Source organism: Gordionus sp. m RMFG-2023, chromosome 3 (genome assembly GCF_954871325.1).
Source record: "Gordionus sp. m RMFG-2023 chromosome 3, tfGorSpeb1-WG-v2, whole genome shotgun sequence".
In the NCBI taxonomy this organism is placed as follows: domain Eukaryota; kingdom Metazoa; phylum Nematomorpha; class Gordioida; order Chordodea; family Parachordodidae; genus Gordionus; species Gordionus sp. m RMFG-2023.
This window is the reverse complement of record NC_088777.1, coordinates 15731024-15803112: the sequence shown is the minus strand read 5'-3', so window position 1 is coordinate 15803112 and position 72089 is coordinate 15731024. Positions and strand designations below refer to the sequence as shown.

The 72089-nt window shown below is 27.2% G+C and overlaps 3 protein-coding genes across 3 annotated transcripts in view; 2 read left to right on the top strand and 1 right to left on the bottom strand.

Moving 5' to 3' along the window:
• Positions 1-17412: 17412 nt before the first annotated feature.
• On the bottom strand, positions 17413-53011 carry LOC135926265 (uncharacterized). Its single transcript, XM_065462070.1, has 15 exons — positions 52894-53011; positions 52733-52847; positions 52607-52689; positions 49172-49370; positions 30378-30628; positions 29549-29612; positions 28697-29074; positions 28409-28552; positions 25116-25243; positions 24945-25000; positions 24577-24884; positions 23822-23974; positions 19328-19687; positions 18179-18287; positions 17413-17782 (listed from the first exon to the last, which is right to left on the bottom strand). The coding sequence occupies exons 1-15, from the start codon at positions 52902-52904 to the stop codon at positions 17478-17480; spliced, it is 2664 nt and encodes an 887-aa protein (XP_065318142.1). The 5' UTR covers positions 52905-53011; the 3' UTR covers positions 17413-17477.
• A 4644-nt stretch (positions 53012-57655) lies between these two features.
• Positions 57656-58099, top strand: LOC135926758 (uncharacterized). The gene has a single exon (XM_065462689.1). It carries the CDS (start codon positions 57656-57658, stop codon positions 58097-58099), a length of 444 nt encoding a protein of 147 aa, XP_065318761.1.
• An 11732-nt stretch (positions 58100-69831) lies between these two features.
• LOC135925880 (GATA zinc finger domain-containing protein 14-like) overlaps positions 69832-72089 on the top strand; it is a 16058-nt gene continuing 13800 nt past the window's right edge. Inside the window, exons 1-2 of the mRNA XM_065461434.1 lie at positions 69832-70162; positions 70303-71540. Of these exons, the coding sequence (XP_065317506.1) occupies positions 69906-70162; positions 70303-71540 (1495 nt within the window). The 5' untranslated portion in view covers positions 69832-69905. The remainder of the gene's footprint in view (positions 70163-70302; positions 71541-72089) is intronic.

The following is a 72089-nucleotide window of genomic DNA, read 5'->3' as shown; positions in this document are numbered from 1 at the left end:
TGATTTTGGAAATTTAAAATAAGATGAATTAACATTACCATGGCCCAAATATGATAAATATTTTACAGTAACATCCTATATTGAAGGAATTAATTCATTAATTACCATATGTAAAATGTGCCCAAAAAGTATTATATCAGATTCAAAATCCTCAAATATTTTATTTTATATAATATAACTAAGTAGCCAGTTAATAATCTATAAATTGTTCTAAATAAAAATCATTCTATTTTATATTTTATATATATAGATAGAAAATGGTAGATATCATTTAGAATTTATTTTTAATTTTATTTTTTAAAATTATAATCTAATCACTAATCAAGGATTTTATATTTTAATTGTTGAACACAATTTGAAGTATAAATTTATATATTGTAGAAATAATTAACTTTTTATATGATATATAAATATTTTAATATAAAAATGATTTCTTTGAATCTACTATACGGATTTTATATTTTTATTTACAATATTATAATTGAATAAATGGTAAATTTAATATTTTTATAAAAATATTATTATAAAACGAGGATGTAGAGAATAAATTGGAGGAAGAAAACTTATCTCAATTTTTTGAAGCAAAGAACAAAACAATAGATGTTTTTAATAAATTCCCCTCGTTAAAAAATTGTTTATTAATTATAATACCGCAATCCCCTCATCCGCCCCTGTAGGCACGTTTTTAGTATATAATGCCATATTAAGTACCAAGCGTTCCTGTCTATCAGGTAAAAATTTTGAAAAACAATTATTATTAAAAATTCATAAGAAAAATCTTTTATAAATAAAAATATCTTTTTATTCGCTATATTATTGTATTTATAATTATATTATCAAAATAAAACATATTATTTTTTTAACATGGCTAATATATTGTGTTAAAAAATATAAGATATTTATTTATATTTAATTAATATTTAAAAAAAAATTAATCATAAAATTTTGAACGAACGTGAACGCGTTCCGTGAAAGTGAACGTGAACGCGTTCGATTTTTGTCAATGAACGCTGAACGCGTTCGATTTTTTTAGAAATGTTTACAACAATAATTCTAAGTGATATTTATAATCTATAAAACTGTGTTCTGATTCGAGTTATTCTTATTTAATAGATTTTGAACTAGGACACCATATTTTGATTTGTTGTTTTAAGTGTTTAGGGCTGAATTGTTAAACGACTTGGGAAATTTCCTTTCCTTTCCGTTTTTTGTTTTGTTTTTTTTCGTTTTTTAATTTCGTTTCTTTTTTTTCTCTTACCTTTTAGCAGCTAAACAGCCGACTGTTAATTAGTCGAACAAGGACACAGCCTCAGGATTAGCTTTTATCATTCTTAGCTTGATTGATGTCTAAATAGATATTGATTTTAAGGCTAAATCTAAGGCAGCATTATTAAGGGCAATCAATCTAGCGATAATAAGGTATAAACGATATTATGAAATCACGACAGCTGATTGCGTATACATTTCAAAAAGTATGCCGCTGCGATTAATTTCGCAACATTGCTAATCGCGCTTACTATAGTTGTAACGTAAAGCTGATTTTTGCAAGCAATAATTGCAGAAATAACTGGCCCATGGATGTATAGTAAAAAGAATTTACAAATACTCAGTTATCCCAAAGGTCTTTTTTAATAATAAAACAGTAAAATTTTCAAAATTTAAAAATAAAATATCATTCATTTAAAATTTTATAAAAAGTTGTTTTTTAGAGAGGGTATAAAATAAAGATAGATTTTTTAGAAAACAAAATAACCTATTGGTATGTTCCATCCAGCGGTTCTTCCCACTCCGGTATGGCATGATTTTTTACCTTCTAGATCTTTCAAAGAATGAATGCTCTTATCGGATGCATGAACAATGGCCACTGATAGGTATTTGGCCTCGCTTGTCAAGTCTTATAATATATGCAAAAAATTTAAAAATATTTTTCATAGATCTCCTAAAACTTTTTTTTCTTAAAATCATATAATAATGATTTATCTACGAGTGAATCTTTTTTTATTATAAAGGGTATAAGGTTAAGGTAAAAATAAATAAAAACATATAATAAAGTTTATGAGATGTTGAATTTTATTATCTTTTTAAATGTAAAGGCATCAATCATTTACAAACAACTATCTAGATCTGCAATGCCCAGTCCGGCTGGTAACTTTGAATTTTTTTTTAATGGGTACGGAAAATTTAGGAAACTTTTTTTGGCATATATATTTGATAAATTCTGATATTTTCATAGAATTAACAATCAATAAAGCATAGTGTTTATCATTTAAACATTCCCCAAGATTACCGTATAATAATTTTAAGAATATTAAATTTTGGGAGATTCAATTTGAGAAATATTAGAACTATTTGTTATAACGAATGAAATTTTTAAAATAATATTTACAATGAAAATATATTTCTGATGAATTTAATTATTAGGTAATGAAAATTAAATTACATTAGAGTTGCCAAGTCAATAATTTTTTTTGCGGGTCAAAAATTCATCCTTAGATGGGGTATTATCATAGTTATTACCTTATTACTCTTTACAAAATCTTGATAGTTGTTTATTTTAGTTATAAGCAACATATATGTTGGTTTAGGTTTGGTATTTAAAAAAATTAAAAACCGAGTCGGGCAACCTTAGTAGAAAATTTAAACTGGGCCCGGCAAAAAATGGGCCGGGAAAACCCTAAATTCACACAGGGTCGGGCCGGGTAAGAGAACCTCTAATACTTATAATTTATTTTTCTGTCTAATTATATAAGAAAACTGCGATCAGTTTATTTTTAATACAATGTTGAATATAAAATGAGAAAATATAATAGAAATTGTGAATAGTAAGGGGTTGGGTTAATATATATTTATATTCAAGGAATGAAAAAAATAAGTTACAAATATGTTAAATTTATTTTTTTTAAATTGCGATGCGCAATCAGTAGCATCATTAGGGAGGAAAGTACAGGGCCTCGAGCCCCCGGAAAAATTATTTTACCAAAAAAAGAAGGTCATTTTGAAAAAAAATATTTTTAACTCCCTGAATGCCCGTGTGCGCAATTATATAGTTCCACTTATTTATTCAAAGACATATAATAAATTATATATATTATATACATAAAATAAGATAATATTTAACTGGCATTGTATTGTTCCGCCAGAAGTACTTTCATCCTATATTTAGAACCGGCAGTATAGACCTGACCCCCATCAAAAGAAGCCACGTCGGCCTGTGAGGCCGATATTTTTTGCATACAACTGAAGGGAGATTTAGCAAAAACCGGTCTTAAGGGAATCCTTTTAACCTTATTGCCGAGGGATTGGTATGCCATATCCATAGCTTCTACTTTGGTAACTTCCGCTTGATGAGTGACACACCACCTGACTATATATTAATTTTTTTCGAGAAATAAAATAAAAGTTATGAGAATTGAAAAATTTAGATAGAATATTTCTTACAAATAAGAATGGATCAATGAAATGGCCACAATTCATTTCCCAACTTTTGATATTTTATTCTTGCAAAACTTTAAATTCATAAAATTTAAATGAATGTAAAATTTTTATTTGTTTATTATTTAAAAAATAGACAGCCTTTTAATTGAAGGTGAATCGCAATGATAATAATTCTGAAAATGATTTGAGAAAAGAAAAGGAGAAATAGGAGATTGAATAGATAGAAGAGGTAGTCGATATGGATTGAATAAAATAAAGTATTTTATTCGTTAAAAAAACAATTGGGAAAGAAGAAGATCACAAAATGAAGGGAGGAGTATATATTGAAATTAGTATTGTTACATCGCTCGATTTGAGCCAATTCTTAAAAACGGTCAATTAATATTTAATCCAGATATTACGCAAGCCCGAAGATTTTGCTCATAGATGGCGCAAAGGTTTGGACATTTATTCGCGAAATCTCGAGGCCTAGGCAATATTTTCTGGTTAAAATATTGAGCTAGCCGTCTTAAAAAATCGCCTCAAATTGAGCTGTTTAATAACACTAATAACAATAAACAAAATATATATATAGTTATTTTTATTTAGAACCCTTTCAAGTCCTGTTACCTGGCTCAAACAAAAAGCTGATCAGAGCGTTATAAAATCTTCTCTTATTTTTTTATAACATTGCCTTATATTTTAAAATTCTACGTTTTATAGAAAATTAAGCATCTTTAGCTCTCAATTTAATTTATTTATCTAATCTATACAAATGTTTATGGAATTTTTATAATGGAATATTTCTATCAATTCTTTTGGTAAATTGTTCGCTTTGGTTCTGATAAGCAAATTTTATAAAATAGGAGTCAACTCAATATAGAGTAAGATAAAATATAGTACAAGGGTTGGGTATTTTATGTGATATAAAACTATTCTAGAAAGAGCCAAGAGTGATCAATTTTTTAAAAAAATTGTGACTCCAAAGAATTCAAAGCAAAATAAATGATAGTGTGGATTGGATGTTAAAGAATGTGTGTTATATCTTACTTTCTTCCAAAGAAGACACTAAGTACGAATCGAATATAAATAAGAAGATGAAAATTTTAATTAAATATCCAAACATTTCTGCTTTCTGTACTAAAAAATAATTATCAAATATTTAATTTTTGAGAATGAAAAGAAAAGAATAAGAAGATATTATTTATGTACTATGAGAAAAATCATTAAAATAATTAGATAGACATAATAGTGTCTAATAAATTTATTAAATTATTCTCAATTTATTAACAATGTTTTTTTATATTCTGTTTTTTTTGAGATATTTTCAAGTTGGAGATAATTTATTTTAATTTTAAAGTTTAGGGGCTTTATTATAAATGACATAAAAGAAAAATTTTAAATATTGTATAAAAATGGAACATAAATTTTACTCAATTTACCTACCCTCTACTCTAGGGTAATCATATAATTAAAATGATTAATACTGTAACAATCAAATATTGTCGTTTAACCTTTACATTTTGAACTCAAAAATATCATTATCTTATCAAAGAATTTAATATAAATGACAGATTAAAAAATCAATTAAAGCGATTTTATAACAAATCTATATGCTGGGTTAAATGAAAATTAACTAAACCCACAACACCCTTGAGCCTAATAGCTTGATCTCCATGGCTGTCTAAAATTTAAATATCGAATGGAGAGTTATATAGATTTTTTTTCGGATTTCCTGAAGAGTAGTTTTTAAAGGATAAGATTTTAAAAAATTTATCCTAAAATTTTATTTTTGTATCCTATTCAATTATACCATAAATAATATATCGAATCAAAATTTAAATCCTTATTTTATCAGGTTATGTGTGAGCTTTGTATTAAAAAAAAACTATTAGTATTCTTTAAAATGATTTTTTTGTCGACCTGGGGCACGTCAGACTGAGGCAATAGGACAATTTTTATCATTTAAATATACAACTCGTAATATTTTATCCTATTTTTTTAACTATAAAATATTAGATTTTTGATCGTTTCCCTTAATCCTTACCTTATTAATAAGAGAATATTTTATTATTAAAAAATATTTTTTAAATATGAACCTGGTTACTATGCCCAAGCCCAACCTATATTTTTTTGGCTTGAAAAGTCAAAATATATTGAAACCTATAATTTAGATAGACAAAAATTAGCTATATTTTGAGATATTGTTCAATATTTTTTTTAAATATTTACAACTTTTAATTAGAGTTTTTACAAAATCTGGCTTGATATACTCCGATTTTCCATGCACAATTTATATAGACAATTATTTTTTAACCGGTTAATGAGTATCTCCTTCGAATACGAATACACCATTACTCAATTTAAAATACGAATCGAATAATGCAAATATTCGAATCGCATAATATTTTTGAATGTATAAATTTTTATATAAATCGTCATAGTAGACTTATAAAATATATTTTTTTAAATACTGGCAATTTCAAATAATGGAGAAATAAATAATAGCCATCTTTATTTATTCAAATCCTGTTGTTAAAAAATTAATTCATCAGTATATCGTTTAAATTGCATTTGAAAGTAATAAAAGGAAATTCAAAATAAAAAAACTTGTAAAAAGAAATAATCATTTTCTCATATGCGTTGCACAACTGAAGTATGAAAGTTATAATAAATATCACGGTCACTCACTGACATTAATTACTAATTTAACCTGATCAGGCGCGTACGCAGCAGGGGGAGGGGCAGGGGGACAGATCCCCCCCGCAAGCCAAAAAATGCAGATGCCGGATTATATTTTTCAAAAATATTATTGTTTATATTAATTTATATTTGTTAATATTTATTCCTATCTCATATATATATTTAATTACATTTATTTATCACATTCATCTACTAAATTATTTTATCAATTAATTTCGATTTTAAGTTTTCCTTGGGGTAATATTTACTTATTATTTTTAAATTTCTAGTAGCGTAATATTTATCTATATTTCTAGTCAAATAATAATTATTTCTGAAACTCCTTGTCCAGGGAGAAAGAAATTGCAAACTTGTCCAACTAGATCGAGTCTCTGCCATCAAGCAATAACAGCTTTTATGGAATTAGAAGAGCCGATTATTAATGTAATGACTTGAAAGAAATATTTCTTCAGAAGCAAGAAAATTATTGGATTCAATACTTATTCCAAGTTATTTTTCTCATTAGAATGTATTATTTAATTATACAACTATTTTATGTAATACTTTTCAAAAACATGTCATGACTTGATTAAGTAGATGAAAATAGCGGAGAGCATTTTATTAGAACTCAAGGAAATTAGAGCTAATGTTGATGAAGAATTTTATATTTTATATGTTATTGTTTAGTCAAAAGCAGAGCTATACGTGTTTAATATTTGTCTCACTCGACTTGCAGCAAGGCAAGCTCATCGTCAAAACATTAATATAGGATCAGTAGAAGAGTATTATAAAACAAATGTCCCCTCTCTTAGATGTATTATAACCCAAATAAAGGAATGGTTTTAATTCATCTTGCAGCCTTATCAATCTGCAGATATTACTTCCACAAAAGCCTTTCCAACCTTTTTCAGAGATAGAAAAATAATGAATATTTGTTAGATTTTTATCATGAAAATATTAAAGTATCTTATGATACCTTATTAGTTGAATAACTATGATTAAAATATTAACTATGGTTGATATAGTCCTAAAAAATGCTTTGGATGCTTTGCATTATTATTTTAGATTATATTCCCAATATATTAAAATGGTTGTATATATATTAGCAACTCTTCCCATTTGTAAACTAATGAGAGAATATTCTCTTTTTTAAAAAGAATAACAGAGTCCTGCAGAGGTACCATTTGCAGGGCACTGCCCGGATTTTTTTTTAAAAATTTTTTCGGCCCGGGTTTTTTTTAAAATAAATTTTCAGCCCGGCCCGAATTTTTTAAAAATAAATTATATTTATTTTTTACTTTTATAGCTAATAATGGCGATTTCAAATATTTGGTTTTAAAATATACAGCCCGGCCCGGATATTTTTTTAAAAAAAAATTTCAGGCCCAGTTCGTGTGTTTTTCTAAAAAAAATTTCAGGCCCAGCCCGAGTATATTTAAAAAAATTAAAATATGGTCCGGCCTGGGGGTCGGTTCTGCAAGTCTCTGAAAAACAAACCTAAGTAGTACAACTTCTGAAAGTAGATTGAATGGCTTGAATCTTTTGAATATTCATAGGCATTTAACGCCGCAAGGGTAAGATAAATGAAAAATTAGCACAATTCCAAAGAAAATTGGATTTTACATTGTAAATATATAACATACAAAATACAATTATTCCTAAGAAACTTTTTGTGTATTAATTTATATTTCCCAAATTTAAATTTTTTATACTTTATATATAAATTTTAAAGGCTCAAAAAATTCATATTTCTATTTTGGGTCATTTAAGTGATTCTTGTGGTGGTTATATTCACTTTATATTTTATAATTCACATTTATTTTAATTTTTCACGCCAGTTTATATCCGTTTTATATTTTTTAATTCACATTTATTTTATAGTTTTTATATGCCGGTTTATATATATAATTTTTTTATAATTCACATTAATTTAAAATTGTGTATTAAATAGTTATTAGTCCTAATTAATTTATGCTTAATATTTTTAATTAACAATAATATTTCTTAAAAAATTTTATAATCCCCCCCCCCCCCCAGACCAAATTTTTGCGTACGCGCCTGAACTTGATAATTCTTTATTCAAAGTGTACATATATTGAAGATCACCTGTAGTCAATGTCATTGATAATAGTAGATGCCATTATATAATATTTCGTTTAAATGTTTTTCAATGGCTGACTTCAATGTGTATATATATACATTTAATTAATGTTTTTAATGAATGAATTTCCAGACTTATCATTTTTAAATAATTTATTTTCACTTTTATTTTACGTGACTTAAAAATTATTTTTTTCCAGAATTATTCACATTTAAGATAATGAAATCAAAAATTATACAAAAGTTTAGTTTTTTAATAGTCCTTATCAAATAAAAAAATTTCTTTACCTTTTTGAGACTTGTCATGTTAAAAAAAATATTTATAATTATTCTTTATCTAATGAAATGGATATAAGCTGCCTTACGGGAGTTAAAATATTTGTTATTTAGAAATATTATGATTTATATTAATTAGATTACTATACTATATCAAACTTAAACATTTTTTGGTCCCCAAGCGCTATTATTTAAATTTGTAAAGAATATTTGTCTAGGTCAACAAAAGAATTTTGTTTAGGCAAACAATAATTAATTAAGATATATCTCCACTAAAAAATTTTAAGTTTTAGATTTGTTGAACCTCGTCCTAGCTCACGTTTTTTTTTATCACAAACAATATTTGCCGCAAATTTAAAAATATTTTTAGTTTGTTAATTTTGAAGCGGTAAAATACTGGCACCTAATTTTAGTATAAGTATGGTAAGAACCAGATACCTTCTTGAGACGGGCCGGACCACAGCTAATATTTTTCTACTGGGCTGGGCCTGGGTTTTTGAATTTTTTTTAATGGGCTTGGACAGGGCTTGGGCCTAAAATTATTAAATTTAAATATAGCTTATAAAACAGTTACTAACTTAAAAATAAGTTTCAGTATTGTAAACAAAATGATTGCCTACACTTAAATATTGCTTACTTTTTATTAATTACATAAAATTAAAATTTTTGAATGTGGGTTTGGTAATTTTTTTTGTTATGGGCTTGGCAATTTTTTTAATATTAGGGAGCCCTGGGTCTAAAAAATTTTTTATGCCGGCCTGGGCTTGGCCAAAAGCCCGTGTAGGTCTCTGATAAAAAAACTAGGGATATAAATTTCCCACATTATTCGGGTAAATTTGGTAAAGAAACGGGAAACAATAGGAAATATTTATTTAAAAAATATTTTACAGGTTAATATTGATTTTTTTTCATGATCTATTGAACATATAGACTATTAACATATTTTTGATATCAAATAAAATTTTGATTATTTTATTCGTTATCTTCGTTTGAAGATGAAAACTGGAGATAAGCGTTTGAACGTGTAGAATCGGGTAATTTGTTATTTGCAGAAATTGCTTTCCCCTCAAACTGGATATTTCTTCTTATAAAATTTTTTTTAAAAATTGGTTAAACAGCATTTTTCTATTCCTGTTTCCGGGCGTTGGAACGTTCCTATTAATATATGTAACGTTCCTAGAAAAATATCTAACTTAATATATTTTTAAAATCAACCATTTTATTCATTAATCTTTATATCATTAATATCAATTATTACATAGAAAATGTGGTGGATAACTATATGAAACTTGTATTTAATGTTAATAATGTTATTAGGGATTAGGGGGTGCATCAATACTATTTGGAGGTCGATCCGATCCAATATTAAATTGATATCGGCCGATTACTGATCCAACTAATCTGGTTTTGTTCGTTATATACATATTAAATATTTTATAATTTTTTTTATACTATAACACATAAGTCATTTAAAAAATATACTATTATCAAATTTTAATTAAATCATCATTTAGGCATATTTATTCAGTTGAAGAATATAATCATTTATTTATATAGTAAAATCATTGTTATTTTTTTTATCCTGTAGATATTAGAATCCCATCTAAATTAATATAAATTTTTAGAATTTTTTTTAAAATTATTATTATTTTTTTCTTTTTAGTTTTCACTTTTTCTGGTAGTAAGCTCCTACATTTATCTATATCATTTTCGAGGCCAAAGTATCTTGATCTCCCACCGGTGTATCAAATCAGTAGACCAGATATCCCACCTGAGTATTCCCAACACGGAGTTATCAAATCGACAGATATCCCAATCCTGATCTCCCATATATTTGTATTTCTGATCGATTTTACGATCACCGGTGTATCACTATCGAGGCCAAAGTATCTTGATCTCCCCCAGGGTGTATCAAATCAATATCGACCAGATATCCCACCTGAGTATTCCTCACACTGAATTATCAAATCGACAGATACCCCAATCCTGATCTCCCACTGGTATCAATCCCGATGGATATCCCACCGGAGTATCGTTATCAAGTCCATAACTTGGTAGATGTTGTAGTTTTTAATTATTATGATATATATTTGTACATATATATTATAAAATGTCAATCAAAAAGAATATATTTATTTATTAGTTATTTTATCGAGAATTAATATTAAAACACTTGGTATTGTTTTGTTTACTTTTTTTACTTTTTACTTTTGACTTTTGATAAATATATTATACGAGATATTTTTAAAATGTTCTTTTTTTATTGAAATGAAAAGAAAAACTTTTATGAGATGGAAATTATTTGAATTTGATGTTGATTTGGAATTTTATATTTATGAATTTGAAAAATAAAAGAGAAATTTATCAAAATAAAATAATCGTAGCAAATTGAAAAATTATTAAATATAAAAGTAGACATTGAGCTTGAACGGCCTCCGAGGTCACCATCATCCTAGCGCTGGGCAAGAAATCGTTATCATCTGACCCACGAATTCAGCTGGCCGTTTCTTTTTGGTTTATTGGACAAGTATCCTAGCACCCGGCGGTCCAAGCCTATCGGTGACCGGGGTGGCATTTCTCAGCTCAGAAATTTATCATATCATATGTCTAAAGCCATACACCATCGAAGAAAAACCCGAAAATGTTTAGCTCCTTACCAGGATTGAACCTGCGTCCTTCTGTTTCCAAGGATATATCTAACCCATTAGGCCACCCCGGCGATTTTTTTTAAAATTATTTATTGTTTTAAAATTATATACGCTAGAGCCAATGTATTTTTTCTGCAATGTGTTATTTTTTTAACCTTATATCATTTTTTTAAGCGAATCTGATTTAACCAGAAATTATTCCAGCATGTTTAGAATGCCTATTTTATAAATTGTAGACAATTTTTTGGTTAACCATTGAGTCATTTTAAATGTATATAAAAAATCGATGGAAAAATTAATAAAAATTATATTAAGTTCAAAAGTTCACAGCAAATTTGTTTGAATTCATTATTTCAAACATAATTGAATACATTTAAGATAAAATAATATTTTAAAAAACGCTCAAAAAATGATTTCAAGTTTAAAAAAAATAACACATTGCTGGATAAAACGCATTGACACTAATATATAATATACATTCTTTAAAATATAAATTACTCAATGTTACCGATATATATTTTTCATCGGATCGGGCCAATTTTTTGTCTTTTTTAAAATATCAGTTATCAGCCAATATTTTTATTGGGTAAGGGGAAAAGTTCAATTCGCCTGTTAAGTCAGAGATTGATTGGAATTAGTAGTAATTTGTCTTTATTTGACGTATTTATCCTGAATGAAATAAAATGAATAAATTTTATTTATATTTCGGAATATTGAACAAGAATAAATACTATAGAATAAATTGTGTGTGATTGTATTGCATAATTAAGGAGGAATATTGAACAAGATGTGGTCTTTTTATTTAATGATATAATTATACAAAAGAAAACAAGTGGTATTTTATTTAATAATATAGTTATACAAAAGAAAACAAGTGGTATTCTAAATGAAAATATATATCAATATATATGTTTTATCGCCTTGAGATGTATTTATATACATGTTGATTTCATTGAATAAAAAGATAATATAAGAAGTATACAATGAATTACAACAATTTAAGCGAACATGCAACATGCACCACCTCCAAAAAAATATATATAAAAAAAATTAAAGTCTCTAAAACACAACATGGTACAAAAAAATGGGGAAAGAAAGAACTCGTTTGGCATGCGGGAGGTAACTCTTATAATGTTAAATGAGTGATAGGGTTAATATTTAATGTTACAATAATGGTTTCATTATTAAAATAATACCCAATACTTACATTAAGATTAACAAGGAATTATATAAAAAATAATATATATATGGGATAGTAGGAACTACAATTGGGAAGGGGAATTATTGTCATTATTTCCTAATATTGGAATATAATAAACAATTACAATTGGAAAGGGGAATTATTGTCATTATTTCCTTTTTTTGGAATATAATAAACAATTACATTTGGGAGGGGAATTATTATTTCCTTATTTTGGAATAAAATAAACAATTGCAATTGGGAAGGGAGAATTATTGTCATTATTAACTTTTTTTTGGAATATAATAAACAATTACATTTAGGAGGGGAATTATTGTCATTATTTCCTTATTTTGGAATATAATAAACATTTACAATTGGGAAGGGGGAATTATTGTCATTATTAACAATGTAACTTATTAATCATAATTATAATAACTAAGAAAAATGGAATATGTATTGATGCTTTAATATTTGTAACCAACAATATAAAAGTAAAAAAATATAATGCAATATATTCCTATTGATAATTTCTAATGTGATCAATATGAACAAAGAGAAACTTATGATCTACCTGAATTTCCCAAATGACGTTACTAATTCTCCCAACGACAATCCCCACACGCCATTCTTGATTGGAGCCCAATTTAATAAAGACAGAATTGTCTAATGTTAATTCTCTGAAATTTATTCTTTTTACATTGGGTCTATTATCACAGTCATCGTCTTTTAAAAAACTCCATTTCTATCTTAACTCCCTTTCGAATAATCTAAAAGCAGGTGATGACTTAGTAACTTAACAACACATCTTCCAAAATGTCATCCCAGCCTCCTAATTTATATATCATATTTTTTGCTGACCGTACAGCTCTTTCAGCCATACCATTTGACGCAGGATGGTATGCAGGAGTATATATATGTAGAATTCCCTTTTCTTTTAAAAAGTTATTAAAATCAACAGACCTAAAAGCTGGTCCATTATCTGATACCAGTTCTACTGGATACCCAAATCTGGAAAAAAGATTATTTAATACCATAATGGTGGTAGTCGCATTAATGTTTTTCACCTTAATAATCTCTAACCAGCGAGAGTACCCATCTATAATTACTAATCCATAAAAAATTTTAATAAGTCCAAAAAAATCAATATAGACTCGGTACCAGGGTTTTTTAGGTTGTACCCAATAATTTTGTTTAACTTTAGGGAGTTTAGGCGCATTGATCATGCACATATTACATCTAAAAATCATTTCTTTAATATCTTTATTGACTCCTGGCCACCAAAAATACCTTTCCATAGTATCTAACACCCTATACAACCCAATATGTCCCTAATGTAACACACTAAGAAACTTTTTTCTTAACCTTTGACTTTGAGGAATAATAACTTGTTCGCCCTTAAAAATACAATCATTTTTAATATTCAACAACTTACTGAATGCCTTGTAAGTTGTAACCTTTAATCAGCGTACCATTTTCACCTTTTTCCAACACAATTTTTTTAACTTGGATTAATTCTGAATCTAAAAAGGTTTCTCCTTTATTCAATTCTAAATTGTTAATTATTCTTACATCCTTCATATCATTATTAACATTAGCAAAACAAATGATATCTTCCTTAATTAACCTTGATAATCCATCAGGAATGATTTGATCCTTACCCCTCTATAATTAATGTCAAAATCAAAACCGGTTAAACAAAAAGCCCATTTCTGTAATCTTGGAAACATATTGTAAAGCTTAACAGGATCTACTCCAAACAAATTCACCAGTGGTTTATGGTCCGTAAAAATTTTAAATCTCCTACCTACTACATATTCTTTCCATTTTTTTACTGCCAAAACAACAGACAATCCTTCTTTTTCAATAATTGAATATCTTTTTTCAGCTCCAGCCCATGCCTTAGACATAAACTCAATTGGCCTTTCTAAACCACCTTCTTCTACCTGAAATAAGACTGCACCCATGTTTTTATTGGACGCATCTGTTGAAATAAACAATTCCTTATTTCTATCATAATGTGCAAGAATTGGTGCATTACACAATGTTTCTCTAATTTCGTAAAAACCAGTTCTTTCATTGATTCCCCAACAAATTTTATTACCCCTTCTAAGTAAATCATATAAATTAGCTGCTAATTTAGAAAAATCTCTTATAAATCTAGAATAATAATTCATAAGACCCACCAAGAATGTAATTCATCCTTATTCTTAAATTCGGTCATTGTACTTATAGGATCAATTTTTTCTTTGATTGGCAGTATGCCTTTGTCACTTATTAAATAACCTAAATATTTTATACTCTCTTTGTAAAACTCACTTTTTTTTATATTTCCAATCAGCCCAAATTCCAACATTCTTTCAAACACTCTTTTCAATAAAATGGTCTAACTTATCCTTACCAAAAATTAACAAATCATCTAAATAATAAATGACCCCCTTAATATCAGCAAATATTTTGTCCATAGTCTTCTGGAAATAAGCAGTTGATACTGTAAGCCCAAAAGGTAGTCTATTAAATTGAAAAAGACCCTTGTGTGTGGAGACTGTCAGAAATTTGGAAGTTTCTTTAGATACAGGAATCTGCAGATACGCCGATGAGAAATCTATTTTTGAAAAAAACTTTCCATTACCTACTTTAGCAATTATGTCATTAATCCTTGGAAGCGGATATCGAACCTTTCTAATTGTGGGTTTATAGTAACTCTAAAGTCAGCACAAACTCTGAACGTATTATCTTTTTTTTTAACTAACACTAATGGAGTGGCCCATTGTGAAAATCTGACAGGCTTAATTACTCCCTGCTGGCGCCATTGCTCTATAGTGTTTTCTAATTCTTCTTCTAACTCGAAGGGCACTCTCCTGGCTTTCACAAATTTTGGCTTAAAGTCATTTTTTAATAAAATGTCTATTTCCAAATTTTTGACTTTTCCAATTCTATCATTAAAAACACAATCAAATTTCTTAATTAGTTTGTTGATGTCACAACTCTCTTCAAAATACCCTTTTTTTTTTAGTAAATAACGATTGAATGACATAATTTTTTTTATAAAATTTATCAGTATCTTTGAAAGGATTGTTAAAAGTTAAAAAATTTACCCTATCTCCTATATCATTCTTATTAATAGTGTTTACCTTATATAAATGTTGATTTCATTGAATAAAAAGGTAATATAAGAAGTATACAATGAATTACAACAATTTAAGCAAACATGCAACAATTCTAAAATTCTCCGATTCAATAAAATGGCTTCTTAATTTTAAAAAAATTTCAAATATATAACTAGTGATATTATATTTAAAAAATAAATAAAATCAAATATTAAAATATGTTTAAAAAAATTATATAAAACTATAACAAAGAATAAATATATAAATAATTTAATAACGAAGCCCATATATTAATTAATTTTTTTAATATTGGATAATAATGAATTAAGAAAGATTCTCCCATATACATTAAAAAATTAAATTTGGATAAAGAGTGCAATTAGATGTGATATCGGATCGGTTTCCAAATAGTGTTATCAGTACTTGAATGGTGGAAATCCTAAAATAAATTTTTTATCCAGCTTTTGTAGAAGTTTCCCTCTTTAAGATATACGTCACTGCTGCCATATATCATTAAAATATAAATAAAATTGGTGTTTTGAGGAAGGACCCGTTTTTGCTAAATAAAGTATTTCCTTTATATGGGTTATAATATATAGAGGTAACGCCTGATATTAAATAATTTAAATGGGTTTTATTATATTTTAATAAAACTTAGACGATTTTTAAAAATTGTCATTTTAAAAAATATCTTGATATCTGGAAATAATAATGCCTTTATCAGATTAATAAATTGGGTATTAACGACCAAAAAAATCGACGTATTGTATTAAATTATAAAATTGATTATGACTGCCCAGTTCTGATCATATAGATTGAATAATTTAGTTAGAATTAAATTTAATTGGGATGAAGTTTCCTCTAATAACCAAAATTATAAAGATATTTTTCAATCTCATAAATATTCATAATTTTAATAAAATTTATGAATACTTTTAAAAGTTTTTTCAGGTTGAAACTGCTTGATTTGCTGGATGATATCATCTCCAGCATTTTTTACATATAAACTTAAACCCTATTCTAACTTTTATTAAATTAAAAATATTTTCCAAATTTGAGAAAAGAAAATTCCACAATATCATTTTCCAGGGAAATTTGTTACAAGATTTCTTCCAAATCTATCTATATTGGCGGAATATATAATATTATAAATTACTTAACAAATTAGATTTATAATGCAAATTTTGAAATAAAAATTTCTAGATATAAAGATTGTAATTTTATATATATTATATATGATTGAAAGTGATATAAAGATTGTAATTTTATAGTATATTATATAAGATTGAAGGTAGCGAAATGGAGCGCCATTTTACTCTCAAAAAAAGCGATCTACCTGCTATCGCTTTTGAAAAAGGTAGCATGCTATAGGAACAATTTAACAGTTTAAATACTACTCAAGATATTTGTAGTAAAATTTTAAATAATTAGTAAGCGATGAATTTTGATAATTATTTTTTTTAGCTAAAATAAAATATTTTTTATTTCCACACTCTGGAATAAATGTACAAGAAAATAAGTAACGACTACAAGTTATACTAAAATTGAATGGAATTTTTAAGAAATGGAGAATTGGTAAAAAAAAAAAACCTTTTACAAATAAACATTTTTTTTTTGGATTATATTTAATTTAAAAAAATGTATTGTTAGCATGAGAGGAATATATGGCTAATATATTTATGAAGTTGCGACTAAAGGTAAGCTTTTCTCTCAAGGAATTAGATTTTTTTAAACAGAAGATTTTAAGGGAGCGAGGGATGTCAGGCCTTAGAAATTATATTGTTTATCGCAATATAATAATGCAGCCTTTGAAAAAATTCCCGGCATAAAGAAGGATGCCCATTTTTCTCTGTCACGATATTTAAAAACATTATATTTTATCCCCCCCCCTCCACCTCAAGACATAAAGAAAATATCAAAAACCCTTTGTGTTATGACAAACATACTTTTTATATATATTTAAAAAATAATAGAAAAATTATATAAGTAATAATGATAGGAAATTTTGATCATTTAACAGACCCAGTTTTTTTTAATAATTACAAAATAATGTGTTTAGCATAATGCTTAAAATTTGTTAAAGGTAGCATCCCAACAGATGGAACTACCTCTAGGAGATTCCTGAGTAATATTTTGTGTTAAAAGTCTTTCCATATCTGTAAAATCTCCTGTTTCTCGCCCATTTTGGGGGGTTCTGCCGTTTTGAGTAAATTTCGGGGTTTGAGGAAGTAGTGGTATTTTTTTGTGTTTTTTATTTACGAATAGACTGGTTATTTTAGGCTCACGCCTAGCGTCGGAAAAATATTTGATTGTTGGAGTTAAACTACCGTGGGCGAATTCTTGTAGCATTGCGCTCTCTTTCAGGCTAGGTCCTAAATTAAATATTTTTTAAATATTAGATGAATAACGTTAGTTTGACTTTAGAAACCCCTATAAACTATATATTGGAGATCTGCAAAAGCAGAAACGACTTGTACCCGGCTCAAACAGGCTTATTTAAAAAAAATAAATAATTTCTATATTTAGATAAATACGGGTTGGGCGGACCAAATGATTTTTATTTTGGGTCGGGTTTTTATGGACAAATAAAAAGAAATTTCGTTTGAGTAGCCAGGCAAAACAAAAATATATTACCAACTTAGTTTAATGTAGAACTCATTCCTGAATCAAATTCTTACATGCCATATTTCGCTCTCTTTTTATCTATCTATCCCACATCTTTTTTGCACGCATTTTATGCTTTAAAATCAATTTATTATTATATTTACCAAAGGCCCAATTAGGTTTAGGCTTTTTTGGATTGGCCTCGTCTTCGGAAGATTGATCGCTTCCAAAATCTGATATGTCGTAATTGCTGGACCGCTTAGCTTTATTTTTCTTTATGAAAACTTTAAATTGAGATTTTTTATAAGCAATTTGTTTAATTATAACTTATATTTATCCACTTTAAAGCTCCTATTTTTACTGAAAGAATTTTTCAAAATAGGCATTTATAATCATGAAATTTTTTTGTAAACCACTTGTTTGATAATAATTTATATTTATCCTATTTAAAGCTCCTATTCTTATAGAAAGTCATTTTGAGTTTCAAATGATGTTTTTGTTAAAACAGTATATGTGTAAATTGGTAAAGTTTTTTGGGGCGTTAAAAAAACGCAAATTTATTTTTAAAAATTGTCAAATATCTTTAAAAATACCAGTTTAATATAAGCGAATCACGGACAGAAATGTCCTAGATAAAGTAGCCCAGACAAATAGAAACTAATTTTAAAATGTTTTCCTTTATGAGTTTCATATTTTTTTTGAAAATTGGGATATTTTTGTCCAGTAATTCGAATAAAAAAATGAGGCGTTTTATAGACAAACATAATTGCTCAATTTGAAAGCTGTTAAGAGAATTAGTTTATTTTTTCAATATTTAAATTTGACATTGACGAGTATGTATATAAGAATTTTTTAATCAGATACTATCTTCATTTACCAAATTCAAAACCAAACCTAAATTCAAAAACAAAAAATGACTTAAAATTCGAGAAAAATATATCAAAAACTGCATTTCATAAAAAAAATTTAATTTTCTCAGTCCTTACCAAAAAAGTAAAACAATTTTAAAGTTAACATTTCACATATGGTGGCTGCTTTTGTTTTCGATATTTATTGTTTAGAAACTGAGGAAATTTTTTTTAATTCACTATCAGAATGACAGAATTTTAGATTTTCAAACAAAAAAAGAATTTTTTAATCCCTAAAAAAAATGTTCCTATGTTAAAAAGTTTAATTGAAATCAATTTTAGCAAAGAATTTATTTAGAATGGTTTAAAAAAACATTTTCGTATTAAGTTATTATGATAGTACAAGGAAAATTATATCCACGAATTTCATAATAATGTATAAAGCAAAAGAAAGAATATTAAAACCTCAAACACTTTCAACTCCACCGAATCCCTCAACAAATTATCGAAAGTCACTCCACAATAAGCCACCTTTTCTTCTTCTTTTACTTTCCGAATCCCAGCATTCCTAGTAAAATCTTCGCTCAATTCCGGTAGTAGATCATTTGGAACCCCTAATCTATTATCAATGGCAGATAGAGCATGTCTAGGTTGATCGTCTGATTTACAATAATTCAAGTCTCGAAGGCTCTCACTACTCCTTTTAATAGAGTCTTGGTGATTCATAGCGTTTTTAGATAAGCGGCCCAGATTGCCCTTGCCTATGCTGACCTTGGTTTGGTCGGAATTTTTTTCGGAAAGGCGATCTTGTATATCGCTCCCAGCCTTAATATTATCATTTTTTTGTAGAGGTATGAATTATCAAATTAAATATTAAAAATGATAGTTTAATAATTTGAGCAATATAATCAGACATCTGCTTAGGTCAAATTTTTAAGCCCGACTCGAATTTTTTAAAAAAACTTCCCATTTTCAAACCCTCCAAATTTATATTTTTAGCCCGGCCCGGGTTTAATTATTTGTAGATCAGGCCAGGATTTATAAACTTTGATCATTTTATGGCCCTGGTTTTTTAAAATTATTTTATGGCTATTCTCCAAAAAGAAATCAATGAGAGGTGAATGAATGTTAAAATTATCCATCTCGTGATTTTTTCAACTGATTTATATTTTAAATTATATTCTGTAATTTTTTTTTAAAAAAATCGGTCTAGCTTTAGTTATGGCCCGGGTTTTTAATTCAGGTCCAGATTATTAAGTTCATAATGCTATTATATGGTCCGAGCCTGGAGGTCTCAAACATTATAGTCACGGAGAAAAGAGCTTTAAAGAATAAAAATGTAAATTTTTTGAATAGTAATAAGTTGAGTATAATGGAATAATACTATCTCAAATCGATTAATAATAAAATTTTATAAAAATTTTACTTGTATTAATTAGATACGAAATTTCAAAAGCTAAATAACCATTACATTTTTATTTTAACACTTAATAAATATATATGTTGTTAAAAATAATAAATTACATTATAATAAGTATATGGCGGATAATTTTTAACAAAAAAAGGAAGCCTTTATTTTGATAGATTTTATTTCAAATAATTCTGATTAGTTTTCTTGATTAATGATCACTAGTATGGATTTTGCTCATTTCCACTGTATATTTTTCTAAAATTTAACAAAGGTGGAATATCAGCACAGGATAGCATAATTCTTCTTCTCAAACTTTCCAGATGATAATCTTATTTAAAATAATAACAATTATTATATGTGTATATATATCGTAGATTTTTGACCGGTTTCGTGGTACTGAACTTAATCCCAACTTTCTCCCAATAACCGACTGAGCCTGAAACCGGTGCAAGACTCTATACCTAAATCTTTAACTAATCTAGCTTACTTATTTAGAAAATCCAATAAAATGTTGTATAGTATTTTAAAAAAATTCTTGTATTCAGCTAGTAATCCATCATGGTATATTTTAACTCCTTACAATAAAAACATGCAAAATATTTAATTTTTTCTCTATCAAGATTTGTAATAGATTGGGAAGTGCGGTAGTAATATTTGCAGATTTTTAAGGGCTGCCTTATTAATATTGAATTGTTAAAAGCACCCAAAGAGGCAAAAAGATTTATTTTATGTATTCTTTCAACTGACCCTATATTAATATTGAAACTATAGCTTGCTGCTGCGAGTCGAGGTAGACAAATAATAAATTCCTAGATTCTGCTTTTGACTAAACAATGACATATAATTTATTAAATTCATCATCTGCCCTAATTTCCTTAAGTTTCAATTAATACTTTCATCTATTCTCATAGTCTCAATCAAATCAATGTCATTTCTTTTAAATACTTTTGTTTTGCAGTGATAAGGCTTCATATGATTTGGTGGGAAATTTTAAAAGGGTAGATAAATATAATCATAAGGAAAATTTGATCGATATTAATTCATAGAATAAATTAGTAGCATATTTCTTTCTGCTATGAATGTGAAAAATATGTGAAAATTGGAATATATTTGCGATAAGAGGTAGGAATCAGTAATTTTTTGAAAAATATTTTAGCCGGCATCTAAATTTTTTTGACTTTGGAAGGTTTTCCTTACCCCCTACCCACTATGTACGTGCCTAGGTTAGCCCTCTGGATGTAATCACTTAGAAATTGTGCTGTCAGGTAAATGCTGTATAAAATTTGTCTTGACTCCCACCCTTTGGCGTTGAGACGAGTTCCTAAGGTAAAAAAAATGCAAATGTTAGAAAAAAAACAAATTTTGCGATTTTCAGCTTTAAATTACCAAAACTTTTTCACATACATTTAATTTATAGATTCTGTTTAAACAAGCCTTAACTTTTCTTTCATTCCCATCAAAACGTGAAATAATAATTACCTCTGGTATCATATAGGTACTCATATTCCATTTTCACATCAAACTACTCATTTATTTAAGTATTCTCCATTTAAGATTTTATAATAACTATAAAAATCCCAAAGAAAGATAAAATAGTAGAGTAGTCAAATATTTAATTTCATTGATTTGATACAACAATAATTGGATAATTGAGAGCTAAGCTATTGCTTACTTTACCCATATCCAAGTGCAAGTTTGAGAATTCATTAAATCAAAATTATAACTTAATCTAGTCAGTTGGAAGAAAAGGTTGAACTTGGTGTGAAAGGAAAAAAAGGCGATAAGACGCGTAGCCAAAGGGAGGGAAAGGAAATCCTCCATCGCAAATTTGCTTGTTCTCGTAAATATCATTTTAAGCTAATAAAAATTCTCCCCTATCCCAAAGGTATACAACATATCACTATAAGAAATAATTTGTAAGAAAAAAAGTTAATAACTTTTTTAAATAGTGCCTATAGTTACGATTTTTTTAGAAAAAAACAATTTAATAATAAAAAAAGTAAAAGCCCAAAATTATTTTTATAAAAATCTAGCATAACCAAAAGGCAATAAGTGGACCTAAAGATCTCCAATAAAATTTATGGGGAAAATCAAGCCCAATAGTGCCCCAACCCCAACAAAATTCAAGATATGTCTATGAGTGATTTCGATCTCCCATAATAATTATTATTAACCAAACGCAGTGCCGAGCATATTTAGAGATCTGGAGGATTTTGATCGAGTTTCTAAATAAATCATGAATATTCCACCTGTTCCCGCCTAACACTGGTAATGTTTCACATGAGAATTAATTCAATTTCCAAAATTTTTATAAATATTCAAACAAATTTAAAAAATTGGCAAATTAAGAGGCGAATCCTAACAAAACAATAATCAGAAGTTCTATGTGGCTTCGAATAAAATAAAAAAATAGTTATATCTGATACACTTAACCTTTAAATTTATTATATTCGGATAAATAAATAAAAAAATTTTAAAAAATAATATATATCTCGCGCAGGAATAATAGTAGGTCCTGCCGACCCATAATGCCATATAATAATACCAAGACTGATGATTCATTTATTAAAATGTTTATCAATACTAATCATCGGGTGCCACACAATCTTGGTGTTCTGTATAAACAATTTACATTAAAATTTTATAAATAAATAATTTTATATAGGAAACTAAAATGGCGTGTCACCAACTGATTAGCATTGGTCGCAAAATGCATTTTAAATGAATGAATCGTCAATCTATGTGTGTAATTATATGCCATTGATTGGCCCCATGTATAACAGAAGAGTCTCAACGGTAAATCAAAATTTTATCCTTACAAATTATATAAATTTGGCATTATAATTGTGTGGAGGCTTGTATTCAAATTAAATAATAAACTGCTGTTTTATAACAATAACTACTAATACATCGTATTTTAATCGAAAAACTTGTCATTATAATGATAATAGAAGCAAAGTTCTATATTATTGGCACCTAGTGGCGTATTTAAAATTTAGCAAAATTTCTAGAGTCAAATGCCTATTTGACTACCCACTAATACGTAACTGCTACCAACCAACAACATGTTGTTAATTATAACATTATACACGTATCGTAGTTATAAATAATGTAACGGTTTCGAAAATGAAGTTGTTAAAAATGGCTATTGTAAATATTTTTATTTCCAATCCACATCTATTTCTCTAACAAAGGAATCCCCATTTTTATTCACATTTTCCAGAATAAAAATTGATTAACATTCGTTTGATATTCGACATGCAAAACTTGTAAAATTGTAATATGATATTGTATAAAATTAAATATAAAATCTACGAATTTACATTTAAACATTATTTGATTGATATTGAATATTATATAAAGTTATATATAATGTAAAAATACACAACTAAAACAGAAGTCAAGGGCGGGAGAGAATTTAAAATTATCCTTCAGTCCCCTCCACTTTAAATTTATTTATTTAACATTAAAATAATCCGTATTAAAACATCTGTATATTATTATCAGAGAACTGCAAAAAAAATAATTTGGCATGTCCACAGTAAAACCTTTTCTAAGTAGGGCTGGGAATTTATTTGATAAATCCTATTTTGTTGAGTATGGTTAGTTGACTGAGCATGATTTTTTGGATAGTCGATCCTTTGCAGGCATACTTCAAGTTCAAGATGTCGAGGCGATAGGTAAAGTGGCTTGATTAAAGGCTTAAAAATATAATTTAAAATTTTTAATAATTTTAGGCTAGGACCATATCAGAACTTTCTAGCATTTATAATAGGTTGTTGCAAAAATGATCTTTGAAATGAGTGTTTGCACATATTAAAACTCAATTTTTTAATCCGCAAAGCCTATATACCCCCCCCTTTAGGACTATAGCAGTTAGCTAAGTTTTAAATAAATGGTAGAACGATTAGGAAGATAGATGGCTAGGATTAATATTTTATTAAAGATAGTTTAATAAATTACTATTTTCCAACAAATTTGGGGCGAACACAAAAGTTTTACAAATATCTTTAATTCAGTCGAATTCGGTTTCTATCAAATCAAAGAGGAAATCTAGCAATGCTATGGCACCAATTGAAAACTGGAGATAAGCATTTTTTTAAAATAAGAAAAAAAATTAAATTATTACACCACACATATCTTTCAATAGTTTCCATTTAGTTTCTATAGCATTACTAGATTTCCTCTTGGAGGATATCTTTTTGCTAAAAAAAAATTCGTCTGAATTAAAGATATTTGTAAATCTTCCGTGTTGGTTCGTAACCTTATCATCATCTGATCTCGTGGGTAATGAAACATTTACCTCGGGCTCTTGCTTGAAACTGATATCTATCTCATTTCCCAAATTTTGGGGATCTTCCAGAACGTTATCAATGTTTTCTCGTACGGAGTCAATAATTTCGCAAAAAATGTTATTTTTGTTGTCATTAAGAGATTTTTTGAAAACTTTTATGGGTTTAAGCAGCTTGATATTGCCTTTAGCATTATTATTTTCCTGATTCAGGTTATTAAATTTTTTAACTATGTTATTAACGGAAATTGGGTGATTGGAGGTGACAAATTTAATAGCTTTGTTTTTGTGGAAGTTTTCGTTGGTAGTACTAATGGATGCTAAATATTTTTTGTATTGGTGTGAAAGTAAGACATTAGTTTCTGTTAAAATAATCAAACCTTGAACTTTAGACATTTTTAACTGTTGCATCCTTTGCTCTCTCTTCTCCCTGAGACTTGAAATTATAAAATAAAGGTTGAATAAAGATATTATATTATAAGTAGGAGAAAAGAAAAAAAACGATGAAAAAGTCTTCTTTTCTTTAGAAAATATATAAAAAGAATTAAAACTTTTTGGCTTGCATCGCCTTTAGTTTAAGGAGATTCTGCTTCTTTTGCTGAGCTGCCTTCATTTTGGAATCAATCTCATCTTCCACAGTTTGTTTATCGACAATATGATCCAAGTTTCCATTGCATAGCTTAATCAGAGTTTGTTTAAAAACCAGGATGTATAAAACAAGAGATCTGCATGGCCCAACCCACAACAGTTAGTGGGTCAGGCTAAAAAAAATTGACATGGTGGAAAACCGGTTTGCAAAAAATTTTAATAAGCCAGGCCGAATTTTCCAATTTTTTAAGTAAAGAATTAGGAAAATTTATGGTAAAAAATTATTACTAGCCAGAATACTTGTACCAAATTATTTTAAGAATTAGAGGCCAGAATAAAAAAAAATTTGAACTGGCCATAAAATCCTTTTCAAAAATTTTCCGGGCAAGTTTACGCTAATTAAATGATAGATTGTTTTTAATTCTAAAAGGACAACTTTCTGATTTAATTATTTGTTACATAAATTTATATCAGCTCAATAAGTGTTGATTTATCAAATAAGGTCATTTGTTTTGTTTTAAAATTTGCAATTTAAAACAATTACCTATTTCATCAGGATGTTGAACCAAACCACGAACCCGAAATAACATTATACAATTTTCTGAACCTCAACCGAATTGTTATAAAAAAAATTCAAAAGGAGAGGACCGAACTGTTATAAAGTTTTTTGTACTAGTTTATAATTTTTAATTATTTAATTTATTGATTAATATAATTTAAATTACTCGTATTTATTTTATAACATATATATTTATTAGTTCATTCTAATTCAATTTAAAAGAAATAATATTCATTTAGGGTCGTATTTATTTAAATATACACGGACCAGACCTAAAAAATAATTTTTTAATACGCAGGCCAGGCCTAAAAATATTTTAAAAAAACGTGCTGGACCGAATAACTAAATTAGCTATTATAATCTATAAAAATTAAGTATAAATATAATATATTTTAAATTTTTTTAAAAAAATTCGGGCCAGACCATGCAAATGGTATTTCATCAGGTCTCTGATGTTTATTATGTTATTAATTATTATGTTACTCAATTTGCTATTTCTTATTTTTATTTAATAAAATTGAGATATTCAATTATATTTTATACATAAATTTCTAAGCTGGAGTGAACCAATAAATTTGTAAAAATAACAGAAATAGAATTAAATGGTTTTAAAATTTTAAACTAAGGACTGGTAGAAACTAACCCTTTATACCTAACAGTTCAACGACCGGGTCTATAATGAGAAAAATTGACTTAGGCTTAGCCAAAAATATCGGCTCAAGATTAGCCAAAAAATGTAAATCCAAGCAAATAACTATACCACCAGCTTTTAATCTTACGAGATTCTAAAATGGTTTAAGGAAAAATTATTTAAAGTTTTTTATAGGTGTAAAGGGTAAAGGATTGTACTATAATGTAGAGATCTGCAAAAGTAGGCCCGGCCTATTTTTTTAAAAAGAAATTGGGTTCGGGTTGGGCCAGGCCTAATAATTTTTAAAAAATTCGGGCCGGGTCGGGTCGGTCTTTGGAATTTTTTTTAATATATCTAAATTTATTAATTTTATGTTAAATTTTAATGTAAAATAAAAATATTAGATTTTTTATAGAAACTAGATGTATATTTTGAATAATTATAAAAATTAATTTCTATATTTAAATAAATTCGGGCCGGGCCGACAACACTTTTTAAAAAAATTTCGGGTTCGGGCCGACTAAACTTTTTAAAATAGATTCCGAGTTCGGGTCGGGCCGGCAAATTATTTTAAAAAAATTTCGAGCCGGGCCGGACTTGAGAAATTAGGCCCGATGCAGATCACTACTATAATGTCTTAAAAGCTTTAAAAAAATTGACGTATTCATTTCTTTTATTGAGGCCGTGTAGTGTAAGGGATAAAAACCTGCGTTTCATTAAAAAAAATAAAAGCTGTTTTTTTTTGTTTTTAAATTATTTTTAAAATTTTTAACTATAATATTGTAAAAAAAAATAATGACAAATGTTGGATTAAAAACTTTCATGACTCAAGGTAAAATATAATAAATGCAATAAATATTTGACAGTTTGCAAAGTAAAAAACCAGCATGATTGACGAAACCCTATACTCAAGAAAGATATTAAAAATTCACAAATTATCATGAAGATAGAGAAGCATATCTACATTTTCAGGTTGAAGATTACTTCTTCTTTCTTCAAGAATTCTCCCAGTAGTGGAAAAATTCCGCTCACAGCTTAAACTTGAAGCAGGAATTGCCAATACCCGTTTTTCCAATTTTACTAAAATTGGAAATTTGCTTTGATGAGCGGCCCACCACTCTAACAAATTATACACCTTAAATGTTTCATCTATTTATTTATTTATGTAATTATAATATTCATCATCGGGTACTGACATATTACCAGAATTACCATCGCCTCATTTGTCATAAAACGATTCAGTTTGTTTAACAACAGTCGTAATTTGACTGGTCGATGGTATTTCATTTGCTTCCTGAGCCTCTTGTAATTTAATAAAATCTTTTATATAGTTTTCCGTCATCTTGCGATCTGTTCCTGACAACATACATAATTGCTTGAATTTGGGACAGAGAAAAAGAGAAATAAAATGATACTTGTGTAAAACAAATTTTTCAATTAAAATATGCTTTATATTAAGTAAAATCAATTTTATTTCTCCTTTTTCGCTTTGAAAGGTATTACAAACTTCAAGAAATAATATTCCTTTATTTGATTGTTTTGGTAAAATATATTCTAAAAATTTAGATATGAATTATAAAAAAATATATTAATAATACTTGAATATTGGGGCTTATTTAAGATATTCCTTTATTTGATGTTTTGGTAAAATATGTTGTAAAAATTTAGATAATATATTAATACTTTGAATAAATTTGCAGGAAATTAATAATTAGATCGATTAGTGGGTGTTAGGTAGTGTTAACCATCACCCAATATTATATTAATCATAACTATAATATAATATGATCTTATAACCATTAACTCTTAATGTAAAAATTTTTATAAAAAATATTAAGACCCGGCCCGGGTTTAACAATCTTAGGCCCGGCCCGGATATATTTTAAAAAAAAATTTTAGGCCTGGCCCGGATATGTTTAAAAAAAAAATTTTAGGCTCAGCCTGGCCCGGGTATATTTAAAAAATTTAAAATACGGCCCGAGCTTAGGGCCGGACCTGCAGGTCTCTAATAGAACTAAATTATGCTACAATTAAATAGATTCAAAGTTTAATAAAATAATAATTACATTTAAATCTCGCATAGAACATATCTTGCTCAGTTCACTATTTTGAAAGTTCCTCAATCTATTGGCTGTGAGATGGTGAGGTGTTAAAAATCTAGTTTGTGGCGTTAATCTGGAGCTTCTTCTAATCCCTGTCAGTTTAGTAATCTTTTATCAAATATGAAAATAAAATATATATTAAAAATAGAAAATGTACAAACAAAAAAATTAGTCATTTTGTGCTTTTGGATGTTCTCTTCTCTCTTCTCTACAATTTTCCTTAAAAATTCCAAGCCTTTAATAAATGAATACCTTGATTTCTCTACTGGGTAGCTGCTTGTGTCTTATTTCGGAAGGGTTATTGGTCCAAAAATTAAGACCGAGCTTATTGGTTGAACCTAGTGGAGTGAAAGCTCCCTTGCTATTGGCTAGAATGCACGATTGTGAATCGTTTTTTGATTTAAAACTATTATCGAGTAAGACCCTAGGATTTTTTAGATTGTTTCGGATTTCAAAATGCCTTTCACCAAGAGATTTATTGTTGTGGCTGTTCATGTTATACAGATTTATTTCTTGTCTGCTATCGTTATAGTTCTGTGTAGTTTGCAACTGACTTGTGCAGTCTGCCAACTTTTTTTCAACATTATAGGATTGGGCAGATGAAATTGTTTCTTCCTGGCTTTTATTGCCCTTTTCATAATATATATTTTTTGGAATAAAAATGCATTTATTTTATACAAAAATAGAATAGATTGGTGATCTGCAAGGCCCGGCCCAGTAGAATGGGCCTATTTTAAAAATTATTTAGGTTAGGGCTATGACATTTATTTATTGGGCCGGGCCTAGTGATATTTAGGCCCGATGCAGATCTCTAGAATAGATAATACTATAGTAATTAAACTCTGAAATAGTTTGTGTAACTCTGTCCTAGTCTTACCTTTAAAAAAATAAGGCTCTGCGAACTCAAATTTGAATTAGCAGAAACTTAAACAAGAGAGTTTGAGTCCGCCCAGATCTAAAACCAGGATTGATAAAAGATCCATAAATAAATGTTTGGTTTGTGTTCCCAAAATGCCCAAATAAACAATTTTAAATTTATGAACCCTAATTAGGGTTCACAATTTAGTATAAAATTATGTTAACTTAAGATAAAAAAATAATTACTTGATTCAAAGGCTCCTGGGTGGCAGGCTCGTCTGTGCAATGGTCAAATATCATGATAGTATCGCTAAAAAATTTATATAGCAAATTTATATAGCAAATTTATAATTAAAAAAACGTTAAAGACAATAAAACATATCTACTTGTTTAATCCCACTTTTATATTTCTATTATCAGTTAATGTTGACAAATAGTTGGCCCAATGACATTATACCGACCTAGACTAACAATTCTAGAATTTTTAAAAAAATCAGCGATTTAAATCAATATTTTTAATAAAATTCTATTTACTAAATTTGATCAGGTTATTTTTTTTTATTATTCTTCTTTTGAGAATTAATTTCAATCAAATTAATTTAAATAAAGAAATAATTGAACTGAATAAACATAACATAATGTAACCACGTCGTTTACTTTTCAACTTCAGGGGGGCTCATTTTAGAAATTCTCAAAAAATTGGAAATAAAAAAAGACAATTTTCACTAAAAAACATGATTTTTCAGAGGAACTTTTTAAAGAAAAATCATAATCTAAAATAGATGATATATAATGAGTACATGTGAAGCAAACTGGAATTAAAGAAAGAAAAAAGAATATATATATAAATGAGCCATTATTATAATATTTTTTGGAACGTTCCAGCACTGTTCTGGGAACGTTTCCGGTATCGCCATTATTATTCTGATAGTTTTCCATACTTTCCCCCAATTGCCATACCCAGAACGTTTCAATCCATGTCCGTGATTTTAATTAGTCAGTCTAAGTTAGTATTAATGTATTGAATTTACTTCTTATTTTTGTTTCAATATAAAAAATTTAGCAATGGTTGTACTTGGCATCTATTTTGTCTGGTATATCCTCTTTCGGTGTGTCTGCGACTGTGTCGGAATCTTCGCACAAATTAATACTAATGATTTTGTCTGGTATATCCTCTTTCGGCATATCGGCGACTGTGTCGGAATCTTCGCATAAATTAGTACTAATAATTTCATCGTTTTCTATTGCGGATTCCAAAATTGTGGTTCTATCTTTTTCCACCCTTTTTCGGCGTCTGGTTTTAGAAATTGATTTTTCTATTGTTTGCTTATATATTTTTTTTAAAATAAGAATTTAATTCAAAAAAATTATTTTCAAAATATTGATATATTTTAAAGATATGATATTGGCAACTACTATGTTTACTTATAGATTTCGAGTGGTTAGCTTAAAGTAGTGTAAAATAAAATGAATTGACAGAATTTTTACTGCAGTAACTTTTTCATAGGCATTATTGGAAATAACAGTGAATTAGCGGAAATTTATGAGAATTAATGATATTGCTTAAATTGTAACCAGGGTTTAACAAAAATCTTCAAATGAGCATTTGATTATAACTCAAAAGATTTTTGATCGAAAAATCTTTTTTGAGCAAATCTTTTGTGATTTTTTTAAAATAAAATGATTCAAGTAAAATCTTTAATATTTTATTTTTTGATTTTAAAAATTTTTGAATAATTTTACTTTGTAAATGTGACAATTCATGGTAAATATTTTGAATAAGTAAAATTTCAAAAATGTTTTGACATAATTTTAATGTATTGATATTTAATGTAAACTAGAAAAGTGACAATTGTCATAATACTCATCACAGAACCTTTTAAAATAATTTTAGTTAAAATATGCTAGAATAAATATTTTGAGCATGTTTCGAGATGGTTTCAGTGATTGTAAAATATATAAAGGTGACAATTGTCATAAAACTCATCTCAGAACCTTTAAAAATAATTTTAGTAAAATAAGCTGGAATAAGTATTTTAAGCATGTTCAGATATAATTTCAATGATAATATACTACCTGTAAAGGTGACAATTGTTATAATACTCATTCCATATTTTTAAATTAAAAATAGGTAAAAATAATTATTCAAAAATGTTTTGACATAGTTTTAGTTACATCTAGTGTTGTTAAATGGCTGAGCTAAGCCAGCTTAGCTGAAAACTCAGCCAGTTTTTGAGCCAAAAATTCGGCTCAGGATCAAGCCGGCTGGCTCAGCCGTTGGCTCAAGCCGAAATTTATTTAAGATTAGTGTTGTTAAACGGCTGAAAACTCATCTAGTTTTTGAGTCTAAAATTGACTCAAGCCGGCTTTTTGAGTCAAATTTAGCTCGAGTCGGCTTAGGACTTAGATCAAGCCGACTATTGATTCGAAATTTATTTATTTGTTAGCGTTGTTAAACGGCTGAGCCAAGCCGGCTTAGTCCTAAACTCAGCTTGTTTTTGAATCAAAAATTGACTCAGGCTTAAGCCAAAAGGAAGATCCCATAATTAAAAAAGGTATACGACACTTATTTCATCGGTATGGCAAACTTTTGTTTTTTATTTTTATTATCTTGAGAAATAATGATATATGGATTTCCAGGTTATAATATTGTTGTTAAATGGCTGATTTTGAGCCGATTTTTTAAAACGGCTAACTCAATATTTTAGCCAAAAAAATATTGCCTAAGCCTCTAGATTTAAAAAAGTATACGTCTATACCTTTGTTCCTTCTATGAGCAAAATCTTCAGGTTTGCGTAATATTCTTCTGGAAAAATTGAGTTAGCCGTTTTTAAAAATCACCTGAAAATGAGCGTTTACAACGCTAGGTTAAACTGCTGTTCATAAATATATGAATTCTTTATTTAATTCAGTTATATAACAAATAGACGTAGCGGCATTAAAGAAAATTAATCCTAGATGTATTGTATTTTTAATATTTTCTTAAAATGTATAAGTTATTTAAAAAATTAAATATTAATAATATGCATTAAAAAGTACTAGACTGGAGTGGAAGATTTTTTAAATATATTTATAGTTAAAAATAAGCATGTGAGCTACCTAAGAGTTCTGGAGGCCACTCATGTGGCTTAACGAGAGGATTTTCCATAAGGAGCAAAATATATATATATATTATAAGGTAAAATATTTGTTGATATTGAAGATAGAAATATCAATAATCAACTTAAACGATTGAAAGATGGTGTTTAGTTAGACCAAAAATAACATTAAAGGGACGAGCCGGCCCTGAATATATAGTTATAGTACGAAATCCTGGACAGGCCTAATTATTTTTTTGAAAATCGGAGCCAGGATGAAATTTTTCTATTTTAAAAAATCGGACTATGCAAATGACACCTTTGCATCTATCTGATAAAAAAATTATTATTTACAAAAACCACATTTAAAAATTCAAAAACATGAATAAAAACCAGCTTTAAAAATATTTAATAAAAAAATTAATTAATATTTACATCGAATTCTCTGAAAAATATTGAGTTAATGAATAATTATTTATCAATCAAATTATCTTTAGCTTAAAAATAATAATGATTTATATTTATTTTCTATACCTATAAAATAAATTACAACAAACTAATTTTACACCCATTTGCGTCAAAAGACTTTAGAAATAACGATTATGACAATTGTCACTTATCTATATAGTACATCTTCACTGAAATTTTAATTTAACATGTTTAGAACCTATATTTATACCCATTTGCGTAAAAAAATTAAATAAACTTCAAAAATAGCGATTATGACAATTGTCACTTTAGGGTACATCTTCACTGAAGTTTTATTTAAACATGTTAGCAATACTTATTTTAGCCCATTTACATCAAAAAAAATTTAAAAACTTTAAAAATAACGATTATGACAATTGTCACTTATCTATAGTACATCTTCATCACTTTAGGGTACATCTTCACTGAAGTTTTATTTAAACATGTTAGCAATACTTATTTTAGCCCATTTACATCAAAAAAATTTTAAAAACTTTAAAAATAACGATTATGACAATTGTCACTTATCTATAATACATCTTCATAAAATTTTATTTCAATATATACTTTTACCCATTTGCGTCAAAAAAATTCAAAAAACTTTAAAAATAACGATTATGAAAATTGTCACTTATCTATAGTACATCTTCACTGAAATTTTAATTTAACATGTTTAGAATCTATATTTACACCCATTTGCGTAAAAAAATTAAATAAATTTCAAAAATAGCGATTATGACAATTGTCACTTATCTATAGTACATCTTTATAAAATTTTATTTAAACATATTTACAATATATATTTTTGTCCATTAGTGTCAAAAAAAAATCTAATATCTTTAAAAATAACGATTATGACAATTGTCACATTTATGTGTTATATCTTCATTGAATTTGTAATTTAACCTCTTTACAATATAAATTTGTCAAAAAGTTTCAAAAATGTTTAAAAAAACGAATATGGCAATTGTCACATTAAAATATTTTCCTTAAGAATACATATTAAAAATTATTATAATTATTTTTAAAAATTATTAGCATAAAAAAGTTTAATATAAATATTTTTAAAAATTATTTTGAAAAAACCACCTCTTTTAATATACAAAAATATAGATTATTTTACAAAGATGATTTAAAAAAACATAAAAGATTTCACCTCAAATATTGTTTATTATAAGAAAATTCTCCAAAAATTCCCTCAAATACAAAGAAAATTTAAAATTCTTATTATTTTTGAACTTAAAAAATTATTTTTGCTTAAAATTTTGGGCGTGTGAAAATAACTAATAAATTGTAACAAAAATAATATTATAATACAACCCAACAATAGCAGCATATCATTTTTTTATTAAAAAAACATCAAATCAATAAATCTATTTTTATAATCTTATATAATAAAAGGCTTGTCACAGTTACAGTCACAACTGTGACATTATATAGTCAATTATTTTACCTGATAATAGTCAATTATAATTTTGTTAATATATTATGTAATATTGAACTTCTTTATTAATTATTGGACGTTTGTCCTACTTAAATAGGGAGTGATTCTTAATAATATTTAATTAATATTAACAAATTCGGAAGTATATGTTAAATTGTAGTTTTAATCTCCATGATATTTAGCGCCATCTATAATATTATATTTTATTTTAAATAGCATTTATTTCTAAGTTGAAATGTAAATATTTTGTCTTAATTGATGTCAAATATATTGTTCTTTCTATATATCTATAATTTATCTATCTATCTATCATAGCAATTTTAAGCCAATTTAGATCATATTAGCAAAATGGATTTAATCTCCTATAAATCATGGAAAGCATTTCAGAAGTATTTTGAGGCAATAGGCAGGAAGGAACATTAGTATGAAAAAAATGTTTGCAGATAATCCTATAAGAGCTAAGGAATTCAAATCTATAATATATATATTAAATAAAAATCATCATAGCTTAAACATATCAAACACGCATTCATAAACCAAATCGAACCGCCATTTTCAAAAAAAGAATTTCAATACAAAAAACAATTACAAAACATATAATAATATAATAATTACAATAATTGATATTTTTTTAACAGACACAACATCGAGCAAAACCTTCAATCATCAGTAAATAATTATATTTTTTAACAGACACCACATCGAGCAAAACCATATACTTTCAATTTACACATCTTAATCTTGAAAATACTGAAAATCAAGAACAAGTTGAACATTACTGTGGGCCATTAAAATCTATTTTATTATTTTTTTAGATTCCTACACAAGATACCATTCAACAAAACCAAACAATGGAATGTTTCATACTACCAAAATCTAAAGAAGGCATTATTGCTTCAACAAGAGTAAATTTTATATTTTTTTTAATTTGTATTGTATGTTAGCTGATAGCCCGTCAAGAATGACGAGGAATCAGATTTTTCCTATCTTATAAGATGTGATTCCGAAATATATATTTATTAGGTGAGGGGCTATTCTAATATTTTCCATTATTTTTTATAAATATGTTTATGAAGTATATATTTAGTAATTTTATTTTATGTCCACAATAATAAATATTTTAAACTAAACTTATTTTTATAAAATTGAGTAATTCTTATATTTTTAAATTTTAATAATAAATCAACATAAGGAGAAAGCTAGAAAGAGACAGGCACTTTGTCGTATCAAGAAAAGGAACGAGCAAAGTCTTATTCCTACAACATCCAACCATCTTGAAGATACTGGAAATAAACAATTTGCTTCAACATCCAGTCATCTTGAAGATACTGAAAATCAAGAACAAGTTGAACATTACTGTGGGCCATTAAATATTCTATGCCCATATTGTAATGCATTAAATTTTATTTCTGAAAAACCATCTGATGGAAAATTTAAAAATTGCTGCCACAAAGGTCGTGTTTTATTGCCACAATATCCAGATTTTTTAAAAGATTTACTTTCAAATTTAGACAATCATTATTATAAAAATTTCTCTCAGAATATCCGCTCATACAACAGCTCCTTGGCCTTTGCCTCGATGGGGGCTAAAAATGATAATTTATTAAATAAAGGCCCATACTGTTTTAGGGTTCATGGTCAAATTTATCATCGAACTTCACATTTATATCCTCCTAATGGCGTTTCCCCAAAATATGCACAATTATATGTTCTTGAAACATCTCAGGCTATTGAAAATCGTGTACTTTTAAAAGAAAATTCAGCCTGTGATATTCATTTATTAAAAAAACTTGATATTTTAATTCGTCAAATAAATCCATATGCTATTAGCTTTAAAACATTGGGTGAGGTTGAGAAGGCCGAAGAAATGAAAGCTAGGTTAGAAAACCGTCCTATATCAAAGGTAAATATGCTTTTCGCCGTGATCGTGCTAATGATAGAAGAAGATTTAATATTCCTACTATTGATGAAGTAGCAATGATTTTTAATAACGATGATGGAGAACCACCTTTTCAACGTGATGTTAAAGTTTATCCACGAAATGATGATTCAAATTTAGTTATCTTAAATATTCTTAGCCCAAATTTAGATCCTATGGTGTATCCTTTACTATTTCCTTATGGTGATCATGGATGGCATACGGATATGAAATTTAATGGGCCATTTAACAAGGGAACAAGATCAAATATAACTGTTACAATTTAAAATATCAAGGTTAGCTATTCGTGCTAACATTTTTAATCCTATTCTTTATGCTGGGCGATTATTTCATCAATATGTTGTTGATTCTTACCTCCAAGTCGAAGCTAATAATTGGAATTATATAAAATTAAACCAATCAAAATTACGTGTAGAGGAATATTCAGGGCTTATGGATCATATTTCTAAAGCAAATGATAATACTAATTTACCTCTAGGAAGAGCCGTTATTTTGCCTTCTTCTTTTCAGGGGTCCGAAAGAAACATGCGTGAACGATATCATGATGCTATGGCTATCGTTTCTAAGTTTGGTAAGCCTGATTTATTTATAACTTTTACATGCAATCCCAATTGGAGGGAAATTAAAGAAAATCTTTATAAAGGACAGAACCCTTCGGATAGACCTGATTTATTAGCTAGAGTTTTTCATTTAAAATTATCTGAATTATTACACGATATTATTAAAAAAGATTTCTTTGGCAAATGTTCGGCGTATGTTTATACCATAGAATTTCAAAAGAGAGGATTACCTCATGCTCATCTGCTCATTATATTAAGCGAAAATAATAAAATTGAAACAACCGAGTGTGTAGATAATTTTGTTCGAGCTGAAATCCCAGATAAAAATATCGAACCCCGATTATATGATATTGTAACTCGCTTTATGATACATGGACCATGTGGTATTTTGAATCCTCACTCACCATGCATGGAAAATGGTTCGTGTACAAAAAAATTTCCGAAAGATTTTCAAAAAGAATCTCAACACAATGCGAATGGATATCCATTTTATCAACGTAGAGATAAGGGTTTTATTCATGTCGGAGGTAAGCCAGTTGATAATCGATACGTAATCCCTTATAACAAATATCTATTATTAAAATTTAATGCACACATAAATGTTGAAATATGTACATCAATAAAATCCGTCAAATATATTTTTAAGTACGTTTACAAAGGATACGACTGCGCTAATATAGATCTTAAAACTAATTCGCTTCAATCTCATGATGAAATTAGAATGCATATAAATGCCCGATATGTAAGTGCATGTGAAGCCATGTGGAGATTATTAGGAAATCGTATGCATGATCGATCTCACGGTATAAATCGATTAGCAATACACTTGCCATTTCATCAACCGGTATATTTTATAGAAGGACAAGAACGTCAGGCATTAGAGAAATCTGCCAGCAGAAATACTACATTAACTGCCTGGTTTGAATTAAATAAAAATGATGTTAATGCCCGTCAATATTTATATGTCACTATACCATATCATTATACTTTCAGCGCTAATAAGTGGAAACCAAGGCAAAGACAAAACAATATAATTTCAAGGATGTATACTGTTGATCCTAAATCCGGCGAGAGATTTTTCCTACGTTTACTATTACTTCATGTTGTTGGCGCCACAAGTTTTGAATATTTGAGAACTGTAAATGGAGTTTTATATAATACTTTTAAAGAGGCGGCTTTTAAAAGAAATTTATTGGTTGATGACAAGGAATGGGAAGCATTTATGGAAGAAGCGTCAACATTTTTAATGCCCATACAGTTGCGTCAATCTTTTGCCTTTATTTGTATTTTTTGTCAGCCAGAAAATCCAAATAACCTCTGGGAAAAATTTAAAAAATATATGATAGAAGATTTCGCACATACCCATACAGATTCTATTGCAATTAATATGGCCTTATCAGATATAGAAAAAGTATTGCACGACCATGGTTTTCGTTGTAGTAATTTCAATTTGCCTGTTCCTACTTTAATAGCTCAGGATGATTTTTATAATAATGATCTTGAGGCAGCTGAGGCATTGAAACTAATTACTAAATTAAATTTTTTACAAAAATCAGCCTTTGATTTAATCGTTCAATCTATCGAAAATAATGATTTTCCTCAGCGTTGTTTTTATATTGATGGTCCAGGTGGATCGGGAAAAACTTTTTTGTATAATACCCTAATGTGCTACATTAGAGGACGCAACCAAATAGTTTTACCGTTTGCAACAACAGGCATTGCCGCTATTCTTTTAAAAGGGGGTAGAACAATACATAGTGGATTTAAATTACCTATTCCGATTGTTGATAACTCTGTATCTCGCATGAGTCTTCATTCCCCTGATGCTACTGTTATTAAAAGGTCCAAATTAATTATTATCGACGAAGCCACAATGATGACTAAATACGCTTTACGCTGTATCGATAGATTACTTAAAGATATAATGCAAATACAGTTCCCATTCGGTGGTAAAGTTATATTATTGGGCGGCGATTTTAGGCAAACTTTACCTGTCATTCCAAACAGTTCAAAAGCATATATTATTGAATCGCGTCTTAAGTCTTCTGATTTATTAGTTTATTTTAAAGTTATCCACCTGAATGAAAATATGCGGTTATCTTTTGAAGATGTTGAGTATAATTCCTGGCTTTTGAATGTTGGAGAATCTTTATCAAATGTTTCCAATCCTTTACTCCCTCCAGATTCGATTGAAATCCCAAATTCATTATTAGAAAATTCATCAATCAAATCAATATATGGAGACTCCATACAAATATCTGATATTAACCTATTTTCAAAAAAAATTATATTAACCACTAAAAATAACATAGCCCTAAATTTAAATAACGAAATTATTCAAAAACTACCAGGAAATTCTAAGATATATTTTAGCGCCGATTCTATACAAACAGATAATCCTGAGGATTTACTTAATTTCCCCATTGAATTTCTTCATTCTCAAACCCCATCAGGAATGCCTCCTCATATTTTAAATCTTAAAGTTGGGACAATAATAATGCTTCTTCATAACATGAATCCCAGCAGAGGCTTATGCAATGGGACACGACTTCTTATCAAAAATTTACATGATAATTTCATAGATTCTGAAATATTATCAGGAACGCATAATGGCCATCGCGTTTTTATTCCTCGAATTGATCTTTCCCCGAGCGATTCCCGGTTGCCTTTCATATTAAAAAGACGCCAATTTCCTATAATTCCTGCTTTTGTTATCACTATAAACAAAAGTCAAGGTCAAACATTCGACAATGTCGGCCTCTTTCTTCCTGAACCTGTGTTTTCCCATGGTTAGCTCTATGTCGCTCTAACACGTTGCAGATTTTAAAAAAATATGAAAATAAAAATATTACCTACAAAATACCAGGGCACACTTTTGAATGATAATAGAGTATTTACTCTTAATGTGGTATATCGACATATTAAATTCTGTCGCTACAAATTAATAACGATACCACATTGAGCAATACCATCAAAGATCCGATACCATAATCAGTAAATTCTATTTTATACTTTCAATTTACACAATATATTTACAGCAAACTACAATCAACAAAATTTTAAGGCAAGCGCTACAACCATGGAAATTAAAAAAAAGAATCGTATTGAGCAAAATCATCAAAGATCCGATACCATTATCAGTAAATTCTATTTTATACTTTCAATTTACACAATATATTTACAGCAAACTACAATCAACAAAATTTTAGGGCAAGCGCTACAACCATGGAAATTAAAAAAAAGAATCGTATTGAGCAAAATCATCAAAGATCCGATACCATTATCAGTAAATTCTATTTTATACTTTCAATTTACACAATATATTTACAGCAAACTACAATCAACAAAATTTTAGGGCAAGCGCTACAACCATGGAAATTAAAAAAAAGAATCGTATTGAGCAAAATCATCAAAGATCCGATACCATTATCAGTAAATTCTATTTTATACTTTCAATTTACACAATATATTTACAGCAAACTACAATCAACAAAATTTTAGGGCAAGCGCTACAACCATGGAAATTAAAAAAACGAATCATATTGAGCAAAACCATCAAAGATCCGATACCATTATCAGTAAATTCTATTTTATACTTTCAATTTACACAATATATTTACAGCAAACTAGGCAAGCGCTACAACCATGGAAATTAAAAAAAGAATCGTATTGAGCAAAATCATCAAAGATCCGATACCATTATCAGTAAATTCTATTTTATACTTTCAATTTACACAATATATTTACAGCAAACTACAATCAACAAAATTTTAGGGCAAGCGCTACAACCATGGAAATTAAAAAAACGAATCATATTGAGCAAAACCATCAAAGATCCGATACCATTATCAGTAAATTCTATTTTATACTTTCAATTTACACAATATATTTACAGCAAACTACAATCAACAAAATTTTAGGGCAAGCACTACAACCATGGAAATTTTAAAAAAACGAACCACATCGAGCAAAACCATCGATATTCCAGACGAATGCTTAAAAATCTAACATCCCTCTCATTTTGAAATATCTTTAATCTCATTTTTAGTAAAATTTTTGATATTATAAAATTTACTATATTATATTTTTTATCTGGTTACAAATGCATATGTGTTGGAACCCAATAATCGTGAAGTCTTGAGGTATATACAATTATTATTATATATTTTCTTATAATTCATATCTTTGTCTCTTTTTTTCTATTTCTTCCTTCTTTTTTTAATTCTTTTTTTCATTTCTTTGCTCTCCTAAAATCCATCTCCTACCTTCACGCGGTGGGGAGTGAACAGAAATGCTGACTAACAGGAGCTCTGGTGGATAATACTGGTATTTGTGGTGTCAAGTTTACATGTAATAAATCTTAATTATTGGATGAAATTTTCTTTTAACTTAGTACCTGGCACCATTAATATCCATAATCCTTTCAAATGAGATAACTCTAATTCCCCGTCATTCTTGACGGGTTATTAGCTAGTATAATATAAATTATTATGATTAAAAAAAATAAATATTATATTGTTTTAACATATTTAAATAAATAAATTTTGGCTTAAAATTAGACTCGAGCCAACTCCTGAGCCGGCTTGAGCCAACTTCTGAGGCTTGAGCCTAATCGGCTTTTTAACAACACTACTTACACACCCTCCCTCACCTCCGATTATAATATTAATTAATAAATAATCTATTCATATTGTTATCATCCAAACAACCCATTATATTAATTTTTATTTATTAAAATTTCAATGTAAGCTGTAATTATTAGGAATGAGAATCCGAACTCAAACCTTCGATATTTAGCTGAACCCAAACCCGAACTTTTTTTTAAATTTTAGAGTTCAGGGTCCAAACTTTTATAAAAAAAAATATTTTATTTATTTTTTTTATTTTAAATCATATGTTAAAAATAATATAATATAAAAAACATGTACAATTTTTCACCTTTATTTATTTTACCTTTTTAAAAAATTAATTATTTGCTAATATATTTTGACATATCATATCAGTAAATATTCAAATAAAGTAACCCATGACCGGAAAAAAAAAATTTATGTTTTTCATTTATAAAAGATTTCCTATTTAAAAAGGGTTCCTATTTAAAACAATTGTTTTTTATTCAAAAAAAATTATTAATTTTAAAAAAATTTTGATCATTTTTGTTATATTTAAGTCATTTTTCATAAAAATTTTTAAATTTTACCCAACAAAGCAGATTTCAAAAGTTTTTTTTATAAATGATTATATATATAGGGCTGTGCCGATATTTAGGGTTTTCTAAAAAAAATATCGAATCGGGCCGGTACCTGTAAAACCAGATCTGATCTTTTTTTGTTATTTTATGCATATTTATTTTGCATTAATAATATTTTCTAAATAATAGGGCTGTGCCGATATTAAATATCGGATCGGCACCGATATTCAGCGTTTTCCAAAAATATCGGATCGGGCCGATACCTATAAAAACCGATCCGATTTTTTTCTCTTCTTTTTGTTATTTTATGTTTTGTATATTTATTTTACATTAATAATATTTTCTTTTATAAAAATAGAAAGGAACACCCAAAGTTTTATTTATTTTAATCTTAAAGAATAAAGCCAATTTTATATTTATTTAAATAAAAGAATATTTTTAAATATGGTATCTGAATTATGGAAATATTATTCAAAAGACAAAGATAATTTTGCAAAATGCGTTATCCGCGGAATTCTAATTCCACGGATTTTTTGCATAAAAAATATTGATTTCTTAATTATATTTGGTTCAAGGGGGGGGGGGAAATCAGTATAATATCAGATCGGTTTTGAGCCAATATCGGAAAATATCTGATCGGAGAAAAATATGTGGATCGACACAGCCCTACTAAATAATTATTTTTTAAACAGCAAATGCACAACACCCCTTGAATTTTATTTATTTTTTTAAATAGATTTATTTATAGAATTTAAAAGTTTTTTTTATAAAAATAAGGAACACCCAGAGTTTTATTTATTTTAAATCTTTTTAAATAATAACGCCAATTTTATAAAAGAATTTTTTTAAATATGGTATCTGAATTATGGAAATATTTTACAAAAGACAAAGATAATTTTGCAAAATAAGTTATTTGAGGAATTCTAATTTCATGGGGAGGAATAATGAAAAATTCATTTAATACTCCCAATATCCGTAAACTTTTTTAATTATTGTAGAAATAAAAAAATTAAATTAAATGCATAATTCGAATTTTTGCATAAAAAATAAGAAAGAAAGAAAGAATTCTTAATTACATTTGGTTCAAATGGGGGTGGTGAAAAATCAATATAAATATAGGATCGGTTTTGGATCAATATCGGAAAATATCAGATCTGTGAATAATATGTGAATCGGCACAGCCTTAATAATATATAATAATATCTATTTTAGGATATTGTTGTTTGTGGATTATTAAATTGATAGTAAAACAAAGAGAAGTATCTGGTAAAATATTTTTTAAAAATGTAAGTAGCAAATTATCAAATATAATTTATATTTAAATAAGTGGAATTAAAAATATATATAAAAATGGTGGCTATTTATTTATAAAGTAAATTTAATAATCAAATATATATTTCCTAGAATATGTCATATCTAAATTATAATTAAAATAAGGCAATATCTGTTAGATATTTTGTAACTGCAAATTTAGATTAGTTTTATTTAAATAATTTGTTAAAAAATTAAATTTGTAATAGAAAATCAAAGATTTATTAGCCAAATATTTCAAATTTAAGTCTGATTGTAGAATATGTGATGTAGTAATAGCAGGGAGTCATAATAGCATAGACATATTAAGAGGAATCACTCGAAACAATTCGATGAGTATATGTTTCTGTTTTTAAGTAATTTTAATAAGTCATTATTTTTCTGGTCTCCGATAGTAAGCACATAAAAAAAGAGTCCTGCAAAATCTGGAACCCTTTTTTACAATAGTATTATGACAATTGTTACCTTTATGTGCTTTACAATCACTGAAACATTTAACCATTAAAATTATGACAAAACATTTTTAAAATAATCATTATAATAATTTATTCCAAATATTAAAAAACATACAATGGGTATTATGACAATTGTCACATTTACAGTTTAAAATTCTTCAAAAAATAAAATATTTTACCTCCACAATTTTTATTTTTAAAGAATCACAAAAGATGCTCAGAAAAGATAAAGGATTTCATCACAAAAGATTTTATCATATAAAAATCCCAAAAGATTTGCTCAAAATCATAGAAGATTTTTTTTACAAAAACCTTAATTTTGATCAAAAATCAACCTGTTCTACATTCTTTAATCTTGTTATGAATTTTAGTAAATTCGTATTTTGTTTATTTATACTGTTCACCAATCGGATTAAAGATTAAACAAAAAAAATTATACTATTCATGCATTACATATTGGCCTAAGCTTTTAAATGATTACTTTCAAGGATTGCGTTTTAATAAAAGTCAGATTCATATTAAATTCTAGAACATATACTTAGATTCAAAATATATAGAGATTTAAACTATTTTTCTTGTATATTTATTAAATAAACCGAAAAGAACAAATAATATTATTTAGAAGCAATTGAATCGCAATTTGGAATCCATTTACGATTCACGGTTTCACTTATAACTGGCTTTTATATATTCACTGGAATGATTGATGAATTAGTAATAATCAGGTATTACATATTGGCCCACCCATATATTCAGTGTTTCTAAATTTTCCTTCTAGCCTTGTCAATTTTTTCTTGTCAATAATGCGTTTTTTTAAACTATCTACCAAACTTCAAGCACTAAATATTAGCGCAAACCAGATATTTAGTCCTTCTATATTTTTCTTGTTCAGATAAAAAAAAACCCGGTTCATGGTCAGGTTGGTGAAAAATAATAATATAGGTTCAACCGTAAAGAAAATATTTTTTTTATCATTATTCTCTAAAATTGGTAAGAAAAATCTTAAGAATGAGAACACTTCTATATGCAATAGCGTTACTAAAGAGCGGCAGGGAATCTGGCCCCATGAAAAATTTGAATCAATTTTAAACATACCTTTATAAAGGAAGTCTATTCGCAGAAATTTAAAAAATATAATTTTTAAGTCCCGATATTGTAAAGGCTAGTGACGCCAATGTCTATATGCTAACTTTGGTAGTTAGCACCGTCAAATGGCAATATATAAAAATGTCTAAAAATAATTAATATCAAAAGGTTCAAACCGGTTCACCTGAATTTTTATAGGTTCGGTTCAGGTGAAAATTTTTTAACGTTTCAGTTCGGTTCCATATAATAACAGTTACCCCCCCCCCTCCCCATGATAAATTCTGGCTACGCCACTGCTTAGATTCATTTTTATAAAAGATATGCAACAAACAAAAAATTGGTTACATAGCAGTTCTTAAATATTGTTATTATTGGATATATAGTATTTCCAATTATTCAAAGATAACAGGAAAATGTAAAGAGTGGGTTAAAAATTTTCTAGGAATTATAAATTTTATTATAGGATTCTGATATTGATGAGAATGATTCAAATATTCAACTAAAAAAGTCTGGTTTTTGCACGGATTCCTCAAATTTCTCCAATATTTCCCCGAAAAAAACCGTTTTATTTTTTTAAGTAAATTACAAATGTTATTAAATATCAACCACCTCTCAATAGTAAAATAATGCGCGAATAATGCAAAATATTTTAATGATTAAAAGAAATATTAATTTATAGTTAAATTTATGAATATATTATAAATGTCAAATTTGAATATGTCAATTCCATGATGTATAAAAAATGGTTATAATTTTATATTTTTATACTATTCTTCCCTTTTTATCAGATAAAGACTAGAAGATAGCCCGTCAAAAATGACGGGGAATGAGAATTTTTTTTCTTACTTTTATTATAGTTGTTACCTCTTATTTGAAAATAATATCTAATTATTATTCTTTTAATCCCTTCCCCCCCCCTTCAGGCCCGGTTTAATCCGTTAAAACTAAGTGTAAATACTATGGTTTGGTAAAATTAAATTTAAAGCTTTTACTTGATAATACCAATATTATTTGTTAAATATTACTGATTATTTATACCTAATATTTAATATTAAAAAAATTTCCAGGCAAAGTACACATAATAATTTTAAAAAATTCTTCCAAGCCAAATGAATATAATAATTTTGGTAGTTGAGAACTGAAATAAAATATTTAAATAATCATAATGTTAAAAATACAATCAAAATCAGATTTTCATGGGCCTAGGTTTTTTGATCAGGCCAAGCCCAGGCCTGCAAAAAAAATTTTTTAAGCCAATGTCTGACTCATAGTTAATAATAAAAAAATCCTCACTAGCTCATAATATTTTTGAAAAATTTTCCCCAAGCCCAGCCTAATATAATTTATAAAAATATTTTTCAAACCCAGCCCAACCTATAAAAATTTTCCCAAGCCTGGCACCCCATAGTAATTTTCAAAATTTTTTCCCAACCCGGGAGATAGGTAAATCTCTAAAAACCATATTTATTTTTTTATTCTATTTTAACCCAGCTCACCTACTTCAGACAAAGGCCAACCCATTAAGACTGAGAATGAATACTATTTTTGAATAAAAATATATTAAATTAGCTTTTACCTAAGGGCCATATAAATATTCTGTGTTAAATATTACACCTATGCCTAATATTAAAAAAATTCACAAGCCAGGTCCACGTACTTGGGAAAATTTTATCAAAAAGACCATAATAATTTTGATAGTTGAGAACTGAAATAAAATTTATAAAAAGTCACAATGCATTTAAAAATACAATCAGAATATGTTCATGGGCCTTGGTTTTTGATCAGGCCTGGCCATGTCTCCAAAAGAAATTTTCAGGCCAATTTCTAACTCCATATTTAAAATTAAAAAATTTTCAGGAATATAAGACTATATTAATTTTAAAAAATGTTTCCCAAGCTACTTCCAAGTCCATATTAATTGTGAAAAATATTTCCCAAACCCAGGAAAACCCAGAATAATTTATTTTTTCCTTGGATCCAGAAAAATAGGTGTGATGTAGGGGTTTATAAGAATTAAATCTGTCTAATATGTATATATTTTTTTTGCCATTTATATTATTGGGAAAATTTTTCAAAATTAGGATCAAATGAAGGGGAAATATCTGATTTACCTATCATTCTATTGGTTAGCTCCTGGTATTTATATGAAAATCATGAATACATATAAAGTACTATGCTAAAAATATGTTAATCCTAATTTAAATTTTAAACAAACCACCACCCTTCCAAATGATTTATTACTTAGTTACAAAATATAAATTTAAATTTAAGACATTGTTATTAAATTACAATAGAAAAAATAAAAAGATATTCTAAGATAACAAATAATAGGAGGTTAACTTTAATCATGTAGTCAAATTATATATAAGTAAAACAAAAAAGTTATACATTTAATCAAAAATGTTTGAAAAATATACATTCTACAATTAAATTATGAAGTTATGAGAAAATATACAAAACTATGGAATGCATGTAGAAAGTAAAATTCAATGTGGAATGGATCCTTCTTAAGGGTTTTAACATAAAACTCTCATCTAGCAAGAATAAATTTTTAGATTATAAAATACAAATGAATAAAAATTTAATTTAAAAGACTTTTTAATTGTACATACAAATTTAAAATACTAAATATATACTTTATTAACATATTTTATAAAAATAATGGAAAATTTTAGAATAACCCCAAATAAATATAAATTTTTAAATAACACCTCATAAGATAGGAAAATTTCTGATTCCTCCCTCGTCAAATAAAAGAGAAAATTCTGATTCCCGATATAATGGTTTAAATTTTAAATGAATTAAAAAAGTATTTAAATAAATCTCGTACTTGAATTGGTACTTGATGCATATAAAGTTCTAATGATCCCTAAATATTCAGGAATAGGTATAATATTAGGTGTGTATTCAATGTATTTAATTATCTTGTGCAGGAAAATAGTTTGAATTTTAAAGTAGCTACAAACTTTGAATCGTATCTATTTGATTAATTTTGTCAGATTAAGAAAAAAAATATTTTACCAGATTAAGAGAAAAAAAACATTTGTCTGGATTCGAACCCAAGTCCAATAATTAAGCAAAGTTCTGCCCAATTGGGCCATAGGCATTTTACAAAATTAACGATTTTTTGAATATATATTATAAAGTGTGATATGAAAAGTGGGACATGAGAGCGTAACGCTATTTTTGTGACAAGGCTTTTATATATATTATAGATGTTTAAGGTGCGTCCCATGGGATTCTAGAATAAGACCGGCCAACTTTTGCCAAATATTTTTACTAGGTGGACTAATTTTATGATCGTCAAATTTTTTATGCCTAGAATTAGTGCTAATTTATATCTTTTTACCCATGCAAAAAATGATTATTGGCCGAGCAGAACAATTTAGATAATTTTAGGGCCAAAAAAATATTTGTTTATAAATTTCAATGGGTCAGTTAGAAGAACATAAGTGATCACTTATCAGATGAACAATTAAGAGTTATCATAGGCCATCGAATTCGATGTAGTCATTCAACCAATACATAAAATGTAAATATCGATTGATTCCAAAGGGAGACATGGTCTTAATTGTATATATAGTCAAGGCAGACATGCAAGGCATTCAGCGATTTATTCAGTGATTAGCCGTTCTCTTACTAGGGTCCAAATACCAAACATTCTGGAGTCTGCTAACTTATCATCAGATGATGGCCTAAGGCTAGATGGTTTAACTTTTGTACCTTGGTCTCTAGGTGAATCCTTAATTTGGGACTTCACATGAGTCTCTTCATTTCCAAAAAATTTAAATTCTAATCTGGTTATAATATAGCCGAGAAAAAAAAATATAAATAGCATATTATGTTTTTTTACCAATCGTTATATCTTCCCTTTGACATGTCATGTGGCAAATTTTTTAAAAAAATATAGGCGGTAAAATAGAAACCCTTACATCAGAACCGAATGGATTTTATTATTTAAAGTATAAAATTCATATTACTATTATACAATATTATTATTTTAATTTTTTGGGAACTTTTGGTCCCAATTCTGTTTTTATATAATGAAGTTTTCATTTTATTATATAGTTTATGATTTAAAAATAGTTATACATTATAGATTAAATAAATCGATACATCGTTAAAAAAATTAACATATATATATATATATATATATGTCTTAATGATTGAACCAAAACTGTGCCGGGTCAAACCTAAACCTTAAAAAGGGCCCATATCAAAAAAATTAATTTGCAGATACTTATTTCTTACTATTAATATTTTTTAATCAATCTAACTTAATTTCATTTCTGGCTTATTTATTCTAAAAAAAAATAATATTTCAAATTAGTTTATGTATACGTTTGCTCTATTCCTCGGTCTCAGTATCCTACCACCTATCGTGGTCGTCATATCGCTAATGCCTGTATTGTCAATCAATGAGTTATTTTCAATGGCAAGTACAGTAGAGATCTCGGAAATATCTTGAAGTGTCTTTTTCTTGTTTTGGATCTTTTTAGATTTTATATAGGTGTTTTTATCGGGGCTTATATTTTCTTTGCTAATGGGTAACATATAAATTTGCGAATAAAGAATAAGGAACTAGACATTATAAATAAAATTTCTTTCAATTGGTTAAATTTGTCCAATTAAAAATTAATAATAATATTAATAGAAAAATGGAATACATTTTTATATATATGCTTAACTACTGGCATGAATTTTTAAATGTATAAAATAATTTCTAGTTAGCTTATTTATGTCCAAATATCCAGTTATAATTTTTAAGATTTAATTAAGTTAAGCAATTAATTAATTACAAATTTAAGAGTAGTAGTTTAAATATTCGTGGCATCGTAGAATCAGAATGATTAAAAAATAGCAAGGGATCGATTCAGAAGAAAGGTACGTCTGGGAGAAAGGCCTTACGTACTATCCAGGGCGAGATGTCTATGCTGTGTAGGTAACCTTTAATCCGGCACTGCTTAGAAACAGCCCTGGTGGGGAACAACATTCGATATTGCCCGGGCAATCTTCAGAAGAACTGTCAGGAGGAAAAAACAGAGTACTGTTGTGCAGTCCTTCGAAGGTGTTGGATGCTTATCGCAATTTATGCGAATATTTTGTTATATATTTTTTTTAAATTCAGATGATTTTGTAATTAATTAGTTTGTTTTTATTATTATGTAAATATTTCGCGTAATAGTTTTTTTTATGAAGCAATTATCTTTTCTTAGTCCGATCTTTGGTTATTAAAATATTTTTTATTATTATGCAAATAATTTTTTTTATTAAATAGTCATAAATAGTTTTGTTTTAGTAAAGAAAAATTTGAATGGCGAAAAGTCATAGTTTAAATTTTTATTATATTTTGAAAATTATTAATTTATGAATATATAAATAATGTAAAGAGAAAATGATAAAAAGAGAGGAAAAATTATAATCGCGACCATTGTTTTTTTTATATTGTATTAAATAAAGTTAAAAGAAAATTTCAGTCTAATGCCAGGCAATGGGTTTATGGGGAAAAAGGAGTTGTGTAAAACTGCATGCTAATGCGGAAATTCCAAGAAAAACAAAGAATTTTAAAGGCAGCATTCATAGCAAAGAATATATAAATAAGCTTGTGAATTTTATAATTAACGGGAAATTGCTGATAAACTTAGAAACCAACTGAATCTAACAGAATTTAATTGAATCTATAAGATATTTTAGATTTATTATAAGTTATTGAATAATTGATCACTAGAGAAAACTTGACAAATAAAAAGGAACATAAATTGTGGATATTAAATAATTTAAAATGTGAAAAAAGATACTAAGTGAAAATATTCAAAGATTAAGATAAAGACTGAAATAAATACCAATAAATTATAAATTGGTTGAATGATATAATTAAAAATATTCAGAGAATAAGATTAGAGGTCAAAAAGAGTATACAATTATTGTTAGAAAATATGTTGATGTAGTAATTAAATTATTATTAAAGATTTATGTTTAACTTTTATTTTAATTAAGGGCTGCGAGAAAATAAAAAAACAGCCTCGATGATCTGGTATGTGAATAAAATACATCTAAGTTGATTATATTTAGTAAAATATTAGGTTGTTGATTAAAAAATTATGAAGAGAAATGGCTTTCATTGTTAGAAAATACATACCACAGTCAAACTCAATTAGAGATTGGAATTTTATTCTGTATCATTAATAAAATTGAGATCAATTATGCAACATTATTCTAATAATAGCAGAAAGAAAAAACATGTGCTAGAAATATATATGTCAGCTGCTTTTCAACAATGTGTGTGAAAACTAAAATGAATAGATTTCATTAGTTTTTCAACTTGTACATGAAAACTATAATGATTAGATTTCATTAGTTTATCCTTGTACATGAAAACCATTTATTTGATTTTAGTGGTTGTTCAACAACATGTGTGGAAAACTATGATTAGATTTTATTGGTTTTTCAACGTGGGTATGTAAATATAATGATTATAAAAAGTTGTTTTTCAACAATGAGGGTGCGAAAATTATAATGATTATAAGAAAAATATATATATTTTCATGGTTTTTTTAACAACATGTATGAACCGCAAGAAAAAAAGATATTTCAATATATATTTAGAATTAAGACATTTTTAGATAAAGATTAATGTCTAAATTTAGCATTAAATATGGTTGACAAGATGATGATCAATAGCTAAAGGGTAATGATAGACAAATTTTCCAATGATAATAGGGGGATAGAATAAATTGAGGGTAAAGGGGATGGTAGAATTTTATATAATTATATACTTTAGTTGGTATAATTTGAATATGTTTGATAAAATTTAAGAATGAATGTAAGAAAAGATAAAATATCAGAATTAGGAAAAGGTGAGGCAGTTTAATAGTATAATGTAGGAATTTATAAAAAGAATTAGACATTTATAAAATTATGTTTTTTTAGATAGATCAGATATATGGGTAGGAATAAAATATTCTGGTTATGTATTTTAGTAAATTCAATTAACATAGAGCTAATCTGAGTAATAAGTTTAGTCAGAATTTTAAAGTCTGAGAATAAATTGGACTATTTTTCCCATATTTTATTAAATCATTGATTTTACAAACCAATTTTTAAATAATTTTGTCATCCAAGACCTGGCTCTGATAATTTTTTTAATTTAAAAAAAAAATCTGACCAAGCAATAAATAAATTTGAAAAAATGATATATAATATTTTCTTTTTTTTTAATCAAAATTAAAATAATAATACCCTATAAGGATAAAGCAAAATTTTATAAAAATGTGTATAATTTATATATAATTTAATTATAAATAAAAATTCAGGTCAGGCCTAAAAATAAATTAAAGGTTGGGCTAAATCATTCAAAATTCAAGGTGGGACTAGAAAAAAAAATGAATTTGCAGGCCTCCTTGACAAAAAGAAAGGTTTTGATTTATAAAAATTTGAAAAAGTTTTTCTGGGCTCTTAAATTTGTTATGTTTTCAAGTTTTTTAATATCAATTCTATTAAGGCAATCATTTTTTAAAAAAATGCAAATTTCAGCAATAAGTACATATACTTTAGTTAGAAGTGGTTCCATGTTATGAATTGTATTAAAAACCAATATTTTTATTTTAAAAAAAAATAGCATTAAAAATCACTATATTTATCATTTTAATTTATATTTAATGATGGTGTACAATGCAATTCTTATCTTTTAAGTTATAAATATTAATATAAGTATAAGGTGTAAACTAGATTAATATATTTGATATCTGGTAGTATATAAAAATAATAGTATTAAACTTTGTATTGGAGTGGGATTTTCTCAAATTAGAAGTATTTTGAATGCTATCTGGTTTATTAACTTTGGATTTATTTAAATGTACCTTAAATTTAATAGATATTTTAAAATAAAAATTAAATTATTACAATAGAATTTCCATTTTTTATTTGGTTACATTTGTTTTGTGATCTTTGAAATTTTTTATGAATGGCTTTTACAGTTGATGTTTGTCCAACAACGCGCTTATTCCTCAAATATGGGCTTGATAAAAGATATGCAATATAAATTTAAAATAAACATTTATTACTTTTTAAGCATTTGAGTTACTTCTAAAACCCATTCATCTACCCATTCATATAAGTCAAAAAAACCATTGATAACTTTCTTATTTCCATTTTCAAGGTTATTTATAAACTCTGCATAGCTCATTTTGTTGAATTGGTAAAAATAACCCAAATCAAAATTTAAACAATAAATTTAACCGCTTCGAAATCTTTTAACAGGTTGTTTCAGTCAATCATCGTTAAAAAAACCTTTAAAATGGAAATAAATTGGTTTATAATATAATAATTTTATGTGATCTAAACATCAAAATTGGTAAAGAATATTAGTTATCATTTATAATGCGCCTTTTTTAGTTTTGGAAGAGCTCATTATACCTGTAGTAGTATTATGTGTATTTAAATTATTATTACAATAATGTCAAGGATATATTGTATTTTTATATGAAAGAGAAATGATGTCAAAGATATATTGTATTTTTATATGAAAAAGAAATGATGTCAAAGATATATTGTATTTTTATATATGAAAGGGAGATAGTGAAGGTTGTAATTTATTTTTATTTGAAGAAGAAAAAAATGTTTTTTGGTTAATTTTTTTTTCGCGTAAAAAAAGTTAATTTTTTTTATAAGAGGAATTTTTTTATATAAAATAATTTTGGTTATAAAGAATATATTATAGAAATAAAAGTATAAGTATTTTATCGTTTAATTAACCCAATCTAAAAGAAGTTATAAGAAGTCTACAAAAAGTTTGGCATGAACCTAGAACAATAACTGGGACACAAGGCAAATAAATAGGATTCTTAAAAATAAAAGGTGAAAATTATTGGAATATATAAAATGATGTGCATCTATATAATTTTGATATTATTAATTATATTAGGTTTAATATATTGTCTAACTTTTAGCAATGTTAAAATATTTATAATAAAAGTTTTAATATATTTTTTATTAAATTATGGATAAAGAATAAATGTTTAATTATAAAAGAAGTATAAAAACAAAAAAGTATGTAGAAATGGTTATACGGAAAAATAATTGTATTATAGCTGTAGTAGTGATATGTTTATGGATAGTTGGTATTATGTTACATCGGAAAAAAATAAAAAGAATTATAGAAAGAGATTAGATATTAAAGATGAAAATGGAATGAGAGATGATAAACGAAATATAGTCATGGAGAAAATTGTGCGAGAAGGTATAATGAAAGGGATTTCAAAAGAAATGATCGAAAATATGATAAGGAATATGATTATTTTAAAGAGTATAATACGTAATGAACTTTCAGAGAAATAAAAAGGAAAGTTGGGAAAAAGAAAATTTTTCCGAAATAGATTATATCGTCCAAAGATTAATAAGATGTTATTCATGTGGAGAATTGGGGCATATAAGTAGAAATTGTGTGCAGAACGGTGCAATGTTTAACAAGCAACCGATTAAATGTAATAGATGTGGAGGAGTGGGGCAGTAGTGAAAAATGTTATGTTCCGACGTATCGTATTATTGGAAATAATCAAAAAACATTTCAATGTGAAAGATGTGGAAAAATGGGACATGTTAAAGAGAATAGTTATGTAAGAGAACCGATAAATGGGAAGCATTTCCGGCAATGAAATACTTAGCACCGACATCTAATGTAAGAATGATATAAAATAGTGATATTTTGAAAGAAGGTAAAGATGAAATTATGTGTTTTAAGTGCAGAAAGGAAGGACATCGTGCTATAGAATGTCGAGAGAGGTGACTAAATGATAGCGAAAATAATAAAATAGAAGTTATTATATTAAAGAATGAAATGAAATTTCGTGTGAGTGGAGATGTAGAAGTTAAAAGAAATTTAGTAGATAAAAGAAATGTAAATTTGGTATGGTGAAAATATAAAAAATTATAGAATTCCTATTTTAAAATTAGAGAACAAAAGTGAGAAGGATAAATGTCCTCGTGTAGAAGTAGTTGTAGGGATTAGAGAAATAACTATGCTATTGGATACAGGTGCTGCGATATCGATTGTAAGTTATGAAAATTATTGTGAATATTGGCAATATAATTAAAGAGGAGATGATAGTTAAACAGTTTGACGGATCGGAAATAAAGGTTTTAGGAAAAATTGAACTACCGTTTGTGATAAATGGTATAGTTGATTATTTAAATTTGTGGATTGTTGATAAAAAAGTGGAGACGATTATGGGGTGGGAAAGATTGGTCTATTAAATAATTTTTGGGGTATTTTTTCAAATGAAATTAAACGAGATGAAATGGTTGAAGTTCAGAACGTTGAAATAGAAAATCGAGAATTATGTCATGTAAAAAATGAAATCATTGGAAATGGTGTGATGGGCAATGGGAAAAGTGAGTTTGTAAAAAAATATACGCGGATAGTTCCAGTTAAAAAAAGAAAGGTAAGATATACTGAGTTGTCGCAAGGTGTTAATCTTATGGAAAATGACAAGCCTATAAAGGTAAGAAAAGAAATATCTTGTAGAAAATGTATTAATGAGCAAAATAATAATGAAATAAAAATAGTAACGAAAACAGAAGAAATAGAGGAGAAAATTATTAGTCAAGAAATGTGTAAGGAACTGGATAATGAAAAGAAAGATATACCAGTGTTACAGAATTTCCCGGCAAAATTTGTAAGAAAAAATGAGGAAAAAGAGGAAAAAGAGATTAATGGAGGGAAAGGAAAGGAACAATTGTCGAGTTTGGAAAATTGGAGGCTTGCAGTGGCGGTTTTAATGAATAGTTATAGTAAAATATTTGAGGAGAAATTAGGGTGTTTAGTGGATTATGAAGTTGATCTCCGTTTAAAGGAAGATTTTGTACCGCAGTATTGTCCGGTGCGAAGAGTTCCATTTGAATGGAGGGCGGAAATGAAAAGAGTTGGATAACTGGGTGAAAGATGGAATTATTTGTCCTATTGGGTACAGTGAATTGGCAACTCCGTTGGTTCCTGCTAGAAAGGCCAATGGAAAATTGAGGTTATGTGCAGATTTTAGGGTGACCTTGAATCCTTAGGTTGTAGAGGTGAAATATCCATTACCTCAAATAGAAGAAATTTTGGCTAGTTTGAAAGATGGAAAATATTTTTCCAAGATTAATTTTTTGTGTGCATATTTGCAATTACCGATGGCTAAAACGATTAGGAAGTTGTTGACGATTACGACATTCAAGGGCTTGTTTACGTTTTGTCGATTACCATTTTGGTTAAGTGTATCAACCCCTATTTTTCAGCGGACAATGGCTGCTGTTTTCCAAGGTTTAGAGGGTGTTTTTTATTATATGGATGATGTTTTGGTTGTAGGAATAACGATGAAATAACATGATGATAGGCTAGAAGAATTATTTATTAGAATTCGAAATAAAGGATTAAAGGCGAGTCGTGAAAAGAGTGTGTTGGGAGTAACGAAAGTAACGTATTTGGGTCATAGGATTAATGAAATGAAAGTAAACCCATTAAATAAGAATTTGTTGGGTATTGCGAATTTAAATAGGTCGACCAGTAATATAGAGGTCCAGTCGTTTATGGGAATGGTAAATTACTACCATCGGTTTATATCGAGTTTTGCGGAAATAGCTGCGCCTTTATATGAATTATTAAGGAAAGGGGTACTGAATGGATAGATGAACAAGAGATTGCGTTCAGAACGTTAAAGGAGAGAATTGGGAAAGAGCCCATTCTGGTGTGTTTAAATAGTGATCTGTAAGTAGTTCTGGCTGTAGATTCTTGTAATAGAGGAGTAGGTGGGGCGATGTTGCATTTGATAGATGGAATGGAAGACCTGTTTTATTTTTCTCGAGAATGTTTCGAGAGGTAGAAAAGCGGTATTCAGTGACAGAACAGGAGGCTTTAGCTGTGATTTTTGGATTAACGAAATGTCGCGAATACCTTATAGGTAGGAATTTTGCTGTTTTTACAGATCATGCCGTTGATCCATTTATTTAAGAAAGATAACAAAGAGTTGATGTTATCGCCTCGACTTCAGCGATAATTATTGTTAGTAGGAAGTTTTGATTTGGATTTAAAATATCGAAGGGGAAAAGAAAACCAGTTACCTGATATTTTGTCTAGGTTAGGTGCGGGCGAAAGTTTGGATGAATCGGTGATTTTGAAAATTGATAATCGGGAAGAATGTCTTGTACGTACGGTAATGAGAAGTATAAAGGGTAGTCCAACGACATGGGAAGATATAAAAAGGTTTACAAGGAAAGATAGAGAATTAGCGGTAGTTAAATTATGTCTAATGGGAAAGAGATCATGGAAAGATGATGATAAAGTTTTCAAAAATATTGAAACAGAATTAACATAGTATACGATTGTATTATGAGGGAGGGGACCCCGAGCTGTTATACCCCGGAAATTGAGGGAAAATTTTTTGAATGTTATACATGCGGGTCATCAAGGAGTTACTCGTATGAAACTATGGGGAAGAGAGTACGTATGGTGGCCGAAAAGGAACGAAGATATTGATAAATTGGGAAAAGAATGTGAGATTTGCAATGCATGGTCTGACATGCCCCGTAAGGATAAAAATAGTACATGGCCAAAAGTTGTAGAACCAGGAGAGAGGGTTCATGTTGATTTTTTCAAATATGAAGGAAAGAAGTATATATTAAGTGTAGATGCATTCTCCAAAGGTAGAATTTGTAGAAATTCATGGGTTGATGGCGAATATTATGATTAAACATTTTAAAAAAGTATGGTCGAAGTTTGGTATTCCGTAAACTGTGGTATCGGATGGTGGACCAGCTTTTATCGGGGAAGAATACAAGAGATTCTGTGAGAAAATGGGTGTATATCATGTGTTAACGCCACCGTATCATCCCAGTTCTAATGGACAGGCGGAGCGGATGGTAGTGATGGTTAAAGGATGGTTGAAGAAAACCAAAAGTGGAAAAAAAGAAATGTGGTTGAAGAATTTGTATTATAATAATGCGATGGGTAATGATGGTTTGTCTCCGGCAGAAAAAATAATAGGCCTGAAGGTAAGAATGTTTTTGGATATGTTAGTATCTTGTAAAACGAATGTAATTGTGGAGGATATTGATAGAAGGGAATTGGAATATATTGTAGGACAGTTAGTATGGATTAGATTATATGGAAGTACAAAAAAATGGGAGAAATTAATAGAAAATTTGGGAAACAAATTAAATAGGGTAAAATTTGATAATAATAGTGAAGGTGTCAGGCACAGGGATCAATTGCGGAAGAGAGTGCATAGAAATGGTTGAAAGATGTAAAAAAAGAAAATATTTAAGGATAGTTCCTGGTTAATAAAGATGCAGATTTCAATGGTTTCAATGGTGTAAATAATCGTGTAATCAAGAAGCAACCACTACTCACGTACATCGTATGTCCAGCGTAAAAGAGGAACGACTATTTTAGGAAGACAGCAAGTTATGACGGATACTACGAAATCGCCTAAAAGAAAGGAGGATGGCAACGTTAGAATCGACCTTCTAAAAACAATACTGAGATGATTATCAAGATCTGATTGTGTGTATGAAGTGATAAAGAAGAAATACAGACACAAAAATATTGTTTAAACATAAAAATATGGGAATCATTTATTGAATGCATATACGCTGATTAATTTTTTTTTTGTATAGTGATATAAAAAATATATATAATTTTGTCCAGGATTTTTGTTAAGGGGGCGTGTTGTAGTATTATGTGTAAATTATTATTTCAATAATGTCAAGGATATATTGTATTTTTATATGAAAAAGAAATGATGTCAAAGATATATTGTATTTTTATATATGAAAAAGAGATAATATGAAGGTTGTAATTTATTTTTATTTGAAGAAGAAAAAAATGTTTTTTGGTTAATTTTTTTTTCGCGTAAAAAAAAGAATTTTTTTTATAAGAGGAATTTTTTTTATATAAAAAAATTTTGGTTATAAAGAGTATATTATAGAAATAAAAGTATAAGTATTTTATCGTTTAATTAACCCAATCTACAAGAAGTTATAAGAAGTCTACAAAAATACGAAATTATATTACAATAGACGTAAAGATAATTTTTACAGAACGCAGGTGTCGGTAAATAATTACAATTTGCTTAAAATAAATGGAATCTACACATAAGCCAATCTGATGTAATCTAGTAGGGTTTGTATCTATTTTGGCTAGGATTTTGCTTTATTATATAAGGCGAAACACTCCCAATTTTCCTAATTCGTTTCAAGATATATATATATCGCATCGCATTTATCCCATCTTTTTGATTTCTATAAAACACATATATGGGGTAGGGTTAGCTTAAAATTAAAAAAAAACAGTATATGTGTTCTATCTTTCTTGAAAAAAATATTAGAAAGATGTGCGCCTCGGATTAGAAAAATTTTGGTTGTGAGCAATTTTATAAAAAAAATGGGTAAATGGAAGTGAAAACTTGATTTAAAAATTTAATTTAGGGGTCATTGATTTTTGAGAAATTAGATTTGCCACTTTTAAAGTATGAATTCGAAAAATATTTATGACAACCGCCCCCCCCCCTTCCAAAAAAATTTTTAACCCGCCCGCCCATTCTCGAAAAATTTTTTGAATTTTCTTTTAATTTATATAAATTATTTTTTATTTTATTAGATATATTTTCTCATATTACAATTTTAAAATAAAAATTAAATTAAAATATATTTTTATATTAAAAATTATGTTATAAAAAATTAAATTTATATATTATATAATAAAATAAAAATGAAAATGCAATTATAAAGATAAACAATTATTACTAAAATAAAATAATAACAATGCAGATTGTAAACCCAAATAAAGGAAATTTTAAGAGAAAAGTTTTATTACATTCCGATAAAAGGAAATTTTAAATTGACAAAAATGTTTATTTATTCTTAGAAAAAAGTTATATTGTTGTGTTTGTTACATAATATAGTTAGGTAAATGTTCTTCACTTAAAAAAAACGATTGGTACATTAAAAAAAAATATTGTTATAGATCATTTAAACAATTTTTTTTTTTTAGTTTGTTTTTGAACGAAAATTTTAAATTTTCTTACCCGCCCAGTTCGCCCATAATTTCAAATTTTTTTAACCCGCCCGCCTTCCCATTTTTGAAAATTTTTTTACCCGCCCATCCACCCGCCTATTTAGATGGGCGGGCGTGGGCGGGCAGGCCGAAACCCCGCTTAATGCAGACCTCTATTCATGAGCTTGATCACTAGTGGTATCGATAGTCATCAGGTGATTGTGGTCTTGATTTGAATAACAATAATCATCAAGTAATCTTTGGCTTGATTTGAATAAAGATAGTCATCACATTTGTTGGCTAATAACTTGAAACGTCGCGTTATACGTATTGTAATTGTTCCGACAGGTTGAGTAAATGACGATTATGTTAAAATTTTTGGAATTATAATTGATCACATGTAATTATAAAATTTAATTTATGTTTTCTTTTTTTTATAAACAAATTCTTAAATTACAATTTTGGAGAATTTAAAAAAATATAATTAAATAAATTATGCCAATAAAAAGAAGAAAAAATTTATCCATAAAAATAACTATCCCAGTCATACGAATCACCAGGCTTCATTCTTATTCTTTCCATAAAATTAATTGCATTATGGAACGTCTCCTCTCGCGGCCTGGCAAAGATAAAAAAAATAAACAAGGAATTTTAAAAATATAATTAAAAAGGGGGAAGAAGGTAAAAAAAAATAAAACAACACAACACATGTACAGGATTGCCATGTTTCCCCACATCAGTGGGAGACTCCCGCAATTAGTTTACACGCAGACATCTCTCTCCCGCCTAACTACCGCAATTGAAAATCTCCCGCAAAAATCTACCGCAATTTTTTAATTTCTCTCATTTTTAAAAAAAGTATTTTAACGTTTTTAATATATAAATAATAATTTTGAGAGGCTTTAATAGATTTTTTTTATATTTTTTAAATAAATTTTATATATCGAAAAACATGTCTAGTTTGTAAATTTCTTTCTTATTTTTATCCAATAATAATTCAACATCATTTCATTCATATAAGTCAATACAGGGGAGTATATCAACATCGATTGCAATAAAAAAATTTTCTCAAGAATAATAAATAATACAGATGCAACTACATTTGCGGAAATTGTATACATTTATCATGCATGTAGTTCAACATTCACAAAGCTACATCATCACAATGTGGGTCGAATCTTTTTCTCAGATATTTAACGACTCCAATATAAGTGCAAACCTTACTTGTGGCAGAACAAAAATGAGCAAGGCTATTACAAGTGTTTTAGTACCTGAAATCTAGAGGTCAATTCTAGATGATTTGAAAGATGGGCATCCATATGCAATAGATGCATTTAATAAGGGAAATATTAAAACATTTCCCTCGATCCTTCGCTATTTCAACAATAATAAGAACATTTCAATAAAACTGTTAAAATTATTTCCACGAATAGTGAAAAATCCAACAATGTAGTAAATATAGCTGATGCAGGGTAATGAGTTGTATATCAGCTTTCTGCGCTGATAATGCCTGTGAATTTTAGCAAAAATCAAAGTTGCCGAATTGAGGCAGCACAATAATAAATTAATACCAATTGGCTGTATATGCCATATACTACATAATTCTTACAAGAAGGCAATGAATGTTTACTATCTGTGGATGTCGAAATAATTGTGATGAAATGTTTTAACGAATTTAGTTCATCAACTAAAAGAGTTAATGAATTAAAAGAGTTTGTGAAGTGGTCTGACTTGGAATGGTGTGAGTTGTTGCGATATATACCTATCAGGTGGTTGTCATTAATACCTGCCATCGATAGAATTTTAAAATTTTACAAACCCTTAAAAAAATACTTCTTAAATAAAGATTTTAAAAGCTGTCCTAAAATTTTGAAAAATTTTTTAGAGTAGGAAATAGCAGAAGCTTATTTGGTTCATTTCACATGTAGGATATCTACTTCATGCAGTTAATATCCAGTTGCAATCAGAATATTCTTTATTAAAAAAGATTCACTCTGTTAATCTCTGTTACAAATTGATAAATTTTATGGCGCTATTGCTAAAAATATTATATTTAAATGTTCAAATAACACTCTAATTAATATATTTTTAAATGAAGCAATTTTTATTAAGACAATTTTATAATATTTACAATCAAAATTTGATTTTAATAATTCTATTTACAAATGTAATATTATGACCTTCGAACAGAAACCATCAATTGATGGTTTAATTTAATAAATATATTAAAAATACTGTAAGACATTGATGCCTTGTTTGAGGAGATTGTAATTCTCTTTATTTTTTATGATTCGCCAAAATACTTAAAGTTAGATGGTCTAAAAGCAGAGGAGAAATAGGTAGAATTTTTTAGTAATAATGATAAATCCCCATGCTTGGAAAAAATATGTGAGTATGTCTTCTCCTTACCTCATTCTAATGCCTCATCCTAGCACATTTTTAGCCTGATGAGGACTGCCTTGAAAAACGAGAGAAATCGGATTACTATAACAACATTAGAGCCCGAGCTAATGGTCAAACAAATATATAATATGTCATGCCAGGAATTTTATAAATATCACAATAACGACGGTAAACATTTAGTTCTATTATTTAATCTCAAATAAAATATAATTAAGTTTTAGCAATGGCGCCATAAAATTTATTGTCAATTTTTAACTGTAAAGATGAACACATCTGTAGCATAATTTTGTGAATCTTTGTTAAGATTCTTCTGATTGCAACTACACATTAACAGCATGTAATATATTTCCTACATGTAAAATCATTCCTAAATATACCTCTGCCATTCATTATTGAAAAATTATTTCAAAATGTTAGGACAGCTTTTATAATCTTTATTTATGAAATATTTTTAAAGGTTTATAAAATTTTAAAATTCTATCGATGGCGGGTATTAGGAACATAACCAACATTGTGCTGACTCAATTCTGTAAATACACTCTGTTTTTACAAATTCACTGAAGCATTAGCAGATCAGAAAGCTGACATGCAATTTATTGATAATCTCGAATCTGCTATATTTACCATTATATGGTTAGCTATGTCTTTGGATTTTTCACTATTCGAGGGGAAAAAATTTAATAGTTTTATTGAAACGACCTTAATTTTGTTGAAATAGCCGAGAAGGGAAATATTAAATGCATAGAATTGTATATGTATGCCCATCTTTCAAATCGTCAAGAATTGACCTCCTGGATTTAGATCCTAAAACATTGATGATAGCCTTGCTCATTTTTGTTCTACAAGTATAGTTTTCATTTATATTAGAGTCGTTAAATATTATGGGGAAAAGATTCTACCAACATTGTGATAATAAGTATCTCTGTGAATGTTGCACTACAAGATTGATTAAAATTGCCGCAACTGTAGTTACATCTGTATTATTTCTTATTTTTGGAGTACCTTATTATGTATTTATACGTGATACGTAATAATTAAGCGCCTATCCCTATAATGTTATACACACACACGGTAGATTTCCAATTGCGGCCATTTTGCGGGACATTCACATAAAATATATTTTAATTGTAAAATTAAAATCGCTTTTTTAAATAAAATTTTATCTTGTTTACATTCTTTTATATTTAAAAAAGATCGTTGGTTTTTTTTATAAATTAATATATTATAATAAATCAAGACGTATTTTATTTTGAAAAATAGTTACCAACATTGTATTTATATAAACTAATTATAAAAATAATAGGCGGATAATTAAGTCAATTCAAAATCCCGGTCGAAGGCAGGGGCCGGCACTTTGCGGGCCTATTTTTTTAGCAATTTTTATATTTCTACAGCAATTTTCATATTTCTCCCGCATAATACCAAATTTCTCCCGCAATTTGAAAATTTTGACTTGGCAACCCTGGTGATGATATTAAAAATTTAACTATCTCCGAGGCGGAAAAAATTTTTTAAAATTATAATGGGTAGGACTGGGCTTGGACCTCAGAATTAATATTAGCTTGCACCTGACTTGGGAATATCTTTTACAAATTATTAAGGTTTGAGCTGGGCTTGATAAACTTTTTTATAATTATAAAATCTTGGATGCTTCCTAATATTGTGAGCTTGAACCTGGCATGACATCTATCGTAAAAAATGAATAAAAATCTCATTCCCCGTCATTTTTGACGGGCTTTCTACTAGTATCTTAAAATAATATTAGTTTGTAATAATATCAAAAATATACTGGTATTAAAAATTTATCAAAATCGCTTTTGTTTGATTTTTAATAATATTTAAAAATAAATAGGTAAAAAAATTGAATGTAAATTGTTATTTATATTTATTATCAAAGCATTTATTAATAGTAACATTTATTATAATATTAACTGTAATATATTCAATAACTCTCAAATACATCTGTAAAAGTGGCATTTAGTTAATACTTTATAAGCAATTTTATATAATATAGGATTATCAAATATATGTTTACTAACTTTTTATAAAAAAATCTCTTATACTTATTTGGACCTTGAAAATATTTTCAGGAAGAGGCATGCTAATTAAATTAAAAAAAATATATATAGTTTATTAGTGATTTTGAAATTAGCTAATATTTTCAATTAATTAATGAAATTTTTTTAATTAAGGTTATAAAATTTAAATAATAAAAATCAAAAGCAATGCTAAATTAATATTTAGACATTATGTGTGATTTTGATATTCCATTTTTAACCCCGATTTTGATTGCAAGCTGATATAGTGAATATAATTTATATGTATTAATATAATCTAATAAAGAAAATTGCACTTATTTAATAAAAATTTAGATAGTCTTATTAATTTTTAAATAATTAAATAAAATTTATATGCATTAATCTAATTTGATAATTAAAATAGCACTTATTTAATAAAAATTTAGTAGTCTAATTAATTTTTAAATAATAAAATCTATATATAATACTTAATATAATTATAAAAGAAATCGTTCAGGGGGGTATAAAAAAAATTTGTTTTTAGTTTAGGGGGACATTAGGGAGCTATTAAAAAAAAGAATTTTTTCGTTTCAGGAGGCAATTCTATTTTTTTTGGGGGGAGGGGTATATCCACTGCGCCCCCCTTAGTACTTACTGCTCCACACCACCAACAGTCCAATGGCCCGTGATAGATGGTGTGATCTATGAAAATGAGTATGAAAAGGATAATGGAAAACAACAATTAAATAGACTTTGATATAGCTTTGGAAAAGTTCTTATTTCATTATCCAAACACTCCCAATGCTACAACTAATGACATTAATACTGTCATTGGCTACAACCAATATGATACCCAGCAAATTAATTTTCAAGAACAACTAAAACCAGATTGAGCTTATTTAAACTACAGAAGATAAAGATAATGAATTAAAACAGAAAATATTGTCAAATAGAAAGATCGAAATAGGTGAAAATTTGGTATAAAACTTTCAAATAAAACATAGGACAAATGTATAGTAACACATAGTACTACAACAGATTTGAAAATTATTGCAAACACTAATAATTTAACACCTTGCACATTAAATTTAAGAAGGGGAAGAGGTGATGAACGATTACAAAATCAAAATATACAAGTTCAAGATCAAAGTTATAATAATCAAAGACCAATCAGAAATAAAACATTGCCTAAAAATTTGAAAATTTCATAATGATAATAAAAAAAAAAGGATTTTAAAATTTGTAAAGAATTTTTAATTTAAAATAAACTCATACTATATAAACAAGAATTTTTTTGATTGAAAATTGTTGAAAACTAATGAAAATAGAAGAATGATGGGAAACGATAACGATCAAGCTCAGCAAGCAAATGACAAACAAGCAGAGTTGGGCAGGTCCTCTCAAAAAAGAATTTAGATACAGATACAGATTCTTTATAAAAAAATAAATCTTAGATACAGATACTAGTATCTTTTTCAAAATATCAAAAAGATACAAGATAAAAGATACTTGTATCTTTTACTAAATTAGAGTATCTTAAATACAAGATACTTTTAAATTATCATTACCAATTAAATTAGAATAGTTTATAAAATACAGTTTTTATTATTTATTTGTGAAGAACATAGCATACGCATATAAGAATTAGTGTTGTTAAACGGCTAAGTCGAGTCGACTTAGCCTAAAATCTAGTCAAGTTTTGAGTCGCAAAACTCATTTCAATTTGAGCGACTCAATGAGTCGGCTTCAGAGTCGGCTCGATAAGTCGGTTTCAGAGTCGGCTTTAAGTAAACAACTTTAATGAGTCTGAAACCAACTGATCGAGCCGACTCATCGAGCCAACTCTGAAGCCGACTCATCGAGTCGACTCATGCGGCTCATTGAGCCGCTCAATTTGAAATGAGTTTTGCGACTCCAACTTGAGTTCAAAGTCTTAAAAACTCGACTATTTAACAACACTAGCCGACTCTGAAGCTTGAAATGAGTTTTGCGACTCTGACTTGAGTTCAGAGTCGTAAAAACTCGACTATTTAACAACACTAATAAGAATGAATATTTGCAATAATTAATAAAATATTTATTGATGACTAAGTTTTATGTAAAAAGAAATTTAATAAAATCATTCGTATTCACAATTTTTTTTTATAATAACCAGAGATTTTAATATTAATTTTTGCCCATTAATAGTATAAACAGGGAAGGGAGAGTAGTATATTTAATGGTAGTTGAAAATGTGCAAATAAGAAAAAAAAAATTAAATGGTTAATTAGAATTTTCAGGTTATTTTAAATATAGATTATATTCGGAGTATATGGCTAAATGGCATCTCTAAAAAAATATACCAGTTTTATTTTATTCATTATCTTTGATAAGTATTTATCATTACTTGTTTGTGATATTTATGTATTTTTTTAAATTAGATATATTTTCTAATTTGACTTATTAATTCTTGCATTTGTAATATCATATATATATATATATATATATATATAAATATCATTTAAATCTCTTTTCAAATTTTTTTTATATATTTCTTGCAAAATCATTAATTATATATAAAAAATATGAAAATAATGTACAATATTATATTATTTAATTGTTAATTACATAGCAATTTTCTTTAATGCATTTTAAATTGATTAAATTTTGTAAATAAATACTGTAATGTTATTTTACTTATATCATAAATAAATAAAAGTAACTAATAAAGTTAAATTCTACCTTATTATAATTATTTTATTAAGAGCCTTTTAAAATTATCTAATATTATATATCAATTGTAGCTTAAATATTTCCTCTAATAAGAACTTTTTAAAATAATTAAATATAAAATATATTAGGGATGTGTCGATATTTTTTATCGGATCGCATCGGGCCGATATTTTACTTTTTTAAAATATCGGTTATCGGTCAATATTATAAAATATGATCCGATATAAAAATGGCTTCTTTAACAAAATTAAAATGTTATAAAATTAAAAAAAATAGTTATATCTGAAATCATTTATTTACATAAATAAAATCGAAATCCATTATTATGTATATTTTTTTAATAATAATAATTAATTAATAAACATTCATAATGTTATTTTTTTGTGCATTCTGTTTATAAAAGTGTGCAATAATCTCTTCAGAATCTGTTTTTTGTGAAGCTGGCGATATTGAAAGTTACTATCGCCGCAAGCTGACCTCTGATAAATTGGAAATATTGGTATTTCTAAAAAGAAATCTTCCCTATATTAATGTTAAATATTATTTTAAATATTTATTTCGAATTTCGTAATATAATTGTTTATTACTTAATATGTATATAGATTAATGTTATTACTTATTATATAAAAGTGATTTAACAATAAAAATATTTTATATACTTTTAGAATTGCAATCGAATTGAATATAAACTATAACTGATCATTATAATATATTTAGATGACATAAGTTATGGTATAGTTAAATTATAGATGTTTTACTAATAAAAAGTATATTAAAAATTAAAACCATTGGTATCTTTACAGAATACAAAATTATATATGATATCGGATCGGTAATCGGCCGATATAAATTTAATATCGGTAATATTGGATCAAATCGACCTCTAAAAAGTTATATCGGTATATATCCAAAAATGATTTTAATTTGATAATCAACCATCCATCTTCTATAAAAATTTTTAATAACAATTATTTAAGAGGGACTTATGTATAGTTATTATTATATTAATAATTATAAAATAAAGATGTATACTATACTTTAATACGTTCAACAAAGGTTGTAGAGGAGTTCAACCTTTAATAACTTTTTTACATGTGCAATTTTGACATTCGGCTTATACCTTGTCCTTTTTCACATGAATTACTTCATAAAATTTTCCATCTAGAATTTTAAGATTCGGATTTGATTCAGGAGTACCTATCTCTATAATTTCATCTTCACTACTATATATGTTAAACATTCTACAAATTAAAAAATATTTCATAAAAAATATATCCTTTTCTTATTTTAGGTGTTGTTATTTTTAATATATCTATCTTTGTGATCTGTAAAATTTCCAACTAATTTTGGTTATCAATATATTTAAAATATAGCAAAAATTAAAAAAAATAATACAAGATTTCACGTGTGATATATAAATGTTCTAAACAGGAATATTAAAAAAATCTGTATCTGTATCTTTTTAAAGAAAAGAAAAAGATACAAGATTCTTTTCAAAATAAAGGATCTTAGATACAGATACTAGTATCTTATTAAAAATGTCAATAAGATACTGAGTACAAGATACAAAAGGATCTTGTATCTTGTATATTAGATACAAGTATTCGCGGTACTGCCCAATTCTGCAAACAAGCAACGATCGATGAAGAAACCAGCAAGCTAGACAAACTAAGACGATAGACGACGTGAAACTAAAAGAGTGAAATGTCAAAGTATAAAATTTTTTGTTTTTTATCTATCATTTATTCAAAAAAATACATTGCCTTTATATTTATCTTTAGAATGTGCAAAGTTTTCATTTTAAGATATTTTTAAACTGTTTTTTCTCCTTTTTTTGAACATTTAGTTTTAAACTGTTAAAAATGTTTTATTTTAAATTCAAAACAAATTTTATAAGTTTTTATGTTTTATTTTACTTTAAGAAGTCATTTAAAATTAAAGTTTTATTTTACTTCAAATCAAAGTATTTTATTTTATATTCAAATCAATTATTATAAGTTTCTATGTTTTATTTTACTTTAAGAAGTCTAAAATTATAGTTTTTTTATATTTCATTTTATTCAAAACAATTTGAATCAAAATATTTTATTTTAATTAAATATTTTCATTTTGTATATAAGAAACGTTTTTGTTTGTATTAGATTATAATTTTGATAATTACGATTATTTTTATTTTACCAATAAACTTCATTGTGTGTCTTCGTAAACTCTAGGGTAACTTTAAAGTACATCTTCTTCCTAAACATCATTGTGCATATTACCAAGATTGATAATCTTCAAACATAAAAAAACAATTAGAAAAAATAATAATAAGTTGTTTTTTACAAAAAATCCTGTTTTCTCATTATAAACTCTGAAATTTTATATTAAAATAAAAATAAGTCACTAAAATATATCTAAAGATGAAAAAAGTGAAAAAAATATGTAATCTATGTCATGTCAAATACAAGAAAAGTAGAATCTTCATTCAAAGTAAAAATAACTAATTTTATAAAAAATTTTTATTAGCACACTTAATAATTAAATATATTCTTCATGCATAACTAGTAGTTTTTCTCCCTCATATTCCTATCTATACCTCACTCTAATACTTCAATTGTATAGGCGTTTCATTCTTTTTTGATATTTATACCTATGAGTTACTAGGTTTTTTGGTATCAAAGATCGGCATAATTATATGGAGGTTGGGCATTCATATAATTCACGTTTTATCACTTTGGGGAGATCTGTGACCACCTCCTAGATAAGATAGATAAGATACATATTCCATTAATCCATAACTAAATATTTATCACACCTCGAGGATCAATGTAGATTGCAATTCTGAATTTTTTCATTATCATATCACAAATATCTAAATACAAAATAATCTAACATTTCCTAATGCTATTCTTATCCGTATTCAAATTTAAAGATTATGAATGAAAAATTTAAAAATTCTCATAATGTCAAAATGGATAGATACACTCTTAAAGTCTTGCAGCCACATTTGAATCCCAAATATAATGAAAATGTAGAAACAAATGAAAATATAAATATTAACAACAAGAAGGTGAACAAAAATCCTGTCAACAAAAATGGTTTAAACAAATCTATAATTAAGAACATAAATTCACATATTGCATCAAATGATATTGTTTCTAACCTATATAATAACATAAATGCTAACAAAATGTAATAATGATTATATATCATATGAAACTATTTAAATTTAGCATATTATGAATATAAATTTTTTTTTTTTTTAAATGATGTATTTTAGATAATTATTTTAGATACAAAATAATTCATATATTTATAAAAATATTTACAAGATGCTTAAAAAGGCCAGAAATTAAAAGATATATTCCACCTGGAAAAAGATTTGATCACCCTAAAGCTGAAATTGATCCCAATATATTAGCTAAAACAAAAGAAAATTTATCTTTGATTAAAAAATGTGACATATTTCCTGTTAGCTTAAATTCATTATCTCATTCAAATAATTCTCATGACATAAAGAAGATTAAAAGTGCAAATATTTCAAGATCTCAACTTAAATCCAAAATATCTCATGAAATACTTGATAAAATAAATTCAATTACAAATCATAATCAAAATTTACCTGATTACAAAAAACAAATTAAGTCTGAACATACATTAATTAATGATATTTCCATAAATCCATTAGAAAAAGTAATTTGCCTTAAAAAAATTGAATTGAATATAAAACCCCCAGGTGCCGTTTTTGTCACTAACAAAATGTCACCAGATATTAATATCATTAAAAAATGCAACATTCAAGTAGTGGATGAAAGTTTTAAAGATATTTTAGATTCTCCCAAAGTCATTAATAATCTGGAAAATCCATTAAACAAAAATTCTATAGATTTAGATGAAAATATCAATTTAATCTACTATAGTTGTCATCTACAGTCACTCAAATCCCCCACTTCTTTACTAGTTAGAGGCAATAGAATGATAAATCTACCCAACACTTGTACACAGCCTGCTTGCCAATCTTCGGCTGGGAAATGGCATATATCCCTCCCTGACACTCCTGCACCTCGTTCTCGGCACCAATCTATCAATTGTGACTACAGTTTTTCAGGATGCTTGAATGATAATAAGGGGGATCACAAAAATTTTCCCAATGAAATGAGGGGTGTTAGAAGAAGGAGGCCCATATCACCAATATCATGTGACCAATACCTTAATGAGCCATCCAATATAGATCAAATAGATAATTTTAACTCGATTGAAGGTTCATCTATATTACCTATTCAGCGACTAAGAGGGGACCCTTCCATTTATAAAAATTATCAAAGGCAAGCTCAAAATTACCCCTTTGAACATTTAACCAATAAGGAAATTCAAGGGAAAGAAAACATATCCACTCTACCATCTCCCTCAATTCATTACTATGATAATCGAGCAGGGGATAGGAATAATGGAATAAATAATGCAGAATACCATCAACATGATAATAGATTTTTTTTGCCAGAAAGAACTAATATGCATTTTATTCATCCACTGGATAGGGAATTTAGTGATCATCAGTATTGGAAAGGAGGTTAATAAATTCAATATAATATAATTAGTATATTAAAATCATGGTTTGCTTAATTTTCCTAAGATTTGTATAAATTTTTGAGTATAAATTTCCTGTGAATCACGGATATTTTAATTTTTAAAATTGTTTTTTATAAATATAAATTTGCAATTTTTATAATTATAAATTGCAATTTTATAATTATTATAAATTTGCAATTTTATAAATATATTATATATTTTCTTATTTAATTTAGTTCTTTTTTAAAAAAGAATAAAAACTAAAAATCTTCCGCATTTTATAAACAACATCCGTTATCATTTTGTTAGTTCTATTTTCTTTTTATGTTTAGGTGTTTTTTATCATGAGACTTTATGCTAAATTTTGCTTCAGTTATATTTTATTTGTAAAGATCTTCAATCTTTAAATGTAACAGAAAGTGAAGGATTTTACAAGCTAGGCCAAGAGATAAATGTTGGTGTTACATATGGATAACAAAATATAAAAGTTGTGAACCGGAAAACTCTCATGAATACTATAGGTCCAAAAATATACCATGAAATAAAATTT

Coding starts and splice junctions, on each gene's coding strand:
- LOC135926265 (XM_065462070.1), bottom strand. Junction 29,075..29,548: donor CCCAGGAGCCTTTGAATCAA/GTAATTATTTTT, acceptor TATTATGAAAAG/GGCAATAAAAGCCAGGAAGA. Junction 19,688..23,821: donor CCCAGCCCTACTTAGAAAAG/GTTTTACTGTGG, acceptor GATAATATTAAG/GCTGGGAGCGATATACAAGA.
- LOC135926758 (XM_065462689.1), top strand. CDS start 57,656: ATGGGTGTATATCATGTGTTAACGCCACCGTATCATCCCAGTTCTAAT.